General features: G+C 47.3%; 2 protein-coding genes across 2 annotated transcripts; both read right to left on the reverse strand.

The window, feature by feature from the left end:
• Positions 1-256: 256 nt before the first annotated feature.
• Positions 257-28,374, reverse strand: LOC104476140 (ATPase family AAA domain containing 3A). The gene is made up of 16 exons (XM_086764592.1): positions 28,126-28,374; positions 27,566-27,642; positions 26,859-26,960; positions 25,297-25,356; positions 24,863-24,932; positions 24,086-24,251; positions 23,336-23,405; positions 19,647-19,802; positions 19,376-19,432; positions 18,339-18,464; positions 17,244-17,368; positions 14,873-14,924; positions 14,162-14,232; positions 10,879-11,046; positions 10,203-10,311; positions 257-2,302 (listed from the first exon to the last, which is right to left on the reverse strand). The coding sequence occupies exons 1-16, from the start codon at positions 28,346-28,348 to the stop codon at positions 2,123-2,125; spliced, it is 1,812 nt and encodes a 603-aa protein (XP_086620718.1). The 5' UTR covers positions 28,349-28,374; the 3' UTR covers positions 257-2,122.
• Positions 28,375-30,598: 2,224 nt separating this feature from the next.
• On the reverse strand, positions 30,599-49,415 carry VWA1 (von Willebrand factor A domain containing 1). The gene is made up of 6 exons (XM_010122374.2): positions 48,765-49,415; positions 40,551-41,114; positions 34,747-35,025; positions 33,482-33,754; positions 32,643-32,912; positions 30,599-31,989 (listed from the first exon to the last, which is right to left on the reverse strand). The coding sequence occupies exons 1-6, from the start codon at positions 48,835-48,837 to the stop codon at positions 31,949-31,951; spliced, it is 1,500 nt and encodes a 499-aa protein (XP_010120676.1). The 5' UTR covers positions 48,838-49,415; the 3' UTR covers positions 30,599-31,948.
• Between the last annotated feature and the right edge of the window lie 21,384 nt (positions 49,416-70,799).

Consider the following 70,799-nt stretch of genomic DNA (forward strand, 5'->3'; position numbering starts at 1 on the left):
AGGTGATTATGGAAGAGAGAGGAAGAGTATGGAAAGTGTATGTCACAATTAGATATTTTAATCACATGATATCAGACTGCTCCCTCACATAATTCATTAGCAAGGGTTTTTTAAGCTGAGTGGCTCTGCTTAGCTCCCTTTCCTCTCTCAGGGCTTAACAGAAATATAATTCTAGAAAATCTTAATAGGAAGGGGAAAGCCTAGAATAGCTAATCCTCTAGTAAATCAGTGAACTAAAGGACAACTACACCTAGGCTGAACGGGAGGAAAAACATGACATTGGAGTTTATTTCAATCATTCAGAACATGAAAGTGTGCAGTTTGAGTTTACACAGCGACTCCTCCCTTTCCTCAACAGCAGGCTTCATCTTCAAGTTCTCCTTTGGTATCCACAGGAAAATCTCAGAGAACGCTGTAGAGAAGATGGCAGCCCAAGGCAGTGAAGGTTTGCAGCCTCAGGAACGATTTCTTTCCTCCTGTCGCACAACGCTGCCTGTTCTGAGGACGCTGGTGACCAGCCCTGTTCCGCCCCCGTGCTCACAAGCTCTTGTCAGCGCGCATCTCTCAAAGCTCAGTAACAGCCACCAGCGAAATGGACAGAGCAGGGGCTGCTGTCAGTTCCTGTCGGAGGAGAACGTCTCAGCAAGGTACTCAAGGGCACAGATTTGGGTCAGGGAAATGCGCTGGCATAGTGTCGTTACAGAGGGGACTCGGAGCAGAGCGCAGAGTTCAAATCCAGTTCAAACTCAGAAAAATAAAAAAGAAACCCAAACAAAAAACCCAAGAGATTTTCTGACCGGTCTCATACACCCAGAGAGAACAAATGTCATCTGATCAATCTGATAGGTTTGTGTTCGTGACTTGACAACGGCACATTTCTTAATTGTTCTGGAAATGCAGCAAAGGCTCCTGCAGCAAGAGCAGCTTGATGGCAGCAGCCAGTAGCAAACAAACCCCACTCATCTCTCTCCCGGCCATGCTGGACACGCGTGTGCCAGACAGACTTACTGAGCCTTGCCTGCTCACCTCCTTCAAGAGGCAGCCGGTGTACTCGGGGTGGGGGGGGGGGGGAAATCTCTAGGGCTGCTTGCAGAGTAGCTGTAGGAGCAAATACCTGGCTGGAGAAAGCAAAGAAAGCACTGTGGGCTGTAGAGTCCTGGAAAGCAGCAGTTCAGTGGCTGAAGGGTGACCTAGCATCCTGAGCAGTGCTTTCAGGGCTGTGCTACAGGAAGTGCCAGTTGCTCCACTGCAGTTCAAGTAACCTTTTGTGACCCAGGCAGCATCTGCAGTTATTCTACAACGCTACACCCGAGCAGAATAAAAGCTCCAGGCTTGGAACACTGAGTGCTTCAGCACCGCAGAGTCACGCTCCAGAGCTTTCAGTCCCTTGCAGTGTACAGCCATCCTCCAGGAGACCCAAGCACAGAGAGGAAAAAGGGCAGGAGCCAGGCACGAGCAGGGGTAGCCAAATCCCAAGGAAAGGCCAGTGCTCATCAGCCAACCCAGCGCAGAGCTGTAGCTGTAACTCCCAGTTAGCCAGGTGCAGCTGCGAACCACAGCCAACACACCCCTGCAACACAAAGTCTGCCCTGAGCCTGCGAAGGGGCGACAACAAGAGAGCAAGGAGCGATGCCATACAGAGATGGCATCAAGGAGGGATGTCGTGGGTAGGATTTGTGGAAAAAAAAAAAAAAGATGAGAAATACCGCTGCTGGAGCATAAACCCTCCAAAGTGAAATACCTGGGAGTAGCAGGCTTGAACAGGCCCCGGGTTCCCCCAGGCCTCTGTCATTGGGACACTCCAGGACAATGACAAATGGCTGAAAAGGATTTGGAGTTTGGGCTCTAGCAGGACAGGCCACACACACTAACACAGTCAATGGTATTTCAGCAAGGGAGTCCTTTAATCCAGTTGCTTCTGCCTTATTCAAACCATTTTTTTTTTCCTGGTGCACTTTAAAAACATGAAATCAAAGGCAGACTGAGGCAGTACCCCCTGCTTGGCACCAACGGACACATTTCTCTCAACACATGATTCCACCAAACACTAGCCCAGAAGACCCTCCCAGCTTTCTCCCACGCCCACTTCCCCACACGTGCTGGTCTGAACCCTGCAGACTTCTCACACCGCTGTTCCTTTGGGGAAAGGCAGGAGCGGGTTGCTGCCAGCCCCTTTGCTCGCTTCAGCGCCCTCCGTTTTCAGCCACTCCATCTTCTGTTTGTGCTGCTGCACAGCATCAGCTACCCGGGCATCGATCATGGCCTCTGTAAGAACACCGTCCTCTGACGCATAAGCTGCGGCCTGGAGGGGCAAAGAGAAGAGAGATGTAAGTTAGTGATGGCAATTCCTAGGATCAGTGAAGATCTGAGACTGGCCCCTCTCTTTTATTTTCTTCTCCACGTGTGTTTGTCCCCACACTTCCTCGCACAACATCCAGCCTTGTTCGAAGTCAGCAGTGGTACCCAGAGCAATCCGGCGTATCGCTGTCGGAAAGGTTTTCCCTGATGCAGCTGTACCGGGACCGAAATACATCAACTGCCCAAGCACAGAGAAACACTCACAGCTACACCAACGTCTTTGTCTCTGAGCTACTAACACGGACCTTTGCCCACCTGCCTCCGGATTTTCTGAGAGAAAAAAAGTCTTTGCATTCAGAAGAGACAAGGCAGCAGGTTCGTAATGCTGAACACAGCCAGAATAGCTGGGCTGCAGTCACACCTGGCTTGTTTAAATTTCCTCTCCTGCTTTAAAAGTGCTGCATGTGTGAAGCCAGTAAGGTAAAGAGTAATCAGTGCACAGGGTGATTGAACGGCTCCATCCAACACAACAGAAAATGTTTTAAACGCACAGGAGAACCAACATCAGTGCTAGGGTGAATGTGGGCAATGTGGCAACTCTAAAATGATAACTCATGTGCACCGATCCTGCTTTCCTTGGGTGTTCTACTAAAAATCTCCCTCACTTCTGTGCTGTGTCAGCTCCCGCCCCAGACTCACCTGCCTGTGGGACCTTCCCTTTTCTCCCCGCTCCATTCATACCCCAACTCCTGTCTCTCCAGTTCAGCTTGGTAAACCAACACCCGGTCCTGCTGCCACTTTAATGGGCAGTACAACTTTGATTGTAGTTCCTTGCAGAAAGGGCTGAAAACTACTGACATCCTTGCCAAACAGCCCATAAATATTTCCAGTGGCAGCTTAGGAAAACAGGACTGCGTGCCACTTCTCTTCAGCTGTAGCAAAAGGATTGTTGCTTCTGCCCAAACGCGCAGGACAGCCAGGAGCCCGCTGATGGACGTTTTGCAGGTGACACCACCAGCAGCTGTACCCCAAGGAAGGGAAGGATGCTTACGCTGCTAGCCGTACAGCCCATCTCCAAGGCAACAAAGCAGCTCCAAGCTACCGATTTCTAAATCTGGTTACTCCCCATGCAAGTCCTCCTGCAAGCAACTCAGTGCTGTGGTTCCTTCAACAGCTATGCTAGCGAGGGAGCTTGACCCTGATCAGGGTGGGACTCCCTCCGGCTTCTAACGTCTCTGCTCCTGCCTCAAACAGCCCCAAACTGCCATCCACATCTCTCCTCCTGCAGAGCTATCACATCACGGACCGTCACATCCCAGCCCTCCTGTCTGCAGGGCATTCCCTAAGATCCCAGTTAGGAATATAAACCTTGGCTCTCATGACAGGCTGAGGTGTGCTTCTAAGGCGTTACATATTGGCTCATAAATCATTAACGGTGCAAAACATCCTTGTCTTTACATTGGAAAGACAGGGATTTGACAGATGGACCACTCTGTGGATAAGGGATTGGCCGGATGGTCGCACTCAGAGCTATGGTTAATGGCTCGATGTCCAGGTGGAGACCAGTGACAAGTGGCATTCCTCAGGGGTGGGTGTTGGACAAGGGGTAACGGCTTTAAACTGAGAGAGGGGAGACAGATTATATGAAAGGAATAAATTCTTTACTGTGAGGGTGGTGAGGCACTGGCACAGGTTGGCCAGAGCAACTGTGGATGCCCCATCCCTGCAAGTGTTCCAGGCCAGGCTGGACGGGGCTCTGAGCGACCTGGTCTGGTGGAAGATGTCTTTGCCCAGGGCAGGGGGTTGAAACTAGGTGATCTTTTAAGGTCCCTTCCGACCCAAACCATTCTGTGATTCTGTACCAAGCAACGAGGTTTACTGCAAAAGCATCACAGAAAGAAATCACGGTGTGACCATTGTATAAATCCAATGATGTAGACAGGAGAGAAGACAAACCCCAGAGGAAGCTGTTGTACCAGTCAGTATCATTCCAGCACTCACTAGCCCAGTACAGGAGATGGTAGCCTTCCTCGGTAGCCCTTTTTGGGGAACTGGTTAGATCACAAGAGGTCTCCCTGCACTAACCACATGTAACCACAGAGCTGGCAGGCGCTGGTTTTACTGCAAGAAGCATCAAAACAGATCCTTCCCTGTGCAAAACCTTTGTAATCGCTCCTTAAGGCAGAAGTGACAAGTAGGCTAATGCTCACACTTCGAGTTAGGAGTAAACACTGGCCGCAGGCAAGGAGTGCAGAGAAATAGGTCTGCAAACAGGGAATTCGCTTTGCACAAAGGCACTTGTCCTCTGAATTCAACAGCAGAGAACACAACGAGGCAGTAACTGTCCACAGACACCAGGAGAGCACTGTTCCCATCACCTGCCTGCTGCCACAAAGATTTATACAACAGGTACCACCACACCACCTGCCCTCTCTCACCACCCTAAGAGGGGCACGGTGGAAAGGTTCTGTTCAGTTGAAGCATCCTCTCTCACTCACCCCCATAATCCACCCACCCTCCTTTTTTATTTTATTTTATTTTTTTGCAGGACATGACTGGGGACTTAAAGCTGAAAGGAGCCAGCACCCTTTTGTCAAGGCAGCCCCCCAGCCAGGAGGATCTGGCGTTTTAAAATGCAGTAAGTGCTTTCCTGGGATGTGCGTTACGTACCTCCACGGAACAGAGAGGATGCCTTCCCTTCCTCCCTGCCACCGCATAGGCTGTAAATTCAATGGTGGAAACTCCTGCAAAGCTGTGCAGTTCACGCTCTGTTGATTTTCTCAATGACTTTCTATTTATAGAAAGCCTCAGGCCCTAGCTGTCAAGAAAGCAAATGGGAGAAGCAGCTGTCCCTTCTGGGAGTAGCTTGCACTCTCACAGAAACGGTCCTGTGCTTCATTTGTATTCATACCTCGGCCTTCTGCGTGGACAAGTTTTAACCCATTTTCTCCAGCACAACTATTCATGTTTTATAACTCAAATCCAATTACGAAATAACCCGAAAACACAAGTATACGGGGGGGAAGCAGAGGGCTGGAGCACAGATGACAATTCCAGCCTGGATTACCTGATGTTGCATTTCAGCCAAGAACTGTGGTTTATTTTAACCTGACCAAACTAATCTCCATCCTTTGAATCGCATTGATAATGAAAACAGCCCGCTCAAAAAAAAAAAGAAACCCAAAACACAAGCACAGTCCCCTCCTCTCCACTTACTTACCATGTCCTTCAGCTCAGACCACTACAGAAACATTGAATTCTTACCATAACTTGGTCAGGCAGATGATTTAAAATAAAAATAAAATTAAAATATAAACAAGGTTAATGGAGCAAAAAGGTATTTATGGCACAAAAGGCAAGGAAATGACAGGAAGCTCGCCTTTATTGTTAACACCAGAACATAAAACTCCTGGGAATTCTCTGAGTGTTGCCAAAACAATTTCCAAGAGATTACCACTTGGAATAGTGAGAGGTTGCTTTTTTGACATTTTATCTAAAGCATATCAATAGGTTTAATACAGGGTGCAGAACTAAGGAAGTCTGCACATTAAACAGATCTGAAAGGAATTTTTAAGTGTGTAAATGCATCTAATCCATGCTATATTCATAGAGGATTAGACATGAGGAATGGAAAAGCACACGGACAAAAGAGAATGCTCAGTCTTCTGCAGAAGAGATTATAATGGATTTCTAGAATGCAAATATTAGCTGTGCCAGACAGCAATATTTTTCCCAGTACTAGAGGTTACACCCTCCACTTTTCTGCATCTTATTTTTTCTGTTTGGTAAATTCAGAACAAACTGAGCCAGACTGAGACAACAGTGAACTAGAACTTCATGTAAATGACAGTCAATTAATTTCAAGCCCAGCTTGAGGTGGAATTAAGCCTATGAAAGCCGCAGCCATTGCTCAGCCTTCTAGTTTAGCTGAGAAGTGTTTGTTAAAAGCAGTATTGGCGTAGTGCTCCAAGCACATCTTCATGGGAAATCGCTGTGAGGCCATGAAATAGCGGAGTGGCCATATGCTGCTGTCCTAGGTTACTCTGGGTAAGACCCAACAGCTATGATGGTTTCTCCTCCTCCTGCTCCAGAACATCACTTCCCCAAACCATCTCTGAGGTTCAGTTCTGGCCATGGGAGATGACCACAGGCAAGCTAAGTAGAGCTGATGAGTCCCCTAGCATCTCAAAAACTCCACCAAGTCCATGATAAAGACCTTCCTGTGCACTGTGTGCATTTCCTCCAGCACTTTGGCAGATTCAGGAATGGAAACAGGAGTAGCAATGCAGATCCCTCACTGCCTCTCCTCGTACTACCTGTGCTTCGTGAGTGATTTGATTTGGTTTCATCACAGAGGTTAGAACTAGAACTGCAAGCAGGGAGGGTTCTGTCAGCTCGAGGCAGTAGGACAGACTCTGTGGAACAGAGCAACGCCTCACCAGAGATTAAGCCTGCCACTCTGCTCCCTCTGCATTCATCCCTGTTGTCCAGGCACTGGTTGAGGTCTTGTTCGAAGACATGTCTACAGAGGTATAACGCATTCAGACAGCAACACTGCAAAAGACTGCTGGAGGAATAAACTAATTAAGAAAATACATACACAAAGCTGAGGTGAATTAACTGACTGGCATGTTGCAATTAAGCCTACACCTTGAGGATTAGCTCCAAGTCACATCAGGGCACAATGTGAAATAGCTGAAAACAAAAGGCAAACAAAACGCTCCCGTCCAGCTCTGTGCTCCAGCATTCACAACCAGCGGTTTTCACTAGGGCTTTGTGCTGTAATCTTCCCTGGAACGGGTCAATTGAATTTATGTATTAAACAGAGACCTTAGGCACACTGCATTTCAGCAACTGTTGTGATGAGCCTATCTAGAAAAGTGTTGGAAGCTTAAATGTCTCAAGACATAGTTATTTCAAGTCTGCTCTGAGGACCTCTGAAGAGCACTAGGCTCGGGACATCTGCTGTTTACCAGCTCTGCAAGGTGTCACTAAGATCACAAACAGAACTGTTAAGAGAAATACCTTGTTTTTCCCTTTTCTTGGCTCTTCCCACCCTTCATCTCAATGTGTACATCATCTCAAACTCCTCCTGCCTGTGCTGTTAGCCTGACATAACGCTTTTGATGGAGAGAGGGGGGAGAAAAGCAACTGCAAGTAGGGAACTGAGTGGGAAGTCCAGACGTCCACCTTAAGTAGAGTCACAGAAGAGACTCCCTAAACCCTCAAGTGAAGATCTTTTGCAGCCTTATCCAAGGCAGACAAAACTGCAGCTTGCAAAGTGGTTAAAATTCAAGTGCGTGTTTGTAAAGGTGCTGCACACATCAGGTTATTTCCCACAGCAGCCATCTTGGGCACGCAGCATCCTGAATCAAAAGTTCAGTCACACAGGAGTTTCAACACTTCAGGAGTTAACAGTCCTGTACACAGCCAACCACCTTACAGCCGTCTCATCCAGCTGAGCAAAGTCTGACAAGCATTTTCTTGAGCCAGTTACACTGGTTCACGTGGCCCCTACCTACCCGGATCCACCTCCTCTGATGAGCCAGGACAACAGTGCAGCCGTGCAGTTAAACTTACCTTGCCGGGCTATTTTTAATTCTGATCAGCTCCCTGACCCAGTTCATAGCACAGACACACAGAGAGGTGTACCAGCACGAAGGAATGGATAGCAGAGAGGCAGGAATACGAGGCAGGACTAACACTGCCAGAAATACTTGTAAAACTGCAGCCTTAATCCTTCCCTCATAGGAGAGAGCATTCTATCAGCTACAAAGACACCAGTTAGCACTGACCCAGGCCCCAAAATACCAATACCATTCAAGAGATCAACTTGGGGTAAGATTACTTAAAACACCTCCTTACAGAGGGGGTTTTAACTGCAGCTACTGAAATGCCATGCCCTGGATACTTCATAAAGGCAAAAACAAAGGCAGGGGTTAACAATTCCTGTCACAGTCAAAAGTCAGTGGACCGAACCTGGCATAAATGCAGCCTTCTGTAAAGCTCTAGTCAAGCTCCAGTCAGTTACAGTTCCAAATTCCTTGACCCAATGACTGAAAAACAACCCTATGGTAGCACTCAGGATCAAAAGCCCCGGCAGACAGCTCCCAGGGCAGTGTTCAATACAGAAACATTACCCCATTTTGGATGCCTTCACAAACTGCTTGTGTCCACCCAGTCATCCCCTGAGGGCAGAAGTTCACATGTCTCGTTACTAGCTGCAAAAACCCTGTGCTATTTTAACACTGACCCATGACATCACACTTCCTTTCCTGATCAACAAGGGATAAAATACGAAGCCCCTTGTTCCAGAACACCAACAACTTTGATTTTGACACAGATGAAGCTTCTTGCAGCTTCTACATCAAAACAATTCATATGTTCTTGCCCACTATTTTTTTTTTAAAGCCCTTTGACTGTTTTATGACAGCAGAGAGAAGCATAACCTCCTGCTGCAATTTTACATAGAGCCTTGTTAATAGTTCTGGCACTATAAAGTACATTTTAAAAAGTGACCAGGGCAACAACACTGAGGAACTAGTCATCTCCACCTTTCCCTTCCTTCAAGATCACTTAAAGGATAAGTGATAAAAGCTGAGGTCATTCCCAGGGAGCAGTGACAAGCTAGGAGATAAGTGGTGATAAAAAGCCAAGCTGATAAAAGCGAAGATCATCTATCACAACTTTTTATTACAGGAAATGCCTGGCAGCAAAGCCTTTCACATACATGGGCAAGGGGGTTCTCTTCTAAATGAAGAGGAAAAAAAAAGAAATGCTATGACAATTTGTGGTCTGCTTTCTCTCCCACATCACGTCACTCACTTTAAGACAAACACGCTCTACGTCTTTATCCTGGGTTTCAAAATCAGAAGCCCGCAAAAAGCATAGCTGTACTTGGGAAAAGTGAAGCCACGATGTAATGCTAAAGGCATAACAGCCCAAGACTCTGGTCTTTCCTTCAGCCTGTCAGCTCTCCAGAATGAACACATGCTAATTGGACGCCAATTAGGCAGCCCACCTAAAACCCATCAATACGCACCACCTCTCTCCCAAGCTCAAATACTTGTCAAGGATCTCGCTAAGCTTCTTGACTGAGCTGATAACAACACTAGCTTGGTATGTTTTCAAGGAGACAGAGAACAGAAACAAATTAAAAATAAATAAAGCTTTATGTACATTTTCAGATGACAGCACACATTTTGAAATAAGTTTCAGTAATACAAAATACACATAGTAAAATTATCCAGCTGCGTGCTAACGTACAAATAATAAAATAAGGACTAAGAGCACTCAGATGGCTGCTTTGGACCTCAGCTCATGAGTACTGCACCTAAATGGATTAGAAAGGATAAATACATTTTGTACCTTAAAAGGTGGGAAACTAGTAATAGGAGGAATGAAATGTACAAACTTTGTAAAATGTTTGTGAACTGCTAAAGTAAACAACCCCCCCCCCACTTTGTTTCTACAATGCCTGAAAGGAAGCTGACACAAGCAAGTTTTATTACATACAATTTGGAGCATATTCCTTAAAATTAAAAGTTTATAAAAATACACAATCCACTAAGAAACTGGCAGCTGTGATAAACTAGGGTGAACGTGTGATTAAAAAAGTGCTTAAGGTTGTTGTGCATACGAGCAATTGCACTCAAAGTGATTGCACTTCTTATTTCTACACAGGTACCATGCACGTGGAAGTACCTGGTCTTTTCAGCTCCATTTTCCAGTTAGTTTTGTTCCTTTGATTGACCCGCTCTAGAGCTAGCAGCATTTTAGTACTACTGTGTGGACTAACTGATACTTCCAAAGTGAGACAAGATCTGAGACTCCGACATCACACACTCAAACCTTGCAGAAAGGGAAAACGAACCAAGAAGCCCCATCATAAAAGCCCTACTTACCTGCCATGCCACAGCAAGCTGGGAGATCTCTCGGCCAGACATGCCCTCTGTCAACCTGGCAATCTCCGAGCACTTCTTCCCATAGTCAAACTGGGCCAGCTTCAAACGTCTAAAAGGTAGAAGAACAAGAATTATTTTACATGTAGCTACAGGACAGGAGAGTGAGGGAGTCAGAGGTAGGCTTTGTAAAGAGCAACACTTACAACAAAACCAAAGATCAGATCGGATCAATCTCTGTAGAAAGATCCAGCCCGGGTACAGAAGTTGTTCTCCTGGGCCCAGAAAGCCCAGTTTTGTGGCATAAAAAGGTGTGCATCTGGATTAAGACCAAAAAAGTGCAAGCCTGCACGACACAAGGAAACGAGTCACTTGGTCTGAGTTTCTCTTCTAAGCCAAGCAAAGACAAGTGCTTGGACATGAGGAGTTGCAACAGTGTTCCTACTTGGATTATTGGCTCCAGTGCAGTAACTGGTCTCCTAAACTTGAAGGGCACAACAAACCATGGCATGAAATTCTAGGATGGCACCTCATCCCGTAACAGGATAGCAAGAGGCATCTCTCCAACTCTGTACTAAAGCGTGTTTATAGATAGCGTGACAAAATACACAGAAAGAGATGCAGAACAATTAAAGACAGAGAATCCAGTAGGGTGGGAGAGTTCTGCAGGGATACTCACTGTTTACCCTCTGTGGCTGGCTTCAAGACATGCCTATCAAAATACATTCTCACAAGCCGCTCCCGTTCTTCTAGCTGGGGCAGATCAAAGTTCACCATTTCATCTATTCGGTCATTGATAGCCCAATCAAACTGCTCAGGCTGGTTGCTTGCTAAAACAAGCATAAACCTGGAAATATGAAACCAGAGAGGAAAGACTGAAAAACCCATGAAAATAAAAATAAAAAATCAATGAACCAGTCTGAACACTGGGAACTGCCATGGCCAGTATCAAAGAGCTTTCATCACCCAACACGTCTGAAGATTCTTTAGAAACAGCTTTGTAACAGCATCTCAAGCAACATACTAAATTGCAGTGCAGTTTAAGTTATTTGGAACTGAAACGTGTTTCACTCTGTACCCAGCCTTCCCCAGTTTATCCTTGCCTTAGAAGCCTAATTTATCACTTTACCCACAATCTCCCTCAAATTAGGAATATCATAGAATCATAGAATGGTTAGGGTTGGAATATCACAAACATTCAGCAAGAGTACAACCTTCCAGAGACCTCCAAGTCTGAAACCTTGGAATAAGGCTGGACAACATGGAGACATGTTCCCTGGCACAAACATATCTCCAGTTTAAATCCCAGTTTGGGGAACTGACTTCAAGGTGCTAACTGCACAGCACCCTAGAATCATGAGGGGCTGTCTTAGTCCTGCTCTGAAGGTCTGAACGGCTGCCAAACTGAAATCCAACAGCATTACTGAAACCTCAGCCAGCTCAGCGAGCTGTAAAGCACCGAAAGGACTCATCCTGGGCTAAGATTAAGGGGAGGCCACCACTGCTGGGCCTGTGTACGGCAAGGTCGCTCTTCAGCAGCTGGTAAACGTTGACTTGTTTCCTTCAAGCAAGTCTGACAACACATTTCTGCTACCAAGTCCAAGCGTGCAGACAGAGAGGCATTCACAATGGGTGCCATAAACCAAAGGTGGTTTGTTTTACCAAACTCTGCTCTGTGGTACAGATGTGCCAGCTTCCAGGTCCTGCTCTCTCCTGCTGCACTTTGAAGCTAGAAGCCCTTTCTTTTGCTTCGTAATGAAGCTTCTTCCCCATGCCAATTCTACTTTAACGCTTTAATTGATGTTACAAGCTTAATAGTGCATTATAATTTGAAATGGGCTTTTAACAAGCAGCTATTGGAATATTGACGTTCTTGCAGTCTATTTAAATTTTAGTCTCCAGGGGGCTGTGTTCTTTACTGTCATTTCTGAAGATAATTTCACCAAAGAGCCACACAGACATGAAGCTGTTCCTACTCTACTACTGACAAGGGCTTCCCCCAAATCCTGGCAGAAACACAGCTTGGATAAAGGACTGATATGCAACCTGGTATTCAAGGCCTTGCTCATTTGTATGGTGAAAATTATACAAATGAGTAAAAGGCAGAGGCAGGCACAGTCAGCTATCCAGCAGGAATATACAGAAAGTTCTTTGGGAAGTTTGAGCCAGCAATTCACAATACTTAGTACTTAGTTATGCTGGTGACAATTCACCGGTAAAGTAACCGCACTCCTCAGTGTCTCACCAGAGCAGCTGGATTTACATGCACTATTAGACTTATTCAAGTGTACTTCCATCTAAACATCTTTACAATCTTTGCAGATACAGGACAAAAGACATTGCTAGAGATCACCTAGGAGCTCAGCACATCTACAGTTTTCACTCTGGAAAATTGTATTTCTGTCTTAAGCCCTGTTTGCTGTGGGTTCTGCAGAACGTGTATTTTGCCAACATGTTTATTATATTTCTTCTTGCAAACAGCAAGTACAACATTGTTTCATAATAATTATACTTGACTCAACACTTATAGAGCAATTCTGTCGTCACAAAGAGGAAACCAAGGAGCTTGCAAGTTCCATGCAGGCTCAACACCTTACTTTCTAGCGATCTGCTCGTTTTGGAAAGGCATACCTTTCAAGGCACCTCACTGTGACGAAGGAGGGCACAGAGAAGCTACATACAAGCAACTATCAGTTAGAGCTGCATTGGTTTTAACAATTTCAAGAGAGACCCCAAGAACAGAAAACGCCCTGCTGCTGCCCTAAAACAATGACCTTCTAGAATATTCATTTCAATGTCGGGAGGTTACTGTAACGGTGTTTCACTACAACTTCACTGCGGGACCAGTTCATCACTGAGAAACTCACCCTCCCACAGAAAGAGACAACTTTTCTTGTTGGCTCAATTTCCTTGTAAAAGAAGTTTAATAACTAAGTAAAGTTCACACACACACAAAATCAAATCAAAGATTATTTGAAGAAGGTTGAGGAAAGGTCACGTCTCTTTATTAGGACAGCGAGGAAATGGGTCTTGTTAAACTAAGTGGTGCTCTGCAGGAAGTTAACATCAACGTGACAAAGCGAGCATGGATGGATTGGCAATGAAATTCACACGCATGCATGCGTCTGTCAAGTCGGCCCTGTAATCGTCTGTGCTCAGCAAATCTATTAGCAGCCATGAAGGGAACAGCTCTGGGATTCCTACATTTATGTGCAACATTGCACAGACATACTGAGCAGACAGCTCATGCAAAAGAACTGAGGTCTGATTGTAAGTCATTTGCCCCGAAATTTCAAACCCACTCCCACTGCACAACCCATGCACAGCACAGGAAGAGGCACCAAAGCGCTGGAGAGGAACAACAGCTCAAACAAGCACCAGCTGAAGCGTTTTTGAAGAGATGATGAAACATCCAGCCAGTATCAACCCTGCATTCTCTTTTGCGCTACTGGTATTCATGGGCCCAATACTGTCCTTCTTTAAACAACAGTAACTGATCAAGAGAGAGAATGTACTCGTCAAGACGACCAAGATGTTCGAATACCACCGCTGCTTCAGGAAAGAATTTCCCTACAGTGCAGGAAGGGAGTCACACACAGTACGGATGACGAGAGGGAACTGCTCACCACTCCATACCACACGCAGGGGAAGCGTTGTCCTGAAAGGCTGCTCAAGATCCCTTCTGCACATCTGCTAATGTGGGCCAACCGAACACCCTTTTTACAGCACTGATCTCTACCCTGTGTACGGCCTAACTTCCAGGTCCCAGGAAAAGACAAAGGACGAGCAAGCTACATTCAGGACACAAGCTGAAAAGGGGATATTCTATGCAGATTTTTTCAAGTCTTTAGTAGCACAGATCATGTGTTTCCAACTTTCATTTGCACACCACAGACTCTTTATAGACTTCCCTTGATTCAGAGAAATATCAGCTGCTATAAGGGCTGAAACTGGATACTTACTTGTTGCTGTGCTGCCCTGTTCTGTGCAGGAATGCATTTAAAGTTGCTCTGAGATCTTCACTGATTTTCTCCTGCAAAGATGAAATCCCAAGTCAACTACCTGGGGACCTAAGACAGGTCACAGCTTCGAGCAGCACTACTGACAAATGAGTTCTATTATTGTCAAGCATTTGCATTACAGCAGAACCCAAAGCACTGCAATACCTTGAAAAGAAGGATCAATTTATAGACTCAAGTAGCAGGTCCAGATCCAGCGTATGATATGGTGACTTACTTTGAAAACATAAATAATTTGTAGAGGGGAAGACACTAGTGTAGCGAAAAGAAGGTCTGTTACGAAAACCTCCCAAGAGAAATATCTGTTGGGACAAAAAATAAACCTGCAGGGTACCAGGGCTGCAGTGTGAACAATATTCTCCTGTTTTCAAGATACCTCTATTTCTCACTGCCCAGTCATCTGCAAAACCTCCAAAAAGATGATGTCACCCATGTTTAGCAGGCAGGAATTCTCAAGCCAGCCTTGAGATGCTCATTCCATTGAGCTGCAAGACACTAATTTCTTGTCTCTGCATCACTTCATTAGGTGAGTAGTAAGGCGCCTGTCAGTTTTAATATTTTGCCCGTTGAAGCTAGCTGATCAGGTTAAACAAGAAGGCTGTTGGCTGAATAACTCTGCAGAACGCAGAGATAACAGACATAGAAAGTACTTACTGTTGCTCTCTTCCGCAGAAACGCATCCGCTTCATCCACAAACAGCAAGAGGCTGCAAAAGGAAAGCACTACACAGTAACAGCAGACAGGTAAGTGAGGCTCAAACGGCTCAAAGGTTCTCCTGTCCCACTACCAGGCACTCCCAACTGTGACCAGCCGTAAGCCCGAAGGATTACACAAGCAAACTAAACTCTTAAAGCAACATTTCCATTGCACACTTGGCCCATCCCAACAGTTAAGAAAGAGGCATTAGCTTCACACATCTTAGGCCAAAAATCTGACTCCAGGTCTCTGGAGTTTTGTTTCCTGCTGTTCAGAAGCAGACTGAACAGAAGCAACTCTAGGGCACACAACCTTAACCTTCTCCAGATTTTTAAATCTAAGTGAGAGTTTTCACGGGCGTGGTTTGGCAATGGGCTTGTATCCAGCAGTGCTGGTATGTCACTGTCAAGTTGGAGGAGATCTTTGAAATTTAGACCTGGCTTCCCAGATGCTTGTGAGAGAGCTTATTTTAGCATTCCCTTTTATTTAGAGAAATAGGGTACAAGCCAGGTATACAAGCATATAAGAAATCCTGGTGACAATGGCATCTTCCTGCCATTCTTCTTCCTTATACCATTCTGAAAACCTGAAACCAGAGTCCTCCCCTGCAACTTGCTTTGTTATTTTGTTGGGTTTTTCCTTTCCAAACCACACTATCAATAATACAATGCTTTTACTACCTGTGGAGAAGTGAATTAATAAAGTCAATGAATAATTCACAAAAATAAATTCCCTTCTATTCCAAGGGTAGTGCTCTTCCCAAGAGACAAAGCGTATGAAGATGTTTATCAATAACAGAACCAAGTTGCTCATAAAGCTGTCACAGCTTGTATTACCTTCTCGCTTAACTTCAAAACCAGCTTTCTTTCAAGGGATTTCAGGGCCTATTAACATCTTTTACACAACTCTGTTTTTTTCTGAAAATATTCTCAGCTACAGTCTCTGCAGAGAAGTGTGTTCTACCACAACAGCTTTCAGCTAATAAAGGCAACACAGCACTAACAGCTTAAAACTGCTGGATATCCACAGAAAAATTTGCTTACTCAAATGTTACGGGAGGTTAGAATATTAATGCATACGGACACACTGAACCTTTGATCATGACTTTCGTAAGATGGCTACCTGAAGTGTATGAAGTTCAAATGCACAGAAAGTTTTCGTCAGGACAGAGAATCAATTCAGACCCAGGCAGTACTGTGAAAGAATTATTTAGTGGAAGCATCCATCATTCTTCATCCAGCTGAGTATCCTCACATCTTTTCCAACTTCTTTTTCTAAGCTCACTTAAATTCTTACATCTTTCCTTCTATAGCTCCTCAGGGTAGGAGAAGCTCAAGTCTTTAAATCCCTAGGACATTTACTCTGCAAATTTATTTTTTTTTAAGGGGGAAATTGAAACATTTACATGATGAATGCAGCAAGGATTAGAACAGACACTGCAAGATAATACCCATCTAAAGCAATCAAAGAACACGTAAATCACCAGTTAGCCACATTTACAGAAGACCTGCAATCAAAACAGCACAAAACCACCAAACTGACACCCACTGAAAGTTCTTTATTGAATTTTTAATATCCTGGCTGGGCAAGCAACTTCTTAGCTACCTCTGGACTGCAAAAATCCATTTACACTAGTATGAGCAAATTAACTACATACTCTTACAAAATCAGGGAATCAAGATTTAGCCTCAACACGAATGCTTTCCTGCAGATAAAAGTTTGCTTTCAAAGGTGACTGAAAAAGCACAGCAGTTTGTGACTTTTACACCTATCTAATATCAACGCCTTCAGCATCTCTCTCCCCCTTATTCTCTCCTATAATTCGCTACTTCTGCCTGAGACTCAAAAGCCAACAAGGAGCTGGATCCAAGCACTCTCAGAGTCTTAAACATGAGCAATTGCAACAGGAACATAATATCCAGAGGGGGCAAACACCTGGCTGCACCTCCTTTTGTGCTAAGTCTTCTAACCACTGTCAGAAAACTAAATCGCTCAAAGACGTGTCCCAGCTTTCAGGTGGGCAATATCTCTCCATCTGCCTGGTGAGATCAGCAGAGAGTCAAGCTGTGACTGATCTGGAAAAATCTGAAATAACCAAGAAGACTTGAGGGAGGAGAAGAGCAAAAGCTTTAAGCCTTTTAAATATTACTAAGCAGCAAGAATTCTCCCATTCTAGGAAAACTTTAGGAGATGTTATGCCTAACCAGCATTACCTCATCCGTGCAAGAATATAATTCAATAACAGAGATTAGCAGCCTGAACTACACCGCTGCAGTGAGTTTCTTTGAGGAAGAAACCAAATTCAGGATTCAGAGGAACCTCTCCTTACCCTCTCCTGCTGGTATTTGCCCAGTCAAAGAGTTTATGCATGGCAGTAACTCCGTCACGCCCCATGGGGGCAACATCGCCACCTGTCATGATGGCATAATCCATGCCCGAGTGCACGGCTAGTTTCTGGAAGGAAACAAAAAGGTGAGTTAAGCACTCTCTTTTCGCTGCAAGTCCATGGAAGATGAGGAGGGGGAAATAAAGTAGTTTAGTCCTATCAGCATGCTTATTTTCAGAGGGTAAGTATGCTCTTGGAAAAGAGAATACTTAGTCACTAAGGGGCAGCTTTTAGCATTGCTCTGAATGGGAACAAAAGATGGAAGATAAGTCTTATGGCAATACACAAAATTTTAATGCTAGAAGGCACTGCTGAGAATGCCTAGATCCTCATCTTTAACTTGTGTGTTGTTTATTTCTTCCACCATTTTCTTCATGGTCTAGTTTATAACTTAATTTCTCTGTGCAGCAAAACAATTCTATTCTCTACTAGATGCTTGACTAATACAACTCAAAAAATATTATTCATCTAAAAAAATTTAGAAGCCTGGAATTAAATGGTCAGTGAATCCCATGAGTATTCAGAATTTTCCCTTTGTGTTTTAAAGCCTGCCACAACTCATTGGTCTGGTGGCTACTAAGCGAAGGGTTTTGATGAAACTTCTGGGGCATGCTGGAAATATCTCCCTTAAGCCTCCAGGTAAAAAGAAAATCCTCTATGATTTTTTGCTAGGACAGAAGATGCAAGTCTATCCATAAAGCGAGTTTGACAGGATGTAGCCAACATCAACCAAGCTCATCAGAGGAGCCTACGGCTTGCACTGACCAAAGTTTGCTTAGGCTGTCACGTAAAGTTGCCAGATGCCTTTTCCAGATAGAACAGCTTTTCTGCCTGCGCTTAGCACTAGAATCCAAGTGATTGTACTAATGTAGAGTTGAAGCAGGCTGGGTGCCCTTTCCTCCCTCCCCAACAGAGACACAAGAACACAGTTTATGCAATACTACAGCAACAGGTTTCAGACTAGAGAGGGCGCTTAGACCCTGAAGTTTTCAGAGCACTTACAACACGCAGGCTGCCAGAGTCTTGGCAGGGTTTTACCTTGGCAAAGAGCGTCTTTCCAGTGCCAGGGGGACCGTACATAAGAATATTCCTGTATAGGCTTTTATTCTTTTTTGTATTTCTTGTTGCTATGGCAATGTCTCTCACACGTGCTTCTAACTGCGGCTGCAAGAAAAGGGTTAAATTTCAGGAACAGAAAGTACCAAGAGACCTGCATCTCAGCTCCACAGATCAGTACCAGCAAGTAGGCAGCACTCCTACAGTCTCAAGCTTTTAAGTGTTAACTTCAGCTGCTTATTACTTCAGATCAGGGTCATCTCCCCTTCTATGTCAGGATTTACTCAATTTATTAAGTTCTGTCCACTTGGCTACAATTCTTTTATAAGACAAAGAGGTAGTGCAGGAAGCAGTGCAGTAACTACTGTAAGAACTGGTAACACCTAAATATTCACTTCCTACTGGTTGCCCTGAGAGGGATATGTCAAAATATAATTAACTCTGCAGTACTAATTCTTTCAACCAAGTCAAACATTCATGTTTATACTTATTACTGCATTTGTAGAGATACTGGGAGAAAGCTATTCCTGCAGGAGCATTTTCTCTCAGCAGCCTGAAGAAGCACTTAAATTCACCTGGTATCCAGGAATCAAATTCAGAAGCAAATACACGGAAGTGACCCTAATCAGCAAGTTCAGAACCATTCGCAAGATGGGCAAATGCACACGCTTCTTCAGCTTTTTGGCATACAAGCAGATCCAGGTTCAGTAATCCTTAACAGATCAGAGGAGACAAGTGGAGCTCTATATATTCACATGCTGACTACAGAGAAAAACTGCAGCAGGGCAAAGACTGAATTAAGACTTCCAACTGCTTTGCACAGAGGAAAAAACGTTAGAGTGCTTAATGTGTGTCACACTAAACACGGGAGCTTACTTATGGTCTCAGTGCCCCAAGGGTGCTATGTCTCCAGAATTACTGGAATTACAGCTTTTGAAGTGAGCATAAGGAAACAGTGTTTCTCATTTAGATTCTGAAGTCATCCTTCACAGACCAAGACAGCAAAACAGAGTACTCACACTGAGAACAACTCCTTCAAGGGCATCCTGAGCCTTGCTGGTAAGACGCTTACCAACCTAGAGAGGACAAATTCAATTATTGACATGGAGAAAATAACTCACCTGGACAAAAAAGTCACATAAAATGACAACGAGCTCAGCCCACCTATGCCATCTCTAATAGTTTGTTTATTCACAGACCCAGGGATAGCTCCCCGCCTGACACAAGGAGCTGCAAAAGGAGTTCTGCACGCTCATGGCTGAGTGCAACACAAAAACAAAGCTAAACTACCTTGATAGGATGCTTCAGTGCCTCCAGGACGGTAATGCGTGAGGTTTCTCTCACCAGGGAAGGTTTTCCCAAACGTGCTTCTATGTATCGCCCTGCTACTGCTGTGGCATTCTTGGCAGAGTAAATACCCACTGCCAGCAGGGTTAGGCCTGCCACCTGCAAAGAAAAGGAGGAAGGATTAGGAAAAGCACTTGGCAGGGCAATGCTATTGCGTGTAACATGCCTTGTGGCGGGGAATTAAGATTCAGGACAAATGCTGACCAAGAGGGGATCATTTTTGGCAAGATGTTTTATCTCTGTTCAGACAGCCAAGCTCTAACACTCCCTGTTCACAGGGCATTTTGCATCTTGCAGCATGAAAGGCAGAGGAAGCACAAGTAATGCATATAGACATGTATCCAGAAGAATGTACTCTCAGATCAAAATGTGTGTGGCTTTTCAGATCTTTAGCTAAGCAGAGGATGTATTTAGACAAAGAGCCATCAGCCTTTGCTACAAACCAGAGGTACAAGCCTCCTACGACAAAACAGTATCTCCCATAATGCTGAAGCTGTAGCTTCCAGCGTTATGAACAAAAGCACATCAGGAAAGTGGTGGTGTTTGTTTTTTTTTTTTTTTTTTAGGTATTCTGTGCAGGCAGTAAGAATAAAACCACATAAATCAGGTGCTGTCTGCCAGACTACCCCTCACCATACAAGAATTAAAGATATGAAGACAAAAGTCCGAATTGCGACTGCTACCAAGACAGTACACAATAGAGAATACAAACAACCAGCCAAGGTACACTGGCCGAAAGCGAACAGTCATCCAGATCCAACACAACAGCAAAACAGCTACTCAAGAGGAGCGTCAAGGTTAAAACCACCATGGGAATTACCATCACCATGTTAGAGATTGTTCTTTCAGAAACCCCAGAATATGAGACATTGCCATCAACTTGCCAGTGAAGCAGAACTCCAGACTTCTCTGTGGTTTATAGCTGCTGCTCGGTTCAGCACTACATTGACTCATATTAAACCCGGAGCCCCGCAGGGAGCTTTTTCCACCACAGCTAGCTGTCAGAATAGACAAGGAGCTGCGCTGACAACGCTAAAGACACTCCAGGAGGTTGCCAAGGCTAACATTTCAGGAAAGGAATCAAGACTTCACAGAAATCTTTAGCATGTATAAGGTTTTCTTCCTTAATTCACAGAGGTTGATAGCACTGGTAACTTTTATAAAACTTTACTTAAGGTGCACAAACATAAGCCCCCAATTCCATCTGTTTGTACATACGCAAGTGAGTCAGTTGATTTACCAAAACTCCTGTTCACCTGAAAATTCAAGGGAAGAAGGGGCATTACTTTTAAACTGAGATGTGTTTGGGAAGAGGCCAACTGTTCCCCACAGTTCTGAGTACAAGTAATCAGCTGTGTTCAGCTTACAGCGAGATGTCAATAATTCATACCAGAGCAAGCCCAGATAGACAAAAGAGCAAGCTGCAGTGATTGCTTTTAAGGTACGCAGACTTTTACTACAAGTACAGGACAAGGTCAAAAGCCTCAAGGACAACTAGGATGGCACTGTTCAATAAACCATGAGACACCATCTGTTCAGTTTCTCTCTGTTTAATCAGCTTTGCTTTGGATGGAAACACGAATGTTTCACAACTGCGAGTTCTAAGAAGAATAAGACAATTTCCACACCTGATTCATCTCAGTTTACAGAGATTTTAGAAGACAAGAGGCTCCACCTTTTTTAGCAGTCTCCCTCTAAAAACAAGGTACCATGACAAACGATCTCAGGCACTCTTACACCATCTGCTTTAGCAACACTCAGTACTAAGCAAAGCTACAAGTTGATAAATCAGATCCATCCAGGCAGAGATAAGTACTTATTTCAGACTTTGGGACTTCACTGATGTTCATGTTACAAGAAACAGAAATATACCTTTAAGACTGACAGCTATGTATCAAAACAGGAAAATTACTCAACTCTTACATTCACAAAACCTAATTACTATGCCAACTCTACAAATCAGTCCAATTACATCTGTTTACCATGAAGTATCTAGCAAAGGAATGAATATCTGACTAATAAGCAAAGTTAATTCCACTAAAAAAACCAACAACAAACCCCAAAAACTTTGAGCAAAACCTTTGGGGTTGCATGGATGGGAAGAGATAGGAAAAGAACAGCCCTTACAGCAGGCAGGAAGTGCTAATTTAAAGGACTTCTAAAATAACTGACTAATTCTTACCTTATAGTCATTTTTCAAAGCAATAGAAAATATGATTTCCAGTTGTGTTATCTCCTTTCCAAAAATAAATGTACTCTTTTTTTTTAAAGCTAAATGTCCCAAATTCAAAAGAAAAGAGATTGTCAGAAGCAAAAATGACCATAATGCAGGAAATCGGTATCTGGGTCATGAGAATATGCAGCTAAAAGCACCAAGCACTAATCTGCAAAAGGCTCTGAATACCGCAGGCATTCCAGGTACAGCTTACAGATTACAAAAGGATCCACTAAAAGCACGTCTTCTCCCCAGTGCACTCAGGCAAAGTGTGTTTTGTATCAGCCTGCATGTATAAAACCAGGGGTGGCGCAGATGGTGGTGAGTGACTTAAAGCAAAACGTCCATTTTAACAAGCCATGCTACTAAAAATATATTTTCACTGCAAAGTTTTGTTGTAAGTAGTACACCGAGAAACAACTTTATGTCCGTAAGAATCCACTGCCATGCTCTTTTGTCCCGTGAAAAGACGCTGGTCCAGCTTTTAATCAACTTACTTAGCACACATAAGAGTTCTCTAAGTGCTCTCTAGGCTGCATCAAAAATAGGTATAAAGCTGTGAGATAAGCAGCAAAGCGAGTTTTAGATCATGTCCTCCAAGGTCTTGAAGTTCCAGAGACTAAGAGTGCTCCTTTGTAGATAAAAATGGCACCCTCAGACTCCCCGATCAGAGAGAGCTGACAGTTTGCTATCCACCTTGGCGGCTGGGGGATACAGGGATTAGATCTCTGTTCCCAAAAACCACCACTGGCAAAGAAATCACGTAACACTGGTGTTAAACATTTCACAATGCTCTGTTCACCTACATTTATAGACATTCATGCATCATAGAAGTGCAACGAACATCAGTCGTTAAAAAGCTGAACGAAAACTTGTCAGCTCAGAGCCCAAACACAAAAATTGCATTCAAGATCTCAAAGAGAAAACGTGCAGTTATCTCTGACCGGCTATTAGATAAAATCCCTACTCCCCTACATACACAAGAGACAGCAAATTCTAGAACAATTGGGGGGAAAAAAAAAACAAACCTATCTGTGAAAAAGAATCATCTTTCTTCACAGAATCTGCATCTGTTACTTGTAATAGCTGGCAAACTTTCAGGCAACATGTTTGTAATGGTGATGGTGCCTCCAAAAGACAAAACAATTAATTATACATTGTTCATTAAAGCCAGAGCTTTTATGTGACCAATGAGAAACAAATTATCTATACAGACAAGACAAGAGTGAATTTGACTAAAAATCTGAATCACATTATCTCCTTAAACGAGGACTGCAGAGAGCACTACGAGAGCAGCAAATCCCACCATGGTTCACTCTGTGTAAATTTTATACAACATATCAGAGCAAGGAGTTCGTTTAACACACACTCACAGGCAGACTTTTCTGGAAGATATCGATACACGTCATAATCTTACCGTGGCTGTAACTTTATCCCAGTCTGTTACAAAAGCACGGAATCCTTCTCCAAAGAGCATCCCTGCTGTCCTACAGCAAGCAAACAAGGCAAACAGAACAGAAAGGAATTTCAAAGATCAACCTGAAACAATTTACAAGACAACTTTATAATGATCATCTTCAGAACCAGCCAGAGCTAATTGGGGGCTCACCTGGGAACTGAAACATGAACAAGGATAACAAATGTATTTATAATCGTCTCATGTCTACACCTGATCTGGTATTAAATCCAGAAAAGCATCTGGCATTAAGGTGACATCAATTTATTTCTTTAATACATTACTGGTGCTGAACTGTAATAAAATCCTAATTTTTTTTAAATTCAAATTTAATTCTATGCCTTTGGAGATGGACTGCTTTATACCTTTATGGCATATGTTCAGAAACTGGAAGAACTCTGAGTTTTCAGAGTAATGGAGTCTCAATCTTAGTGATTAAAGCTTGAAGTAACTTTTTAGAAAAATTCTGTAAAATTCACAAATCTATAAATAGTCTCTTTGGTGACATTCAGATCACTATGTGGCAAGACAAGTGAAAGAGAGGGTTCTCTTTAATACAATTATTCCTATTGTTCAGAGTACAAGAGTGTACAAACTAACTTTTGATATTCCTCAGAGCTTAGAGGAATAAAAAGCAAGCTTTCCTACACGATGAGAGAAATCTGGAAAAGCAGCAAGGGAACCCAGGCCCTTCTCCTGGCTCACACATACTTGAGGGACTCTAATACTGTTTGGCGATGCTCAGCAGCTTTTAAGCGGATCTGCTCCCGAATGATGTCTGCATTCTCCCGCTCAGCCTTGGCACGGGCTCTTGCCTCCGCCTCAACACGCAGCATCTCATTCTTATGTCGCAGCTCCATCTCTCGCTCTACGGTAGCTTTTAAAAAAAAAAAAAAAGAACAGAGGACAACAATGTTTTGGGCTGGCTTAATCCCAGGTAGCAGCCAGGTGAAAGAGATGCACCACTTCATCCTGGCTTCACAACAGCTGTGTGCAGTCCCATAGCAGCAGATTTCAAGATCCTTATTCCCTCCCACCCTCCCTCAAAAGGCAGCCGACTAGTACAATATTACAGAAGACAGACAAGGAATTTTCCCTCAGTGACTCTGGCAATTCCTTTACAACTAAAAGAAACAAAGCAAGTTTCAAACTAAAACATCATTACACAGCGTTTATTTTCTACAGGAAAATGTGAACACACAAATGTGAATTTGTGCTACAAATTCAACCGTTCCTCCCAGGAGCTATTTTGTTTCTCTTCCCTTCTCAAAACTGGTTCTAGTTTAGATTGTCTCAGCATAAAATCAGAATTTCAGCTGCTGTATCAGGAGATGCTGATAGTTCACTGAGAAACCCAAGTACCACAGGGCAGACATTTAGGAGTGCAGCCACTTACAAAACCAACGCTGGAAGGAACCGGTAGTTCTAGCACTACCAGGATTTACCCGTTACTTGCCCATACGACATTAACACATCACTCAAGCTTACCACGCCTCATGGCTTCCTGCTTCTGTACAGATTCCTCCTGCTTCCTCAGATTCTCTTCATTAGCAAGTTGCTACAGGCAGAGATGACAGAAGATGTGTTAAAGTTGTAAGAACTCCTTCAAGTAGGTGTTTGTGTAAGCTTGAGCGCTACAAATGTTTTGAAGAAGTTAGTGCTTAGGTTGAAGTGCATTCTTCTTCTCCCCATCTCCCAAACCCCTACCATTAATCCCATGCTCCTAGCCACTTTGTCCTAATTCCTGACCTTTGATTTGCCTGGCATGCACTGTTGAAGCCAAGCAAACAGTACAGATGAAAGCAACCGTGCCTAGCATCAGCCAGCTGGCCAGCAGGATAGGGCACAGATCTGACCACAGCTTTGACTTAAGAAAGCTACTATACAGTTCCGAGCTGGGTGAGAGAAGGAAGCTGTCATACCTGCTGCCGCATCTGTTCATCATAGCGCTGCCGTGCCAATTTGTCCTGGTATTGGGCTCGCTTAAAAATAATAATAATAAAAAAAAAGGATAAAAATAAAGATTATGCATTTAAAAGAGACCCTAGTCCTGAGGGCAATGAGGTTTGGAACATGCAGGGGAGAAAAACAAAACAATTCCAAACAAAACAAATAATCCCAGGCTTGAATATGAACAGGGTAAAGTTTGGGGCAAAATATCCTTAGCCAGCAACAAAACTCCTCTATGCTGAGCAATCTATACAGTCTGACTTCATTTTAAGGTATCAAACAGACAAAGAACAAGTGTTCTTTGGCCCAGAAAAGGAGACTTACATCACTAGGAAAACCATGGTTTTCACATTCTAAAACACATCACCTGGACTGGTGATTGCAAGCAATAGAACCGTCAAGACACACTGCCTGTGAGATGAGCTGTTTCTGATTGATTTTTTGTCCCTCATTAATTTCTCTCGACGATTTTCTACTGCAACTGGCAAATAAACTCATGTCGTCTACACTCAGCTGAGAGGTCTGAGGATCCAGAGCCATCAGCAAGGAGGACTCTGTTCACGGGACGATATTACTCTCTATTCCAAACACAAAGACAGGAGAATAGCTTGCAGGTTATCTCCTCAATAACTGTAAAGCATGGCACTTCAGGATTAAATCATGATCAAGTTTGCTTTGACTTCAAATGACGCCCTGTGAACTTCAAGAGCTCAACAGCTAACTGAGGAACAGAGCAGACAATTGTGAAGCCCGCTGCTTGAGCCAGCCCTGTCCAAAGTCCAAACTCTGATGGGATAAAAAGCAACACGTGCCAAATAAGTCATTTCAGCTATCTATATTCCAAAGATAGGCAATCAATTAGAATTAATCAATCCCCTAATTTCCCGTCTCTCAAAGTAAAAAGTCACCATATGTGAGCTATTAGCACAAAAGCTAGCTTACATTCCCCTGATTTTAGTATTATTGCCACTTCAGTAACTCCTGCTAAAACACACCAGAAAGCACTTACACTGCTCACAACATAACCTCTGGTAACTTGCATCACTTCTCCTCTTGAAGTATTTTTTTCCTCTCTAAAAGATCAAACTTGGAAGAACTGGGGTTGCAGGCTACTTAAGACTGAAATCCAAATAACTTCAGAGACATTTCACCATCCAGGCTGACACATACACTTGGTAAGCCAGCAATCTTCCACCTTTTAATGCCATCAGCTATTAAGAAACAAAGCGTACCTCAGCGTGTTCAACAGCACTTCCCTGAAAATTCCTTTAGGAAAATTTCAAAGAGCACACAATAAGAGTAACTGCTATTACTGGTCCCTTTGAGATGTCAAGAATTCGGTAACAAAATTTCAAGATGACAAAGCTGGATATGACCACAAATCAAGTTCAACAGTACAAAGCCAGGGTAGAAGACGGGCTCAGTCTGTGAATTGCCTCACATCCGTGGCTGCCCCCGAAAAGGGGCATAACACGTCGTTGCCTTTTCCTTAAAGAAAGTCTCCCATCACTTGGCTTCCCCCTCATTTCCTTACTGCTTGATGCTGTTTTGTTTCTTCACTGAGTGTTTTTCGTCTCTCTTCTGCTTGTACCCGTATCTGGTCATTCTTCAGTTGTTCTATAGCAGCTTCATACTCCTATTGAGACAAAAAGATAATCATCGCAAACAAGCTCAATACATCATCCCACAGAGATGCTAGTGACAATCACAGTGCACGAAATCCATTTGTAATCAGAATGGTACCCTGCAAAGCTGACCAGTAACACAAATAGGAGCATGAAGGAGGACTATAAGAAATCTCATAGTTAGTCATTTCAGGATTAAATACAATTTATTAAAAACACACTAAACCAAACAACACTCAAACCATCCCTGAATTCCTTTATAAAAGGAACAGAAGTCTAACCTCCAATCAACTACTTTTCAGTTCTCTGCAGAAAACCCTTGTCATTCCCTAAAAATGGCGGTGATTTAAAAATCCACTCAGGACATGCAAGCTGCAGTCAAAGCCATTACATATGTTTGAGAAGTGGTGAAATCACCTGCACTTCACCTTCTAGAAGTACTTTTTTTTTTGTTTTAAAAAGGTAAGTAACCATGATTTGCTGAAACTGAACAGCACCACGTAAAACTTAGTGCTCTCTGCAGATTGCTAGAAAATGAGACTTCAACTTACACCCCCCGCAAACGTGGCAGTTGCCTGAAGCGGGCTGGCTGTACAAGTGGTGAGTTCCCACATACCTTCAGTTTTGCTTGCTGTTCCAGCTGCAAGGTCTGCTCCTGCATCTGGGCGAGACTAAGAGCATCTTTTGCGTGGCCTGAAATGGGCAGTAGGAAGACGTTACTGAGAGCAATGAGGTTTTTTTCTTGAGTCAGAAACCGCTCGGTCTATCCAATGCAGCCCATCGCTGGCTGAGACTGCCCACCGCGCAGCTCTGAAGCCGCACGCTCAGCCCTCCCCTGAGAGATGCTCAGAAACCTTCCCCGCACACCGCTGACCTGAAGGGATCAGGTTTACCCCGCCGAGAAGGCGCTGCAGCACCACCCCTCTCCCTTCGCAGGCCCCGCAGGAGGCGCTCAGAGGAAACCAGGCCCGACCTCGGGGCTCTACAAGCCGCCGGGCCCTCCGGCAAGGAGCGGCGGCCCCCGGCGAGCGCTGCAAGGGCCCGCGGCGGCCCCGACCCAGCCACACGCTCCGCAGGAGGAGGGACCCGACAGGACGCGAGGTACCGACTACCGGCCGCGAACTCCGCCGCCCGCCCGGACCCGGACCCCGACCCCGGCCCCGGCCCCTCACGCACGGGACGCATCCAGCTCCCGCGCCGCCTTGGCCGCCCGCTCCAGGCCCGTGGGGTCGAAGTTGCTCCATTTGTCCTTGGGCGGTTGACGGTCTCCGGTACCGCTGCCGGTACCGGTACCACCCGGGGCCGGCGGGAGGGAGAGACCGGTCGCTCCCGGTGCCGCGTCCCCCCCGCCGCCGCCCGCCGGGCTCGCGCCGCGGTTCAGCCCGAAGAGCCAGGACATGACGCGGCCGGCAGCACGCGCGCGGGCCGGCAGGCGGAAAGCACGCCGCTCCCCGTGCGCCTGCGCGGCGCCTGGCGGCCTCCCATTGGACCGGGCGCCGGTCGCGCGAAGCGCGTCACCCGTCTGCTGATTGACGGAACGGCGCGTGGGGGGAGCGCGGCAAGGGAGTGGAATTCGATTGGCTGTGGAGAGGGCGAGTGGGCGGGACCGCGGGGCAGGGGACGGAGAGGGGAGAAGGAGAAAGTATGGCGGCGGCGCTTCCTCGTAGCAACGGGAGTGCGGCGGCGTTGCTACGGGGAAAAAAAAAAAAATTAAAAATCTGTGTGCCTGTGCTTGACACAGAGGAGGATTTCCCTTCAAATCCTCTCCTAACCAAAGGGTTTGTAATGTGAAAGACGCCATGGAAGCGGTTAGAAAAGGGGAGTAAAACCCTGCAGCCCGAAATGGTGTAAAATGGAGAATACAGCCCCGGTCACCTTCAGCATTCAGAAGCAGGCCAGCAGCAGTCATCCAGGTGCCTTTTTTTTTTTCCTTTAAATGTTATGTTTCTTCCCAAATGCACACTTGTGTAAGTCCCTCAACAAGTTCCTGCAGAACGTTTTATTTTTCTATCACCTTTTTTTTTCTTTTTTCTTTCTTTTTTTTTTCTTTTTTTGGTTTTACACTGTCAGTGACCTGGCAGATCCATTGCTTGTTCTAAACATCAGCGTTGGCTCCGTGGTGCGATTCCATGATGTTGGACACGTTTCCACACACGTGTTGGAAAACTCATAGATTGGCACAGTAGTCAGTGTCTGTGACAGGGTAATATCCCAAGCACTCCAGCACTATTCCTTCGAAATAATTAATCATATTTTATGTGCCATCTTCTAATTTACATTTTTTAATTTTCCATCTTGAGTCAAAGAATTTATATATGGTATGTTTAATGGAGATTTAATTGCAGTACTGCTTAGTACAAACGGAAAATATGAGCACTAAACAAACATTGGTAATTGTACTTGTAGGCCGTTTTCTGAGCACATTTTACTGTCTCCCCGCTCAGCTTATACAATCAGCACCAATTTTTGCATTGGGTGGAATCTTTTCTTTCATCTTGGCAGTGGTAAAAACATTCCCTGAACCTTCATGCCTTTGAAGTGTGTATGCTGGCTTGTATTTCTCAGTGAAGATGTCAAAGTTAAGCCTGTTTGTACCAGGCAGTCATTTACTACAGCAAATTAAGTGCCCTTCTGGCTGATGGTAGCCAAGTGCAGCTATAACCTCCACTCCCCTTTGAGAAATTAGTGAGTGCATCCTCATTACAGTTGTACTTTGACATCTCACTGAGCCTGGGTTTATACAGGGGAAGGCTGCAAGTGCGTGCTGAAGAGCAAGTTTTTTCCAAGTAAACACAAACACTCCAGCAAAATTCTGGAATTCGGGGGAGTACACTACTTTCCTTCAGAAAAGCGTTAAGCACCGATGTAGATAACAGATGAGCTGAGTGGGATAACCACTCCAGTTGCTGACAGATCAGCACCTTCCTAGAAGGTTGTGTTCAGCAAACCCAGGGTGTCTTGACAGAGGACAGTAGGTGTCTGTGTATTACTGAAGATAATAGGAACTGTCTCAGCAGATCTCACGAGCAACTCCAAGTTAAATCTAAATCTTTAATAAGAACCAACACCACATGCATCAGAAGGTGCAAGGACCTTAAAGAAAACCTGGGAACAGCTCATCTACAAATGAAACTCTTTGTAGTCCCCACACACAGAACCGAGCACCTACTGTGCGCATCATGGTTTGTGCTCTCATCCTACACAGGTGTTTGGGTGTCATAACCATTGTATCGGTACGGATGAGATGCTTAAATAGCCCTAGAAATCATGAGGCTTTAGTTAAAAAAGAAAAAAACGTTCAGTTTAGCTTACCTCTCCAACTTAGGACGTTCATGTTCTTGAGTACTACGAGTTCTGCTAAGACTTGGGGGACATTTACTTTTTGGCTCCTTGTAAAAGAACTCTTACTGAAGCTGAGGCATTGAGACTGATATATTTCTATTTAAATATTTCTGTCACATTTTGGGAGTGGCATATGGGTAAAGTTCCACGTAAACCAGATGATGAAGTCATGGTGGAATGCTTACTTTTCAGTCATTTAAAGCTGAGACAAATACCAGCTTTTAACCCATACCTCTCATTGGAACAAAAGCTGCACTTAACAGATTTGCCCGTAATGCCATAAAGAATAAAATAATCATTCGATAGCTCTTGTATTGTATATTTAATTGTTTTCAAAAGGATGCATTACAATTTGGGGGGTTGACACTTTAATGTATTAGTAAACTATGCAGGGAGTTGTGCAAAATTAATTTCTGTCCTACAGCAAGAATGAACAAGATTATCTTATTGCATGAGAGATTCCAGAGGCTTTATCTTCCCCTCAGCACAGAGTCTCCATTAAGATTAATCAGTCACAAATGCGCATTCCAAAGGAGAACACAAATCAGATGAAATCTTCTTATCGAGTTAATGAATGACTCGCCTCTCTCGTCCCTTCCTCCTGTACAGGAAAACAGCCCAAGGCAAACGCTCCGTAAACCTAGGCGTGATGAATTCAGCGCTCAGGAGACAAGGTCAGTGACAAAGTTCCTCTCAGCTCTGAAGGGAGCTGTTTTAAGAGGTCCATAAGCAGAGCTAACGGAGAGTTTGCGGGATGGAGTGACCCTGCGTGGGGGCTCTCCAACATATAGAACAGCTTTAAAAAAACAAAAGTTCCACAGGTAGGACAAACAAGCAGTAAATTTAAAGTACAGCAAGTGTTACTGAGGGAAGGTGTTCCCACTGATGCCGATTTTTGTTACCAGAGAAGTATATACATTTCTTTACAGCCCTAAGCCCTGAATTTTGGAACCAGGCTGCTCCAATGGCTTTGTCACTAGATATTAAATGTGTCTTGGTTGTTTTTTTTTGTCTTCAGCTCCCCTTTCCAAAGAGTATCTTGGTGACAGCAAATTCAAGGCTGGGGCCAAAGGGAATGAATCAGATTTACTTTTGGGCTGCCTAATTTGAGCTACCTGTTTGCGTACACTGGATGAGCTGGAGGAAAGCTGCTCTTTGTCAAGTGTGTGAGCTTCAATGGCTGTTGACAGCAAAAATGAATTTGGCGGCATGTAATCTTTCTCTGAGTGCAGGTGCCCAGAATAAAAGGCCAGTGCAGTAAACAGCTGAGTCCTGAACATGCTCATAAGCTGCAAAAATAAAACCATATAAACATTTAATAAATAGAGAACAGGCAGTAAGCAAGCAGTAGTGAGGATTCATCACTTTGCCTTCTGTTTGTTATTTGTCAGGCGTGTTCGTATAAAAGAGGGTACAGATTTGGGATCTATTAGTCAGACTGGTTGTTCCATCCAGCCAAGCCAAACCTTTAAGCTTTGGGAGAACTTGGCTGAGCATAGCCTTTAGGCTTGACAAGCAGGACACCTCAACAGACAGTGCAGGCTGGGAGATGATCTGTGAGCTTTCCGGTTTCCTCCCCTGACCCCTCCTTTTAGTCCAAGTCTTTGTCCAAGCAAGATTCCTTGCTCTGCAGGGAATCAGTTCACTCCAGAGTCTGTCATGCTCTCTGTCTGTGCTTATATCCTTGGGCCTCTGTAGCTGGGAAAAACACAAAAAATATAATGTTAACTTTATTCACCCGTTCTCCAAATCAGACTGAGTCAGAGATCTCATCCCTGTGGTCATCTTCACTCTGGCCTCTTGCTGGGAAAAAGGCTGTGCTTCTGCACTGTCACACAGCTTCTTTTTAGCTCTTACTTCACTTCAGCCTATCAAGAATCCCTCTGTGTTTCATGAGAGTAAGTGGCTTCAGGGTAGTGGAAGGAGGAAAGCAGATGTGTTGTGTCTTAGTAGCCGTATTTAATAGTTTGTCCCTGCCACGTTGGAAAGTGAAGGGTAGCCAAGAGTTCAAATGACTTTTAAATAGTGCTTCCAATGCCCATGCCAGTTTTTAGCAGTCTTCCCGCCCTTATCCCGAAATAGTTGTAGGACTGTCTCCGCTGTACGCTTTTCCTCCTGCCTGCAAACATAACGCCACTAGGAGGAGTACCGTTATTAAAAATGGGGAAAAGAGCCCATTTTTGGACAGTACCTTTTGGGCTGGTAGCTGTTATGAAGCCTTATTGGCAAGCTAATTGATGAACACAGAATATTTCAGCTCCTCTGTGTTGGATCTCCAGCACCTCAGTGCCCTTCAGGACACTTTCCCTTGGCTACAGTGCCCCAGGATTCTGCCTTGCTCCCCAGCTCACCTGGCTGCACGCGCGCCATGCGGCATAGCCTTTTGCCTGGCTGGTTCTTGTACACGGGTTTCACACACACTTTGTTAGTGGTGCCTGCAGCCAGGTCTGTGAGGAGCACGCTGTGGACCTGTGGCGAAACACTGATGACAGATGAAGGGCCAGTTTGCCGCCGGCATCTGACTCTGTAACCAAGGACTTTCCCGTCTGCAGCGTCCCAGGAGGCTTTCAGGGTGTTGGAGCCCATGTCTTCAAAGCGAAGGTGCCTCACTTTGGAGCCCTCTAGAGAAAGAAGATTCATGTTACTGTGGGGCATAATTAGTCCTTAACTTTGTCCTGATACTAGCACAAAAAACTTTTGTTAGCGCTGTTAGGCACTGGCTGGCCACCTCCCACACCCTCAGCTGTCATTCTCTGAGCTCCCAACTCCTGAGTCCAAATAAAAGGTAGATTTTGCTTCCTGCGGGGTCTTCAAAGCGCAAGCTGTTGCTGATGAAATTTCCACCTCCCTGGTGCTACATCACACCACAGACACTGAGGAGATAAGATGGAAACGCAGTTTTCTTTCCTCTTTAGGGAGATTTGGGGATCTAAAGCCCATTCTGCTTGTGTTTGAACTAGCAGTTGGCAGTAATAGCAGTCATAGTCAGCAGTGTGTCTGATTTTCTTTCAGTCCTATGCCTTAAATATCTGCTACATATCAGGTGCTGTTCATCAGAAGCTGCAGCTTTCCCCTTCCCCAGTAACTGGGCCGACCGAGTTCTCCGGCTTCACCTTAGGGCAGATGATCCGCGCAGAGAAACAGGCACACTTCAGAGACTCCTTGTCCCCATACAGTGCTGCTCACTCACCTTCCTGGGTGCACGCTTTAGCTGACAGGGATTTCTCCTGTCCCGATTTGTAGATTGCAGTCACTGTCACTAGATAGGTTGTGTTAGGTGCCAGATTCTCCACCACAGTGCTGTTATGCTTGCCATCCACCTCCAGCAGCTTCACTGAGTTCCCGGGGAGCGGTCCGTACAGGATCTGATAGCCGATCACGCTGTCCAGTGTAGGAGCCCAACTAACATGGAAGCTGTGTGGCCCAGACTCCGAGATGAGAACCTGAACTGGGCTTATTTCCTCTGAAAGAAATGTAAAAAGATGTGAATCAGTGTGTAATTCAAGGCATAAGAATGCTGTCAGAGGAGCATCATTGACCTGCGCCCTATTTGGCTTCCAGGAGGTGGAAGAAAATCCATCCAGCAAGTGGATGTTGATAGTCATCCAAGTCAGCACAACCCAGCAGAGCTCTAAGAAAATGGTTTCTCTAGCTGTGCAGCACGGAGGGAGCAAAACTACTCAGCCAAGTTCGTCTTGACTTTGTCACCCCAGCTCAGATTTTCAGTGTACCACTTTTTTGCACATTGCTCATCCGACGTAAATCTGAGTTGTTTTTCTGGCCCAAAGGACTAGTCTGCACAAAGGGGCTGGCTTCCCCCTCTCCTTCCCTCTTACACAGGGATTCCCCAGCACTGGATGTGCCTGCCTGGAGGAGGGGCATGCACCTGCCTCAAGAGCACTACTCTCCTGTAGTGGCACCTGCAGCGTCATGTAGGAGACAAGGTTCTCCTTGTTCCCATAGCAGCTGCTCAAGCTGTGAAGGTCAAAATTCCCCTTTGGCAGTAACCCACACAAGGCAGCACTGCTTCTGCCTCACCATCGTACTGGGATAGTGAGGAACTATGTGCAACAACCTGTGCTTTATCCCCAGTGGGCTCTACACCTCGGCCCTGTTAAATACTTGCAATCTGCAGCTCCTGCTGCCTTCTCCCACGGCAGCGGCTCAGCTTTTCTCCAGACTCATGCATTTTTAATGTTGGAAGGGCATCCTACGACCATCAGACCTTATCTCCTGTTCCAGGCAGTCCAGAACATCTCTGTAAGGAGAGAGCTGCCAGCTGAGTGCCAGCATAAAGCATCTATCTCCTTATTATGTTCTGTGCTGACCACAACCGTTCTCCAATCAGACCATGAGGCTGTGGGATGCAGACCAAGGGCTGTCCTAGTTGCTTTATATACGTGAGGCTCAGCGTAGCGGAGAATTCCCCCTTGGTCACGATTGTGCGTATTTTACCTGCCAGTGTCGTAACTCTTGTTGTCTGGGGAGGAAAGTAGTGGACGTTGGATTCAGGAATGAGCGCCACCTCGTAAGTAGTTTCCGGTGCAAGGTTGCTTAGCACGAGGCTAGTGTGAGCCCCAGACACTTGCTTTGTCCTCTTCCTTGCTAGATCATCTGTTGGGGCATACTCCAAGGTGTAGTAACTAGTTTCTTCAGAGAGGAGTTTGGGCCATATCAGGCGGAAGCTGCTTGAAGTGATGTCCACTGCATGGAGCCGATTTGCTTGGATAACATCTGGAAGAGAAACAGTAGCAAGAAGCCACTACTACATGCGCAGAACATGGCACATCTGAAACACAGGCCCTTCTGGATGGGAGATGTAGCCTGCAGCAACACTGGATGGCAGCTGAAGGTGCAGCCAAGCCCCTTCACAGCAATTCAGTGAACCAGACTCTCTCTGAAAGGTTCAGGAGCACAAAACAAAATCCTTGAAGCCAAACAAAGCCGAAAAAATGTGAACCACATTTCAACTGAAGCAGCAACGTTTGGGTCTTTACATCACTCCTACCTCTTGGACAAGACGCTTTCACTAAACAGAGCTTGCAGAGGGAACACATGTGTCTCCAGCTGCCATGAGGTGGCATTTTGGCTACAGCAATTGCTGAGGTGTGTCTGTGCACAGCAGGCTTCAGCTCAAGAATACTACTGCACCCTGCCTCCTAGATATGTCCAGCCTCAAACCAGTTTACCACAAGCCTCCAGGTTGCTCTGCAAAGCCCCAGCTGTCCCCCTCTGTTCTCTCTGCCTTTTCCTCTGTGCTAAGGCCAAACGATGCTGGTGATCTGCTGTGACAGAGAGGTGTGGCACAGCAGGAACCATGCCCCTGCCTGCCCAAGCCTGCCTTGTGCCACCAAGAATTAATCTGTAGCAGCCGCTACTGCCCAACAGATGTGTGGGAGTCACTGACCTGGCCAAACCGGCAGCTTCCCACGCTCAGCAAGACATTGCCACATACTCAACAGGGCAAGCAACACTGGCACTGCCTGTGACAAGGCTGGAGACAGAATTTGGGCATCAAAGGCATCAAAGTTCCAAACTCCTGTGGTCAGCTCATCCCAACCTCCCTGTGGAAATCACCTACTAGTGAAACCAAACCACTAAATTTTGTCCTGCATGTGAAGCAGCCCAGAGTCTGAAGAAATACATTTCTCCCTGCTCTCTGCCTGTACCCAGTGGCCAGGAAGAACGGGCAGCAGCTGGGCAGCGTCCAGCGTGTGCTGAGCCGGCTGCATTCATCCCAGCTGAAGTCACTCCCTGCAGTGTTTCACAGAGCTCCTTTGTTTTGTGACATTCAACATTCAGCGCCACTCTAGTGCTATCCTGCCTGTTTCTCCCCCTGCACAGAGGCTTCTCCTCAAGGCTTATGCTACCTTTGAGTTCTAGACCCTAAATGCCAGACACTAATACCTCTTCTGACGCTCTGCGGTTCCCTCAGCTTCCTCTGCTACTTGACCCTTCCTACATGCATGGTCTCCTCAGCCCATCTTGGGCAGAATTCCACTGTTCTCTGGTTTTCCAGAGGGGTGGAAACACACAGGACTTTGTTTCTAGCTCCAGGGAAGTGGCGTATGAAGACATACCATCTCAAGCTTAAATACTTCAGAGTACCGTAAACAGCTCTCGCTGGCTGCCCATCACACAGAGGTAAAGGGAGACACGAAAGTCTGCCCAGATCTGCAGGAGACTAGGGAGTAGCCTTGCACTCTCAGGCCTGTCCTTTAACTGGGAGAAGATCAGCTCTCCTCCTCTGAGCTGCTCCGAGTCCCTGCCAACTTCTCTGTACCAAGTAAAGCAGCCTCAGTTTTTCCCTCTGAGCTGTTCCTTGGCTCTCCCAGGCAGGCAGGAACATTTCCCTTCCTCGTGCCCTGCCCGCTCCCGTCCACACGCTGCCAGCCAGCAGCTCTCCACCCAGCTGGAGCTTGGAGGAGGTAGAGGGTGGGAGGCAGCGACTGCACCCTTCTGTGAGCCCCGCCACTACCAGTGGCCAAGCCACAAAGGAACAGGGAACAGAGGACAGGCTTCAGCGCCTAAAGCCCTGCCAAAAGCTTGGGGAATGGAAGTAAGTGAGCTTGGAGGCAGGGCCCTGGGACCCAGTGAACAAATGGGGCAGATTAAAGTGACAGGGTGCAACACCTGAGGGACATGCTGCAGGAAGCCCACAGCAAATGGCTCTGTCCCTTGTTGCTTGTGATATGCTTGCCTTCCACCTCCTGCCTCCTGCTGACTTGAAACACCGCTTCACAGTCACAAGCTTGCTGGCATCTCGTGAACGCCGGCGAGGTTGAGATTAGACTTGCAGGAATGCTGCTACTCTCATGATGCATGTAAGAAACACAGTCAGGCAGCAGATGGGCCTGTTCTCGCCCTGTGTACATGGTCCCCTCTCTGTGGAAGCTTCAGGTAGGACCTGGGACAAATCACTTCTGCTTTGTGGCTCTATTTCCCTACTTTGATGTGGATGGCAGGAGGGTTCCGATTCTAGGAGGGGGCAACACACTTCACAATTATCAGGGGGGACACTGAGGGTCTGAAATTGCTCCCTCTGGTCACTTGCTTACATTCAGTGCTAAATGAAAATGTCAGAGGACTCTAGGCTCAAAGCCTTCACTGCAGCAGAAGTCAGCCAGGACCTTGTTTCAGGTCAAAAATGCGTTACCCTCAATAAGCAGAAGTGGCTGAGGTTTTGTGGCTGCTGGGCAGGTGGGCTCCTGCAGAACTTGGCTCAGAAGATGGTGCCAAAGGATGAAACAAGTCAGCCATTGTCAGTTCAACTGAGTGAGTGAAGAGCAAGTGGATGCTAGCACAGAACCTGATGTCATCTCAAAGGAATGCCTTGGTTTCACAGTATTTGAAGGTCCTTCCCAGAAGGAGAGCACCAAATGCCATATATTGGGTACATAAAATACAAGATGCAAGGGAAGAAGCCTGAGCTAGAGTCCTCGTTCCTTCACAGTAGGAAAGGCAGAGGTTCAGGAGCCAGCTGTGGCTGTGGCCATAGCAAGGTTGGCTAGAAACTCTAGCCTGCTGCATTCCGCAGACTCATTTTGTCAGGACAACGTGCCAAGGATAAAGAGAGGGAGCGAACACATGTAGGCATCCACAGTCCCTGTCTTGCACCTTTCTGCGCAGTAGCGTTACTGGAACCATTTCAAGTCTGCCACGTCTAAGCAGCAGCCCAGACCTTCTCTGCTCTGTGACACAGCCATGTTTTTAAAAAAGGGAACCGGGGCACAGATATCATGTCCCTCAGCCTCAGCAGAGCCTGTAGCAGGACAGAAATATAGTTCAGAAGGGTGAGGCACCTTCCTTTTGCCTCCCTATACAAGTAGGGGCTGTCTTGAACTGAAAACCCTTGTTGTGAACTCCAGACTCAGCCATAACAGTTTGTTATGTTATTTTTCTACTCACATCTGTGATCAAATTTCTGAAGGAAAAAAAAAAATGCTTCTTAACTGAGCAACCCCTACATAAAGGCATCTGTCTTTGTATAGTGAGGTACAGCTGCAGAGACTGAACTTTTCCACCTGAGGCAATAGCAACTTGGTGGCCAGGGACCATTGTGCTGGAGTAGCTATGGAGCAGGCATGAAACGCCCCGTTCCTGGATAGGAGGTGGAGGGAGGTGAGCAACTCTTGACAAAGCTTGTTTGTGCACCCACAAAAGGCTTTTTAAAACCAGTAGCAAGAGATGAAGATGAGATAGCAACGATAACAAAAACAGAGTTGGAAAGGCCTAATTTCTGCCTGCCAAGGATCTCCCTGCTGTCCCAGGGGCCAGAAGCAGGAACGGTGGTGACGAGGGCTGCCTCCTCCAGGCAGGGAAGAGTAGACGTACGTGGCTTTATTAAGGCTAACTCAGGTGATGTTACCAATGTCTGGTATTTTGCTTAAAGCACCTGGATTCATGTGGGACTCTCACCTTCCATTAAAACCCCAGAGTAATAAATTTTAGACCTGGTGGATGCACAGAATACTGCCCTCAGGCATGGCAGAGTATTTATTACCTTTGCAGATCTTATGATCTTCAAGACAATCTTGTGCTGCAAGGATATGCAGGTGATTCCTCATTTTGGGATGCTATTTTATACCATCTGGATTCAGGATGCTCTAGCAGCTGAAACACCCACTTGAAATGAAATATCTAGGGGTCTGTGTGGCATCTGGTACAGTAGAAGGACTGCTGGTACGGCTCCACACTCATACAGGAGAGAGATGGTTGACTGGAGGAGAACGTAGTCCCTGGGTGTGATTTGTTCAATGGTCATGGTTGGAAACAGGAAGAAATTGCTACATGCAGAGGGTTCTGTGGGAAGGGTTACTTGGACACTCCAGAGGCTGCTCTAACCAACGAACGTAGCAGAAGCCAAATGGAGAATTAAAACAGGATTTCCAATGGAGAGAGAACCTCCAGAAAATGAGTGGAAAGTTTGCAAAGTCATAGTAACTCACTCAGCTTTCCAAACAAATCCAGGGGCATCTGGGAGGCTGAGGCAAAACCCCTGCTTTGCAATCACAGGCACTCCCACCGTGACGGCATTCAGGAGCTGCAAAAAGGACATGCATTGTGCAGTGCAGCATGCGGATTAGCATGAGACATTCCTCTTGGCTTCCAAATGCCTGTCTCCTGCCCCAGATTATAGCTTTGCGTCTCCTCAGCCCCTTTCCTGGATGCTTTGAGAAACAGGACTGCTGAAAAATCAGAACTGCTGGCTGTTCCTGCTCTCTGCGCAGCAACCGCCACAACCGTGCTAGCAACAGAGAGGCAGCGGTTGGCCTGCTGAGCCTAACAAGTTAGGGCTGGGATTGTCTTCCAAGGGCTGTGCTAGCCAAGTCAGGCTATAGATCTGGCGGATGTAGAACACGTTACAACAGGGGATTTATGGAACAAAAACATTCTTCTACAGTCTTAATAATGATAGCAACCAACATCCTTAATTGCTCTTTGTAAGAGAACAAGAGCTGGCAGCCACTTGTAGGCAGGAGTTGGATACCTCAGTGTGTGCCAGCCACTGTGCCTGCTCTCGCTGATATATCTAGGAAGTCAGATCTGGAAGAGTTTGAGGGAGCTGACAGGACCAAACCCTTCCCAGGCATACACATCCCTTTTCGTTTATTCATTGTGTTCAACACATTTATGTCCTCTGCCTCCATCAGATGGCATATAGCCAGCCAGAATTTTAGAGAAAAATATTCACCTTGAATGTGAAAATCAAATTCCAGGGGCTGAGGCACCTTGCTCCCGCAGTCAGCAGCCTCTTGCTGTAGTTAAATCACTGCCTGTTTGGGAACAGGCAGTGTTTGTTTGGTTAACAATTAACCTGTGCAGGTGGGAGCATTTTCATGCCACGCTTCAACTGTGCAGTTGCCTGTAACTTGCATGATTAATTTCAAAGTCTTGTGAGTTTTTAAGGAATCCAGATAAAATGGTACCTGAGCCTCCTTCCTCCATTAACAATTGAACAACTCCTTACAAACACAAGTTCAGCTCACTAACAGGTTTAAGGGAATTTGTCCCAGTCAGTCATGGGACCTTCCAAGGGGAATAGAAATATTTCTTCCAGACCTCCTAAAAGCCTTGGTTTGTACTTAGACCTATAGCATTGGGCACAAAGCACCTCGGTTTGGTAGGGCAGCAGCTGTGGGTCAGGAGGACCGTTGGTTGTAGGAGATTCTCACACTGCCTGCCCTGCAGAGCCAGGCACTGACTCACATCCAGCCCTGCTGCAAACTCCTAGTGACCACAACCCAGCCCCACTGTACCTAGGATAGCATCTCGAAGCTCCTCTGTGATGATGGGTAGGTCATCAACATCCACAAAGTGCAGGTGCTTCTCAGGAGGCTGGCTGGCAGCAGCAGAGAGTTCCAGGTAATTCCCCCGCCCAGTGCTGACGATGAAGACTGTTACTCCCATGTCCTTCAGGAGCTGCATGGGTTCAGAGATGTCATCAGTGGAGAAACCATCTGTCACCCAAACCAGTACCTTGGGCACATCTGGCCGGGCACCAGCTTCATCACTGAAGAGCTTCTCCTTGGCATAGGAGAGTGCTTTGCCTGTGTTCGTGTCGCCCATGAGCTGTCGAGTGTCCCGGATGGCTTGCTGCAAAGTCCCACTGGACAGGTACCGGTCAAAAGGGAACTCCATGGTGGGCGTAGTGCTGATGTGGATGATGCTGGTCTGAACATCTTTGGGGCCAAAGGTGAAAGGTTGCACAAGGTCCCACATAAATTCCTTGACCCTGGAAAACTCATAGTAGGAGACGCTGCCAGAGCTGTCCAGCAAGAAGAGGAGGTCTCCCTCTGAATTGGAAATAGGCGGCTGGGGACCTAGCAGGAGGAGAGAGAGGGAAGTGTTAGAGAAATACTGTGAAGCCATCCCTGCACACGCATCTGCTAGGAAAGCTTGGTTATCTTGGGCCAAATCTCAGACTTCAGTGAGAATTTTGCCGGGTAGAGACCCAGCTGAACAGCATGGTTGTGACCTGTGTTGGACTATTTGTCTCCCCACTGCTTTCTTTGGGTTCCGTCTCACTTTGGGATGTCACAGCTGCTCAGCCTCAGTGGGTTACTGTACGGAGAGAGGCCAAAGCACGGGAAGGAGCTCTGGGAGGCACTGCAGGACAACAGCTTGGTGCTGGACTCTCTCAGCAGCACACTTCAAACAGACCACTTAGCCCACAGGGTTTCACATTGTCCAGGAGAGTAAGAGACACACAGAGGAACAGTTGGAGCATCTCTGATACAGCAGCAGCAGCCCTGAGCACTGGTGCCGTGCTTGGGCCATCGCTGTGAACAATGGCACAATATCAAAGCACCCAAGTGTCACAGCTGCCGTGCTCCACGTGCTTCGGTCAGTTGAGACAAACAGAGACTCACAGTAAACAGCACATCTTGGCCCTGCTGTGTGCGGTTCACCCGCTGGCTTTTGGCAGTGGCCAGTGCTGCATACAAGTTTGATGTTTTGGAGCTCGCTCCTCTCACGTGTTCTGCACCTCACCCAGATCAGTCTTCATTCCACAGAGGTAAGGCTGAAGATGCATCTCTCCAGCTGCTGTAGTGAGCTCTGCAGGAGCTGGCAGAGGAGCTACCCCTGCCTGCATTGGCTCCCTGCTCTCCAGGCTTTGTTGCCAGATTTGTTTTAAAGTCATGTTTTACACATTTACAAAGATAAAAAGAGACAGTGAGGAGGAACAATAGTTGCATTTTTCCCTCTTTTCCATTTACATGCATGATCCCTACTGTTCAAGGAGCTGCTTGGATGACCAGAACAGACCTCATGTCTCTCAGAGGAAAAAGGCCAGTCATGGGAGAGGAGAGGCAGGCCAAAAGACTGAAAAACTGGGATGAAATATGCTTGAATTCAGCCTAATGCCTAACTCCTGAGAAAACACAGCTTCTCGTGGAATGAGGGCAGGATGAATGCCTGATATTTATCTGGTCCAAATTCAGTCAAGATGCACAACAAGTGGGAGTAGAAAATGCCATTGCAGCAGTGAAGGGAAGTGATTTCCCAGGACATTAATCTCACCTCCTCATTCTTGGGTCCTGCACAGGGACAGGGAGCTGGAACAGGACAGGGAGACAACACAGGCAGGGTGGAAGAGATGCCCTGGACCTGACACTGCAGGAGCAATGGGAGCTCTGGCTCCCGAGCACACCTGGCACTTCCACACTGCACTCACGCAGGACCTGCAAGCGCTGCACAGACCTACAAAGCCTCAGGACAGTCTTTCCAGGCACCGGTTATTAACCCGTTGCAGATAAACTGAAAGGCCAGGGCAGTGGATAGAGGCAGGAGATGAAGCACAGGAATAGAGACAAAATACTACCTGCAAGTCCTGCATCCCACTCCCGCTGCCGCAGAAAAAAACCCCACGCCTCCGAGCTATGTCAGCTTGCACTGACACCTCTTGTGTTACACAACATCCTGAGTACTTTCTGCTCCAAGCTGAGGTGGACGTGTTCCAGGAGCTGGGAACATTCCTCACCAGTCCGAGCCAGCAGGTCAGTCGTGCCCCGTGCCAGGGAGCAGCCTCTGCCATCCAGAGCTGCTGCTCTGGGCTAACGCGCAGCAGTCCCACAGGAAGAGGCAAACTGCTGGTCACAAGACAGAGAGCAATTGCCAAGGTCAGGAGCGACTCTGGGCCCTAGGACAGCTTATAGGTTTATCCCATTTTACAACAATGGCAGTGCCTGGAAGGAAAATGAGTTGTATTTGGAAAAGAAAGAAATGATAAAGAAACCTGATGAAAAAACCTGCTGGCTCTCCTCTCCCGGGAGAGGTGGCTGATTTGCAGAACTGGCAGCCTCTTAGTTCAAAGGCTACAGTCCACGCAGGACTGGCAGAAAGCTCCCTGATTTATACCGCTGCAGGCAGGAAAGCCTGGAGTGGAGGGACTCCTCCCTAGATCGCTTTTTAAAAGCTAGGCCAATTTGAGGTTTTCTTGCTTTTCTGAATACATATTGACCTCCTTTCCCAGATAGTCTGAGGAGCAGCACCTCAAAGGGGCTCTGGGACAAGATGTCTGGGAAGGGGCTGCAGAAGAATGCCATGTCAGGAAGAATGTGCTTCTGAGGGTGTGGCCTGGAGTCCCGCTCATTTGACCCATTTTCTTACAATTTCAGTTAAGGGGATGACTCCTTCTACCGCTGGTAAAGCTTGCGAAATTTACAACAGCTGGAGTATCAATAATGAATTTGGAACTCTTTTAACCACCACCCTGCTTTCTGACAGCTTTTGAGGTGCAAGAAGGGAGAAAAAGCCTTGGACCAGAGATTCCTGCCTGCCCATTTGGGCCCCTTTATCAGTGAAGAGATCAGGAACGCGGGGTGGCCAAGCACCGTGGGCTCTGGATGGACTTGGTGCAGCACACAGCGCTTGAGTGCTGGAGTCGTGCGTGGGAGCCAAAACCACAAGGCAGTAGACAGCCAAAATGGAAAGGCTCCTGTAAAATTAATTGCTCCAAGGAGACAGCTCATGCAAACAGTTCTCCCCCTGCAGAAAGCCATGTCAAGGCAGGCCCAGAGACAGCAACGGGCCTGGCAGAGATGAGCAGGGGGTTGCCACGCCAGCACTGGCACATAGGAGATGGCAAAAGCAAGAGGAGGGAACGGACCAGGGCAGAAGAACGATGAGTGGGTATAAGGGGTCTATTACACGTCCTGACCGCAGAATCTAACGACCCGAGCACAGAAAAGATCACAAACCAGCGAGAGCACAGCCATTCAGGGTACAACGCAAGGGGCTCAAGGGGGAAAGCAGAAGGTGCGTAAGTGGTTCAGAGCCGCAGGAGACTCGATCCTCTTCGCCCAGTCTTCTTTGGGACAGTCTTTACCCTGCTATTTATTTCAGATGTCTGCCTGTTCAGCTAGGGCGTGAGCGCCTGGGTCTGTCCCATGGCAGGAGTGTTCGTATCCACGTGCTCGGGAGTGCCAGGAGGAGGTACGCTCGAGAAAGGGCTGGGCGTGCTGGGAACGCCTGCAGGATGGGGGACAGAAGTGACCTGTGTGAGTCAGGACCACGCTTATTGCACGTGTTACAGTATAAGCGTGCATGGGAAGAAAGCCAGAGCATTTGCACACATGATCTGCAAACATGCAAATGAACGTGTTGCCCACAAGTCACTGTGCTGCTACAGAGACCGAGGCAGCACAGGAAGCACTCTCCGGTGGCAGGTGCTGGCTGAGAGGGCAGAGGCATACCAGATCCATGACGACACAACAGGAGAAATCAGATGGAGTCTTCAGAAGTGGAGAACATCAGAATTACTTGGAGGTGACTAAGCAAGAGATGCTAGGATGAGGCAGGAGCGGGACCTGCGATCTACATGGGTTACAGCTAATTCTGCGTGGCCCAGCACAACTCAGCCCTGTGTTGCAGACACGCACACCTAGCAACCTGACATTCAGAGCTGAGCAGAAAATAAAAGCAAAGTCCAGCAAGCTTTCCTGCATGCCTACAAGAACTTGCGATTTCATCACCACATCACACAGTAGAGCTGAGCCTGTGACCGACAGGTCCCTGCCACTGAGCTCCCCACCTCCTAATTCCAGCACGGCAGAGCAGCAAGGGCTTTGTTTAGAGTTCCTAGCTGCATGAAGCAAGTCAAACATGTAGCCACAGCGCTCTGCTTTCCCCTCCACTGGAAGAAGTACAAGCCACTTACTTGGCTGGCAAGAGAGATCTTGGCAACTGGATCACCTCCTCCCAAGAGAAACAATGATGTTCTCCTTCTCCTCTCTGCTCCTCATCAGTTTGAGGAGTGTCACTCGTTTCCTGAATGTCGCAACAAACAGCTGTGAAAGTTTCTGACCCTGGCAGGGCAGGGATCAGTGGCCAAAGGACATTCCTCGTAAGTGGTAAACAAAGTCACATGCGCTAGCGCTCTGTAAGGGGAATTCTGCATGCACCACGAGGGAGCAGATGCGAGCAAAATCCCACTGCCGCCAGAACTGCCTGCGTGGGGGAACACATGGGTGAAAACCAGCATAGAGCCCCTGCTCAAAAGAGAAGAACGTCAACGGAGGGTCAAGGCCCTGTCAAATGACTCTCTTGACTGTACCCTGCAGCTCTGCGGCACCAGGAGAGCAGGGCATAACGTTAATATCCTTTAAACACTGGTTTGACCCATCCTACGTTACTGGAAATGGCTGTGTTAATAAGGAGGCTCTGCAGGAAGAGCCGCAGCTGGACACCACAGTGTTCTGCCTGGAGGGCAGAAAGCATTGATTAACACAAGTATTGGTTAACAATCAGTTAACAAAAGCAAGAGTTACACTGGTAGGCAGGTATACGCTTTGGATTGTCTGTGGGTGGAGCAGGAGGCTAATCGTTCATACAGGCAAATACCATCACAGTTACCTCTACTTGACACTCAGCTCTGCAGAAGACAGAAACAAATTCCTCCCATTTAGATTTTGTCAGCAGAAAGGGTCCATAAAAAAAAGTCTAGACAAAAGGTCTCACTACGTCAGGAGTGTGGCAACTCTTATAAAGCAACTGGACACTGCATCGTGCTTCCGTTCAGGTTTAGATTCTCAATTCCCTCATCTTTCTTCCTGTTCTTTGTCCTTCATCCAATATAAACATGCCATCCGTGCCAGAGGTGGGGCTGTGGAGATTCCTTACCAGTAAATCCGTGCATTACGCAAGCAGCTGCTGTTTTCAAGCAATTTCCTTGCTTTATAGCAAAAAAAGATCGGCTGTTGGGCAAGATGCCAAGTGAAGATCCTTCACTTTCAATGGGATTGTGAGAGAAGGGGCATCCATTAGCACCTCCCTGCCTCCTGAACTGTCAGGAGCTGAGGAATAACTCTGGAGACCTCATCTCATTGCTGTTCTGTGCTCTACTTAAGTCTAGGGAACACCAGAGAACGCATGGCAGCATCCTGGTGTCACCCTCTAGCTGATACGTGGTCAGCAGACACAGATCACTCATGCAAATAAGTGTTTTGAAGGGATCAGTATGGGAGCAAAATGTCACCGTGGAGTCGCAGTGCTGCCTGTTGAGAGGCTTGGTTTTTCCAGAAGAAAAACAGCCAGTCAGGCTTCTCTGTCTGACAGCAAGATGCTGACAGGAGACATCCGCTTCAAGAGCTCCCTGTGCTCTCAGCTGGGACCTGAACACATGCTCCATGGCTCATTTACAAGAGACTTGGAACTTGTAGAGCGTTAAGGATGTAACAGCCAAAAAAAGATCATGTCCTATCTTGGTTAAATAAGTTTTAAATTCCATGTTTTTCTCCCCTTCTCCCTGTTCAACCATGCAAGGAAAAATGTTCTCCTATGAGTGGAGCCAGGTTTGGAGGCTGAAGAATGCAGTCTGTGCTTCCCTGTGGCCCCTGGGGATCACAGTGAGAGGCAGGAGGAGAAAGAAACACCTCTCCCAGAAAGAGAGGTATCCCACCAAGCGGGGCCTGTGCCATGGGAGGTGACTAGATCACAGCCTATTTAAGGAGCTGAGCCCCACCAAGCAAAATATACTTGTGTGACTAAAAGCACAAACTGCCTGTGCAGGTTCCAGCTCGTCCATGCCACAGATTATAGGCTGTAGGTTGAGAAATGGCCCTTCAGAGAAATTCCTCTGGCAGGAAGGAAGCTGGGCTGCCATCTCTTATGATCTTGTCAGGAGTTTCGCTATCTCTGCTGTTTTACCTGGAGCCTCAGGAGTCCTGAAATCATGGAATTATGCCAGGTACTGAGGTGTGTTTCAGAGATCAGTAAGCGCAGAGCCCTCTACAAAGCACCTATGGATGGGCCATGTCTTCATTTCTCACTTGCTGCACCCACAGGGACAGCAGCATCCTCATCACTTTCTGCTGGTGCTAGTCCAGAGCAACCAGGTAACGACAATCTACGCTTCATTTATCAAAGCCCAAACTATCAAGTGCTGTACTTTACACTGATGCAGAGATCTGAATTTGGACCCAAAGAGGGAAGTGTTGGAACTGGTCATGCGATGCCCTGCCTTCTCTTTGCGCCTTGGTGCACTACATCAATGGCCATTGCCCCGACAAGTAATCGTTCCTGAGCGTGTAGAAGCACCACTGGCCACCCGGTAGCTTCCTCACTTTGTCCGCTGAAGCTGAGAATAAAGCCACGATCATTCACGTTCAGTCAAGTCCCTAGGAAACTGAGTTATGAACCTGCATCCCTACCTCTCAAGCAGTTCCTCTCATTGTGTGGTCATGGCACACCACCCCAGCACCTCCAGACCAGAGCCTGCCGTGCCCACGAGCCCTGCCAGACCGGCTGTTTGCACGAGGCTGCTTTAGGGAGCACCTGGGAGGAGCTAGGATGTCCCCACATCAAAGCTGCTGCAGAGCGGGCACCTTGCCGGCTGGTTCATTTCCTCTAAGGGTGCTTGGCACCGTCCAAATGAAAGTCCACAGGTCAGTACCGCACCACACACACCTTCGCCTCTGGAGCAAGGCAAAATCCTTCTGGAAAGCCACGGCTTGCTTTTTCACATACTCTGAAGTCTGAGCATTGTTTTGAGCCTGGGCTGGAGACCTGCCACATGCACTCCCACGGCAGCAGAAATGCATGACAATAGCAATAACTGCTGCCTGTGTGGACGTGGAGCATTGTGGCAATTCCAGAGGCCGCAGCACCATTCCTGTGTCACTGCGGGACAGAATCCAGTGCCCTGTAAGGGGATCTGGGCTATAGACACAGTCTGCTCTGCGTACCAGGAGCAGAATCTGACCCCAGCAGCCTGGGCTGCTCCCTGAGCCTCAGGACCTCCCGTCCAGAGAGACGAGAGGTTCACTTCTCCTTTCCCAGTGGATTACGTTTCCCAGGTGCGGTGGGAACCAGAGGCAGCCAGCAGTAGCAGATAAAGAACAGAGTCTTTTTCTACTTGGGAACGCGAGGCAGGACAAAAGTAATTTTATCAGCTTAGCCATCTCGATGTGGGCTACGTCTTCTGCCCAGCACCACAGCACAGAAACCAGAAATGAGATATTCGTCTCCTCCGCATCCCTTTCCCTGCTGTCAGTTTTGCGGGACTGACGCTATCATTTTCCCTGAACGGCATCCAAGAGAAAGCATCTTAAAAAGGAAATATCATGATTGAATTACAGAGATTAGCAAGAGAGCAGCAGGACAGGTATAGCATCAATCACTATTTTTACTTCTCTTAATCGATGCACCTCAGTACGTAGGTAACAGTGAGGAGTCAGGACTTTTTCTGTATAATTGCACTGAACTCTGCAAGTTTCTGAAACATTTTCCTTTCCACTACTGGAAACAAGCAAGATGACATTTCTTTCTAATATGGCAATTTTAGAAAGGTTTTTTGTTTGTTTGTTTTGTCCTTATGCCAGGAAAGTAACATACAAGTATAACTCTATACCTAAAGCAGCAATATAACTTCAGCTTTTCTTCTGAAAAGATGTTATGAGAAGCTCAAAGGACTGGGAGGAATGAAGTGGGGGAAAGCAGTAAGGGAATGCCATGCCTTTTCAGGCACTCACCTCTCTCAGGTGCGTTCTGTCCCGCAGCAAAGCGCAGCCACAGACCAAGAGAAAGCACTGCCTTGGCCAACATAGCAAAGTCTGGTCCTGGGCAAACTACCTTAAATCCAAAAGCTCGGCTCTGTGAAGGCAGATGAAAGGCTTAAGATCAGTCATATTACGTGCAAGGATCCACCAGATCCCAGGGTGCCACTTTTACGCTCCTCATGCCTCGAGATCCGACTGCGTTATGTGTGTTTTGCCGGGCTGTGGTGGAAGCTCTGGCTCCTGTAGGCAACTTTCCTTCCCGCCTCCCCCCCCTCCTTTTAGAGTCATAAATCCATCTTGACAGGAATAGCTGGAGGAGAGGCAGAAACAGCACCCCTGCTGCTGTTCCTCTCCCGAGTTAAACTTGCCCCAGGAGCCCGGATTCAATTGCAGGCAGTCGGCGTGCAGCTGGGCTGGTTTGAAAAAAAAATAAAGAAAAATAAAATATATCCTTATAGATAAAAAACTTTGGCCCTGCAAGACACTGGCAGCAGTCCAACTACTGGGGAAAAGAAAAAAAAAGAAAGCTCAGAGAAATCCAAAGCTGTGCTGCTCTGGAATGAACTAGAAAAGGGAAAAACACGTATATAGAGGAAAGAAAAAGGAGAAAGGCTGGGGAGCTGCCCTGCCCTGGGAATATTGGCTAATCTGCTGGGAGGAGGCAGGCTGAGCATTCCTCCAGGTCCTAGCGCTACCCAACATGTGTCCCTGCCCCTGTGCTGCCCCACGGCCGGGGCCAAACACGGGAGGTTCAAACAAAGGCTGGGCCCCGCTGCTTTACCCTGGAGAGGAGCTGGTGCAGAGGTCACCACGAAGTGCAGAGCCTGCGGGAAGCGACCACTGCCGAGGTGGGGAGCACCCGCTGTGTAGGAACAGGCGCGAAGCAATATTCCCTAATACATACAACAGCCTGCTACGTGCCCACGGATTATCTCCCTTCAGCGTGGCGTTAAATACGTCCTCGGGTCTGCGACTTCTGAGTCAAAGGGGACTCACATGGCTGAAGATAGACCTGTGACAAATCTCTTACGGGATGGAGGGGCAGAAGAGTTTGGCAGAGAGCACATACCGAAGACCTTCATGGTCATGCAGCCTCTGTTTCCCTGTATGCAGGAGAATTTTGCCAGAGCAAAACACTGAGCCAATCTAGTTTCCCTTCTCATGGCTGTCCTGCTGTCCATGTGTCTGCTTTTGGCTCCTACTTACCAGGTGGAGGTGACAATAGTCCCTTTCCCTTTTTTCGGTTTAGGTTTTAACATGTACCACTTCTGGACAGATCCAAGACGTTACTAGTAAAGCTGGAAAGTTACACCTAATTACAAAGAGACATCGATCGTCATCTCCTTTACCATAGGGAGTGACCAACAAGGCAGGCTAAAAAGTAGCAAAGGAGGAATATTTAGAAGCTTGTGGGATTTCTGGAACTGATGAGCAATATTTCCTCAGTTTGATTTTCTCTCCCCTGGGAACTGTGAAAAACTGAACAGGAGTTAGGAGCCAAGGAGCTGTGCAGGGCGGAAAAAAAGTTGTATCCCAACTCATTCACCAAATGGAAAGTCAGAACAGACCCACAAAATCGGATCCAGCTGAGAAAGCATGGATTCAGTCAGCTAGTTAAACTTCCTGGGCACTTGTTTGTGTTTCCCCTCCCAGTTTGGTACCCAGCTGCGTCACGAGGGAGCTTTGCGATATCAGGTTGTACGATACCTCAGTCCCACGTAGCATAACCATGCGTGAGTGACCGCCTCACCCACTGATCCGTGCAGGCTGGAATAAGCACCATCCCAGCTACTCAAGAAAATCAGACACCCCTTCTGTCACATGATGAGCATGTAACTTGTGAGATCCCCTCAAAGATGGCATCTGGATCCTGGTGCAATAGCGATGATGACCAAATACTGTTGTTTTTTTCCATTTCCCTGACATAGAGAGCAAGTTATATCTGACCATACACACCATGGGCTTGATCAGTGCCTCTTGAAAGCAAGAGCAGACTTTTTCCCCTGACTCAGTGTGGTTTGGCCCTGCTGCTGTCAGCCCAGTGCTTATTTAACAGCCCTCATGGCACAGTCAGCAGGTCATGCAGGTACTCCAGCAGTGAAGCTGTCAGTCTAATCTCGTTTGGCAAGCACGCTTCCAGGGAAAAAAAAATTACACAGCAAAGTAAATCACACCGTGGTCTAATTCATCAGTCTGAGCAAATTCATCGATTCTCATTGCACAGATTTATACTCAGTTCATCGCTGATATATTGACCATGATGGCAGCCAAGAAGGCTTTCCAAACCGCTGTTGAGCACTGTACTTGTTCAGTCACATCCGTGTTCTCTGCTGGTGAATCTCTCCTACTTGCTCATCTCACACCAGTTGTATTCTGGACCTGGGAGGTAGAAAGGAAGGGCTGGAGGAAGCAAGCGTTGTCCCATTGCAAGCCATCTGGTTATCATCAACTAACCTAGACATCCATCCTCACCATCCTTCTGCCCCATTGCCCAGTGACCTGTTCAGAGAAAATGACTGCAAGGACAGAGGGCTAGAAATACTATGGGTCTGGCTCGTGTTCAGAGCCCCTCGACTAGGGCTGGTGGGTCTATGGAGATTGTTTCCTTCCATTACTCACTTCCCAAGGAAGTCTTCCCACGGAAGTGTTGCTCATCTTAGAATAATTCCCTTTTTTGTCAGTTTATCAATGTAAATGCCACTCAGTCTCACACCCTGCAGCCTGGAGAGATTTCAGCCTTTGTCTCCCTGCAGCTCCTGCTGGGATAGGTGGATGCAGGAAAAAACAGCCTGGAAAATCATTAGATCTTACACGATTTTGTTTTATTTTTAAACTTTACTGTAATTGACAGATCCTGTTTCCAGTAAGAGTGGTGCACGCGCATGCTGATTCTTTCAGTTGCATCCTGCACTCTGAAGCCAGCAGTGTCATTCCAGGTTTGCTCCTGTTTAAATGTGATCGGAATCTGGCTGCAGATCTCAGCTTAGGCTCCGCTCCCCATCAATGCGAAGCTCATGTCCCTCACCTGTCATTGACTGAAATCCACTCAGGATGACCATCTTCTTACCATGCCAACTTACAGAACAGCTCAGGAACAATTAACAATTGTAAAAATTAAAACAAACAAGAAAATCCCACACAAAATCCACCACCAACCAATCACGCATACTTTGATTGAGATATTAATGAATGCTAGCATGTAGCTGCCAGGAACGTCCGCGCCTTGGCATTTCAGGAGGTGATTCCTCAACATGGGGCCCAGACGTGTACACATGATATCGTACAGCGCAAACCCTCCGCACTGCCCTTCAGTGTTGTGCGCATGGGAGGCTTGGGTGGCGTGCTGCAGCTGCTGTGACATTCTGGGGATGTAAACAATAAGCAATTTCTGAAGAAGATGCAATATCCTCTCTGTGACAAATTACCACAGCTGGAACAAACAGGCTTTTGGGAACACAGCCTTTTTTCAGCTCTACATAAAAGTTTTTGTTTGGAGGGGTTATCTATATATGGCAATTTGGAAATTCCCCATTTGGAAAGGAAGCAAAGCGGCTCTGCAGCACTGGAAGAACGATGCGGGTGAAAACCTCTCCCTTGAAGTGCAGGGAAGGTTGTGCAGCCCAGCACAGGTGGGCAGTTACCCAGTGCCCGTAATCCAGCCAGCATGTGCCAGAGTCTGGGGCTGGACGACAAAACCTCTGCCAGCTCACGCTGAGGCATCAGCTCGGTTCTGACGCAGACCATGCAGATGGCAACCGAATCACTGACAACGTTCACAGCCAGCTCCAGGTTTTCCTCCAAACGCTGACCACGCGTGGCCCACCTGACTGCCCCGCTTTGTCACACAACTTTTAAACAGCTACAGGCTGCCTGGCTGGAGGGCGTGAACTTGAACTCCACTGACTCCAGAAATGCCCTTCTGACTTACAGCAGAGAAGATCAGGCCCTGCGTTGCCAGTTCTCAGTTACCAGTGTGTCATGCAGTCTCCAGCCTCAAGTCAGCTCTTATTTTTGTTTGACTTGGAAGACAAACTACAAAAATAGACATGTTTACTCCCTGCATTCACCAGTTTTGCTTTTCTCAGAAGCTGCCCAGTGACTAGGAATGACTCCACAGTGAGGTCAGGTCTAGCTTATAGATGATCTCTTTCATCCCAAAGCATCCTAAAAAGTCACCCAGCACAAAAATACAGCCACTTCTGGGGTGAAGTGTAGTAGTTTTTCACCTGCTTGCAGCAGGATTACACTAAAGCTTAGGATACGTGAGAAAGTTTGCAGGACAGAGCTACTCTGGAAGAATGCAACCACCCAAATTAGAGTATGGAAGTATACTGAGAAAGGCTACTTCCCATCCTAATAGTGAAGAACTGGCTGCAGAGGTATCAGGGCCCTCTTAAAAGTAGCCTGGTAACATCCAGCAATAAAAAAATACTTCTTCAGAAACAGTGCCATGGGTGGACACTTGCTATTTCCCCTCCGGCATGATGTCATGCCAGGACACAGCAACCTACTTTTCTCTCTCGTATATATTTTCAGCAGCCTACTTCAAAATGAAGGAATTGATGGAAATAACACACAGGTAGACACAAGCATGTCAGATGTCTAATGCACAGAGAAGGATGAGGTTCTCTAAGCAATTGCCTGCTCATTCTACGGGCTTCGGTTCCCTCTGGCTCCCAGGCAGCATAGGATTTGCTCCTTGGGTTTTATGAAATCTGGACAATGTGTGCTTGGGTGAGCTCTGAAGGAGTGAACTTGTCACATCAGCATCAGCTCTCAAACACCAAAGTGACTTACAGCCCCCAGGATCCTTCTGAGCTGGGATGGACCAACCGCCTCAGTTTCTCTCCAGCTCCCAGCCTACTCAGTGGACAGGGTAGCGGGCATGGATGGAAAAAGAAAACCTCAACACTGCACAAGCACAGCTCACCAATAGCCAAAACATTGGTGCGTTATCAATGCTGTTTAAGTGATAAATCCAAAACACAGCACCATACAGGCTGCTATGAAGAAAATTCACTCCATTCCAGCCAGACCCCGCAGACTGGGGCAAATCAGGAGACTGCCAAGTGCAATGAAGAGCCTACACAGGATTCTGAAGCATCCTCACAGCATTCAGGGGCTGGGGTTGGATTCCAGCGTGTCAGGCAAGAAAAGCAGGATTTCAGATCCTGTCGCAGAGAAGTGGTTCAGCAAGAAGATGGTCGTCAAGGCAATTTTGATGTCCAGAGGGACTGGGAAGGTGCAGAGCTTGGCCCTCCTCTGTCCATCCAGTCACCTGTCCAGGACCAGAATGCTCCAAGTGCTCCAGCTGCCTCAAAAAATGGGCTTACGACAGCATTGGCAAGGCAGTTCCAGAAGGCAGGTCATAAATGCTGCATATATGGCAAGCACTGCTCCTTTATCTCTGTTTTTGTTTTATCTCATTTAGTGGATATGAGCAAGAATCTGAGGGAATAAAGCAGGACTGGAAGTAAGAGCCAAGGCCGGCTGCAGCTGGTAGGTCTTGTGCTGCTGCATCACCCCAGAGCTGTGACTCTGCAAACTCCCCCACTAGTTGAAGTTGTCCCAGCACAGCTTGTGGAGCAAAGCTGCTGATACCAGGCCAGCTTATCTGCAAGCCAGCTCCCATCACCAACCAGTAAAACTGTCCCAGGCCTGAGAACGTGCACCCTAAGTGAGTAAATCATTCCAAAGTTTAGCTGCATCTGATGTAGCCCATACATCAGGGCAAGAGATCACAAAATTATACTGTAGGGCACACAGGAACCGTGTTTTAATGGTATAATGTTCCTATTGTCTCCAGGACAACTGGTCCACAGCTAAACAGCAGCTGCTGCTTCTTTCACATTCATAAGGGCATTTACAGTCATTTAAGTTAAAAAAAAAAAAAGAAAAAAAAAGCTGTGATGGACTGTTATGGGGCTTTGCACTGTTGTTTTTGAGCCAGCCATAAAACCAGACTTGACTGGTGTTACGAGCTAATCCATGCGTTTCATTGTGGGCTGAAAGGGCTCGTATTAGGAACAGCAGAGCTCTGCATGCAGCAGCACTGAGTCAGCCGTGTCTAAGCCATGGCCGTGCAGCATTCTGATTTTCTGAACTGCCGCTGGGCCAGTTTTGTTTACAAGCTCACAGGATCACATGGAGTTCAACCAGCGTCTTGCTTTCACCTTGCCTCCGAGATCTAAAGTGTTTTAAACTTGTAGGAACACATGAGATCATTTGCAGAGTTCCAGGAGTGGGTCAAGGAGCAACCTGATACAGAGCGGGGAAAAGCAGGAGGGCTGGATGCCCGTGGTGCAGAGCAGAGCTGAAGCACTCTGGCCTGACTCGACTCTGACAGTCCAGGCTCGCTTACCCATCTGAATTCAGGGTACCTCAGGCCCAGAGACTTCATTTCCTCCTTGCTCCTGCCTGGAACTCTTGTAATTCCTTTGACCCATCACAGCTGAAATAGCCAATATCTCTGGCCCTGTCTCTCCCAGTAGAGGCCCCTCTTTTGTGCGCAGCAGGCTGAGTTAATAACTGTTGGGTTGTCACAACGCATCCTCCACCCCACTGCCAGCGATGCTCGTGGCTGTCCACACGCATCACCTTCCCAGCCAAGGAAGAGCTGACAGAGCTCTTTGCTTCACTGTGTCACTCCCATGCTTTCAGCTCAGCCCAGGACTAGGAAGAGCAGGACAGGGAACACTAACCCTCCAAATAAATAGGCAGGACACAGGCTCAGCCATCCTTGTGTACAAAAGCCAGCGTCCTTGCCAGTGCGACACACTGGTCAGACAATTGCCTGAAGCGCAACCAGGACTTGTGGCTGGTTTACAGGACTGTGGGTCAGACCCTGCTTTCCATGTGGAATCAGAACCTGGGAGCCTCTAGCAGAGATTCTCTAAGGCTTCAGATTCCTCTCTCATTTCCTTCATAAGACAGAATTTTACTGCATTTTTACCAGCTAGACCCAGCTTGTAATCTCACTTTGCTTCCCAGGAACCAGAGTAGCTCTGAAAACTGGACCCACTTGTAAGCAGTACAAACAAGGTCTGGATGCAGCAGGCAGTTTTTAGCCAAAGGCTATTCTTTGGAAAGGATCCTTTTCCTTGTTGCTTGACTTTTATCCCCCATCTCTATCCTGTTAGGAAAGCCCGGACAATTGGGAAAAGCCAAATTTAAGACAACCTCCTTAGAGCTGGGTTTCCTGAGGAATTTCCAGCTATGCAACAAGCTGCTATTTCCCGTTGAACTGCAAGTTCTCAGCCCTCTCAATAATTGCAGTCTCTTAACAAGTTGGCCTGGGAGAGTGAGGACAGTCTGGAGCAGCCTGCAGGCACACGCGCATGAGAGCAAGGCATGGCAGAGAGCATTCTGCGTGCATGCAGAGGGGACTCCTGCACTTGGACAGCCTTCCCGGGCTTGTTTGTCTGCAGGCTGTCTAAGGGAGGAGCAGTGAAGAAACAAAACCAAAGGGTATCAGCTTCTCTCCCGCAGGAGGCTGGGTTATCATCTATTTTGCTTACTTCAGCTTCTGTACCTAATTTCTTTGAATCATACCAGTAATCGTTAAGACAGTTTTACAGCTTAATACCCCACGCAGCTTTGCAGGCTCTGACGAACCGCTGTGTGGTTTTTTGAAGGTCTGAGTTAACTCCGTCGTGCCTTATAGCAGCTTACTTGGACAACAGCACTGTTCCATCCATCTGTGGCTCATGTTTCAGATAGTGGCGAGGGCTGGTTGCACAAGGAGAGGCTATCAGGGCAGCAGTGCCCCTCACAAGCTCGCACCCCGGTGCTGTAACCCATTCATGGTAGGGAACAGAGCGAAGCAGCAGCACAGGATGGTTTCTGTTCCTGTCGAAGTGTTTGTACTTCAGGTGTGCTCTATTTTAGAGGGCTGTCTAAATCTTGCCAGGCTCTGCTGAGTTCTGGTGGGTGGGGGGAAGCAGGCAAAGACATGGATGGGCCTCTGCGCACCCATCGGACCCGCATCCAGTCACAACAGGAAGGGGAAGCAGTATGTGGCTTGCAAGTTTCTATCAGGAGAGACCGCCTGGCCCCCTCTTCGAGCACAGCTGCGTGAGTCCTGGCCAAGTTATGCTCTCTGCTCACAGCCTGGAATTCAGGAGAGAACGAGGGTGATTTTCTGTCAGCCTCAACACCAGGTGATGGTTAGAGCCTCTTCACTCCCAGCTCCGCAGGGCTCCCTCTCTGATGGAGGCAGGAGAGCAGAGGTACCAGTCTTCTTATTGTCACCTTCATGCCAGCACCCTTGGGGACTAGAGAAGCTTAGTTTCAGAATAAGCGCAGTCTGAAAAACAGCATGCTGGGATGGAACAGGGTCAGCACTTGTGTGGCTACAGCAGAGGAGCACAACTGGACCAGTCTGGGACAGGGATGTCCAGAGTCCCACTGTAGACGTCATTTCTCTGGTCGGGGCTGCCAGAAAGGAACCTTCAGCCTCAGGACTTAGAACTAGACTGCCTCTAAGGTAGGCTTTGCTGAGGGCTCACTTTTCATCTAAGCTTTTCACCTCCCCTCAGTAATAAGGCAAAAACATCTGAGGAGGAACCAGGCTTCAAGCACAAAAAACAATCACCCTTTTTGTCTGAAGCCAGCAAGGCAGCTGGGGAGTGAGTGGGAGGAGAGGGAATGACTCCCTGTGCTGTCAGCAGGCCTCCTCCAGCCCAGCTGACCCTGGCTAGCTGCTCTGTGCTCTGCTAACACTTGAAAACTTGTGTCCCCATGCTGGCTAGTGTCAGAGCAGGGATTTTCTCTCCAGCCTCCACACCAGCCCCTCAAAGCCCTTGGTTTATGACTGTTTTCCTCCCATATGCCCTGCCTCTCCTTTTCACAGGGCATAGCATGGGATGAGCTCAAGAGTTTCTCCTTCAGGGCACCAATTTGTCATTTTCCACATGTTCAGCAAGTTCTAGAGATGTATAGATGCCTCATGGATCCAGGCTTTGGTGCATACAAGCCACAGACTGGATGAAACAATCAACATGATGTCCCACACAGCAAATACTGGAGAAAAGTACTACCTTCTCTTGTGTTAAAGCCACCACCACACTGAGCAGGTGAACATCAGCAGAGTTAAGCCTAAAACCACACAACCACAGGCTACCACCTTCCCCTACCCCATCACCATCTCCCACAGTCTTTCCATGTGGGAGCCCGGCTTTTCTGGCACAAAAGAGCCAAGCCAGTTTGCCTTCTGGAGTAGAAGGCACTTGCAAGGTCAAGAGGGAGAGCACGCAGAGCAGCACACACACTGTCCCTGGGCAAGGCTACTGCTTCCCACACAAATCAACACTTGGGAGCTGGCAAGAGTCTTATATGTCCTTTTTTGCCATCACATACTCAATCTGAGGCCAGTTGTTTTATAAATTAGAAGGGTGGAGGAAGGCTGCTGGGATTTCCAAGGACTGCACAGTGAGCTTCCTTCTGCAGGCTGAAGGCAAACTTGCTGCTGGGAGTCAGGAGCCAATTCCACCATGGGCCACCCAATGTGGGCAGAAGCCTAGCTGTTCTGATGCCACGTGGCCATCAACATGTGGGTGGCCTGTAGTGGACATATGCCTGTATTTAACTTGAACTTGTTAATGGAAAGAGCCACACTAAGATCTGAAAGGGAAGGACAAACTTACTAGAATCTAAAAGTAATGAGGGGGGAGGACAAAAGGCCTTCCTACCATCAGGAAGTTTTGTTTACAGTGGGAAAAAGGCAGGTGGGACATGGATTTCTAGGTTAGAAATCTCGTTGCATAAACAAGCGTGACGGAGGCAGAGGGTTCTGCTGGAAAGTGCTATGGCTGACAGCTATGCTTCCCTTACTGCAAGTCCTGCCAGCCTTGTACTACTCCCACGTCAGACTAGGAAAATAGTTGCAATTCCAGTAGTCCATGAAGAAAGAGGTGATCTGACGCAGGCAAAGCAATCAAAACAATTCCCATCTATTTTGGGGATAAGAGACTTTTGTTCTAGAGCTGAGTGCTGTAATGCCTGGCCCCATAATGAAAGAACAAGGAGAGCAAAAATATTCTCCTGCAAATAACTCTACCCTTAGAGTTTCAGGGCTCACACCCAGACCCGGTCCTTGCTCTTCAGCTTCCCACAGCAAAGATGCTCAGCGCAGAGGGCTGCACCATGTGTCTACTCTCCATAAACCCCCAGTCCCGTACATAAATCTAGACATGCTTAATTTAAGGGCAAGGGATAATTATCATTGTTCACCAGTTTTCTGTTTGCTCTTGTAAACACTTGGGCATACATCACATAAACACTTGAACATTAAGCGTGTTGTGAGAAACAGAACTGGGATTTCAGTCCATGGCAGTGGAGTACCTCTCCAAGCTGGCTGCTCTCAGTTAGCAATGCTAGTAATTTATTTCCATTTCCATGGCTTTCTAGATTAGTTTTTCATATTTGTAGGATTATCCAGCCCTAGTCACACTCCTGATGTCTATTATTAGATCTCGCACAGAGTCAACTTCAACAGCAAATGACCCAAAGCTCTGATGCTAGGTAACACTGTTTATCTCTGATGCCTTGAAACTGGGACGTGGAGAAGTATAAAAATGCTGTATATATTTCTCACTAGATGAGTCAAGTAAATATATGGTCAGAGCCACTCCAAATCACCCTGAAACAAGTGTACTTGTCTTCCCTGGGTGAGCACTGACTCACTCCTTTAGCCTTTTTAAATAAATGCGCTTTGCCTTCTACCCCATCATCTGCTCAAGTTATGTAAGGACCACCACTGTCAGCCTTCTTTACAAGGTAGTCCTTACAGACCTGCATCTCTAGACACACGTACACTGAAATCCTGGCCTCTGCTGATAATGTGACCATTTGCAATTCCAGCTGTTCCTCCCCTTCCCAGCTGCAGTACGGAATCAAGTAAGAAATGAAGGAATACTTACAACTTCCAGAGTCTTTTTCACCCCTAGTTCTCAGAAGATGAGGATAACCAAAGCTGCATACATATATATATGTATAGATGGGATGCAGGGGAGAAAAAAGGGAGGAAGGAATCACCCTCAGGGGCGTTCAGCTGGTAATCTCACGTGGTGCTGCTGCTGGTCAAGAGAAGCGGCAGGGAGCTTTGTTCAAATTGGGCTGCTCTGGGTGTGGGGCCTGCCCTAATCACCCATCCTGCTCGCACGTCTATCATGCAGAGGAAGTCTGGCAGATCCTGTTTAGCAGAGTTCTCCCACACATGGGGCTTTTTCTGCCTCTGCATTGCTTCCTGGCACCTGTCAAGGATGTTGCTGTTCTGATGCTTTCGCCATGAGAGGCACTCAGAAGTCAGTTAGAACGTCTCTTTTCATGTGCTCTGCCTCTTTCCTCATCTTTGTGACTGACAAAGGTCTTGAGAAGCCATTGCAAGCTTCTCAGGAATGGATATGATGCATCAAACATGGCGGAGAGGTGTCACAGAGGGGTGAACAAGAAAAAGAGATGCAGAGTGGAACTGTGAAACTGAAAAAACGAGCCCTTTGTCTGCAGTCTTCCCCTGAGGCTTTTTATGTTATTGCTCCCTTCATTATGCGTGTAGACTACCAAGACCTTCTCTCCTTGCGCAGAATTCCCTGCAAATCTCCCAGGCAGTGGTGGGGTTCTGGGAGTTCTTCACTCTTCTCTCCTGGGCCTTCAGACTAGTCTATGGCTAGTGAGGAGGCACCCTTTGCCTCAGCTTTCGTCAGCCTTCGCTAGCTGGAGCACCCAGCAAAAATGCAGCCTTTTCACCCCCATACGTTAGATCTCTGACCCTAATCGGAATCAAACGTTTTACAGGATTTTAGATCAAAAAGCAGACACTCAGTTTCAGTGCAGTAATTCCTGGATTCTTTCTTGTTACAGTTGTTCATTAATCACCGATGACAAGACCTTCCTGTGTTGCACTTTTGGAAGGAGTGTGAAAGCTGGAGACTGAGCCTGTCACGTATGCTGCAGTAAGTATCCTAAACCCTTCTTTACCAGACGTAACCATATTAAAGAGGATGCCAGCAGGAACACAGAGAGACATGGCCTGTGGTAGACTATGGTAAGGCACCCTGCACATGAGGGGTCTCAATACCAAATAAAAAGTTTTTCATTTCTGGTTGTGAATGATCTAGACAGTGGGAGGAACTCCAACAGTGACCTCATAAAAATGTCTTGTGCCAGAGAAACACTTGGCTGGGCTTTGGAGAGAATTTTTTTTTGTCTCCAGAATGTTCACGGGGTTTTACTGAACAGCCATATCGAGCAGGATTGACGGTGAGATGGTGCATCTGTTCTGAACAGCCACTGCCCTGGGGTACAGCTCACTACGCAGGAGAGCAACCTCTCTTGTCTGTGTGAGCCTCAGGCTGGCTTCCTTACATCCTCCTAGTCATTCCTGGGACAAGAGAGGGGACTTGCTGCTCTCCAGGTTTTCCTTCTCCCCGTTGTTAGTGGGAGCCTGTGAGTTACTGTGAAACGGTTCAGAACTTCTCTTTATTGCTCTGTAACACAAAGGAGAAGTGTTTCCTTCTTCTGGAAGCGGAGTTGTTCTGTGTCTAATAACAGCCAGTGAAGTGCCAGCATCAACCCCAGCTTCTTTCCCAATTCCCATTCACAGCAGCAAGAGAACCTGCTACTGTAGATTGTGAAGCACTCAGCAAGCTTCAAAATGCTGAATACTGATTCCAGACAAGATGGCAGTGTATGGTATCCTTCTGCTACCAACTGCCTATAAAGAGAAGCAGTTGGGGGCACCAGTGTTGTTGCCTTGGGATTGGACCTTTATTTAAGCCCACAAATCCAATGTAAATAATCCCTTTTTGCACCAAACCCCTGTCTTGAAAAGCTGGTGGCTATGCTGGGATGAGGGTTAACTTTCCATCATTGACAGCCATGACCCAAAGTAGGCTTTCTGGTGAAAATGAGATCTAGTTGGGGATGTCCCTGCTCCTTGCAGGGGGGTTGGACTAGATGACCTTTGAAGGTCCCTTCCAACTCTAACCATTCTATGATTCTATGATTCTATGAATTCTGCTACTGCAACATTTGTACTCCGAGTAATCCCAAACAGTATTTTTCCAGCTCACACGTAATAACAAACTCTGTTCTCGGTTACTGCTGTCTCAATGAGAGAACCCCACAAGTGCATCACACCCTTTGGCTACCGCATTTGTGTGGCTAAAACTCCAGCAAGGAGCAACAAGAAGTTAAATGATGAAGGCAAGCACTAAAAAGCCCTGTCAACAAAAGGCCCTTGATCAGAGAAACCAGTTGAGGTGAGTTCCGCACACAATACCTTCGCAAGTCTCTCAGAAACCTGATTTCCCAAGCACTGATGGGAATGGTCTCGCCTGCGTAGCCAGGCAGGCACAGAGCCATGCCTAGCTAGTGAGAACAAACTAGAAAAATAACAAATTTATCCACACCCTTGCTCAACTGCACGACATCCTTAATTGCAACAAGGTCCTACCCCTGCTCACTCCATTTACGTAGCATTGCATTATTAATAAGTAAATCAGAAGGCTGAATGAACTCTTTCCCCGTAACCTGAACTAAAAACCTCTTGTGGTCTGAAGAAGCCTGACTGATTGATTTCCCCTCTATGCTTCTTTTTTCTCCTCTGGATTTTTAAGTATCTGGAGCCCAGTTGTATCTAAGAAAGCCAATACCAGAGTATCACAAGCAGAGTGTTTGCCTGGTGCTTTGGCTCAGATGGAGTCAGGAAGCAACAGCAAATTAAATGGTAGCTCTGTGTCCAGCAGCCATGTAAAGTGCAGCTGGTGCCTGCAAGAAAAGTGGTCTTTGTGAAAGCATCTGCCCCCAAAAAGCTGATACAATTCCACTCTCCCTGTCCGTGGGTCAAGACCTCACCAAGGGAAGGCAGTGTGAGAAAGGAAAACCATCTCCAAGAATAAAGAAGAGCTATCCAAAAGCAGCTTGCAGAAAATTGGTTGGATCTCTTCCCTCCATCCCGTGTACCACTGTGGCAGAGCCTGTCTCTAGCAGGAATGCCAGTCCCTGAATGTGCTGCGCGGCTGAGCTCATTTCGAGAGATAAGGATGTTTATTTTCCAGCTGGACTCCGCTAACACTTGTTCCTTTGAAAGAGTGAGTGCTGTGTGAGTGGAGGGACTCAGTTTACATCTCAGCAGCAGACGTAGCTTTTGCAGACCATTTAGGAAGGCTAAGGCATCCAGGATGGCTGAAAAGGTGGGACTCTGAATGTAAGGGCTGGTGGCCAACAAGGGACCACGGTCACCATGGCTAAAATAGAAGCCAGATGGCCAGACTGTCCCTGCTGCCACTGACCTCAAGGACAGGCTGGGTCACTAAAGCGATAGCTGTGGAGGGGCTGAACTAGACCCCGACGTTCTTCTTCATGGCAACCATTTCTCTGTTTTTACCAGCACTCCCTCCGAGCTCAGCCACTGACCAGCTGCTGTGGCCTGTGGGAAGCTTCCATGGTCCCCCATGATGCAGAGCCCTTACAATCCGCTGCTCCTTGCATGTGCAGTAAAACACCGTTGCAGACCAGGCACTGTATTTTTTTTACTGATAAACAAATTGGTCGTACAAAACCGTATCCAGAAGAGTGAGTCAGGCTGCTTGAATACCTCTCCTTCCATGTACGTCCACACAGATCCGCACGCAGCAGGAGCGGGATACGCAGCCTCGGAGGGGCTGTTTAATGCATGCGGCACCAAATTGCTAGATAGGGACAGTGTCTTTCAAACTGGGCAATGAACACTTGTGTCACTCTGCTGGTGTCTGTGGGATCGGGCTATGAACAGGCTGCTCAGCAGGTCTTTCCAAAATGTGCTGAGCAGACCCCCAGCCCCAGCATCACAACTGGGGCTGAACCAGCCTGTGTAAGTGGGCGGAAGCTGCTGAAGGAGCCAGGAGGACTTTTCAGGAGCAAAGCAGATATTCCTGGCGTTCAGCAACAAGAGCTTTCTGTCTGGGAGGAAGTCTGCTCCCCTGGTTTCTATTTTTACTTCTGCTCATCTGTTAGGGTCTAGGGCTTGGTTTCCTTAGCTCTGTGCTACACACTTGGGAAACAATGAGAGCAGGCGCAAGTGAAACTGGCGGCAGCTGAAAGCCGAGAGGCAAACCAGACAGCACCACTGTTTTCCTGACTGGTTTGTTTGGAATTTTTTTTTTTTTTTTGCCTTGCTTCTTATCTCTCCCTGGGGTTCACACGAAGCAGGTCCAGCCCTGCACATCCTGTCTACTTATACCTGCCAGAGTATTGCCCACTGAGTCCTGGGGGGCAGAAGCACGTCAGTATCTACTGGTTTGACCCAGCAGTCCTTCCCAGTATGGTTTGCTTGACCTTTATGATGCTGAGCCCACCAGTTCTGCTGACAGTGGAACAAATTGGTATGTACAGAAATGTCCTGTCTTACAAAGGTGCCTCGGAGGCAGGATGTCAAAACAATCTCCAGCACCTAAAAGGGCTGGGAATGGCTTTTCAGCTCGGCCCTAAATATCCAGTAACTTGTGCCAGTAGATCTGGTCCAAGCCCCAGGTTTGGGTAGCCTGACAAGTATATGCTGAAACACCACAGGAAAAGAAAAAGGACAATTCTGTTTCCCCTTCTTCCTCCCCAAATGTTAATACAATGGCATTAAAGGTGGCCCACAGCTGGTCTGTGCCTGTGGGAAACCCTCCACAGCCTTTGGTTGTGTTCTGCTCGGTCTCACGCCCTGGAGATGCCAGGGATTTGCTAAGTAGCTCACTAGCAGCAAGGCTTTTATGAACACCAGATCCCAAGTGCAGATTGCTTTCATAGTGACACCCACTAGAGCCGACTGCATTCCCATGTTTTCTTCTGCAGACGCGGGACTCGGAGCCAGCTCCCTTCGCACTCTTGGCCACTGGCCCTTGCAGTCCCCAAGCTGGGCCAGTTGCTTTCTCTTTGCAGTTTTCACTGTCTTATCTAAAACCATCTTCCTTAGGCAAGTTCTCGCTCCTTTACACTCGCTGGAGAGAGACAAGATACGTGCCGGGGCCGGGAAGTTGTAGTAATCCCCGTGCGCTGATAATCACATCAGCTGCCAGCCTGTGCAGGTGGGCAGAACAGCCACAAACAATGTTGGGATTGCAACACGTCACAAAGGCTTTAACGTACTTCAGATTAAAAAGCGTTGACAAAAGACTAATTTTAGCACATTGGTTTATTAACCCTGCTGCGGAAGAGCCGGAGTGAAGGAGCGCTTTCAGGTGAGCGGGAGGAATTAACCTTCCTGTTCAGCGCCACGTCCCTGCTGCCACGGCGTTACAGACAGAGCCAGCACCTTTGTCAAATGCATCCTGTCTGGCCGGGTAGCCACATAAAACTCCCTAAATGCTCACCAGCTGGCATGGCTCAACCCAAAGTAAGGGCCAGTGCCCCTTCCAGTCATCTTACAGAAAGCAGGGAATGTCCTGACTAAACAGCCTTCTGCTCCTCCTCGCACTTGGCTCAGGAAAGCGGAGTCGTTAGGCCTGGGTTCAGGGAAGGAATCCAAGGACAGGTCCCCTGGGCAGCGCTGCCAGCAAACCAGCATTCCTGGAGCGCAGCTTCAGATCGCACTTCATTTGGTGTAACTGGTGGAGATGCTGAGAGTGTCCCCCGTCCTCCCCTCCACGGTCTCAGTGACACCGTCGCTCACGCCTCTCTGCTGTGCGGCTGGGGAGGAGCCGGCTTGGAGAGCTGACAGGGATTGAATTGCTTCTGGTCCCGACACACTGCAGCCTGTCCTGCTTGCCCACATCAACTGCCAGCATTTCCAAGAACTCGTGTACTGGCAGAGAGGATAAATGGAAAGCAAAAGCGTGACAGCAGCAACAACCCTTGCAGTGCTGAGCACCCGATGTGGACAATCCATGGCTCTTCCGATGAAAAGTGGCTCCTTTGTTGGTCTGATAAATGTCTCTATTTTTCCTACTGACATTCAGGGCCTGGAGAATGGGGTGTAGATCCTTTGGTTGGGTTGCCACCGCACAACGCGGGAGCATTGCCCAGCCTGCCTCCGCGTCGCTCTTTCGCATGGGAATGATGGCAGCCCCCCACAGATAGGCAGAGCCATTATTCCCGTCAGCGGCTCAGCTTGGTGGGAGTCGGATTTGTATTCAGCTGCGGGAAGTGGTTAGGCTGAGGTCAAAGGGAAAGCAGTGACGACTGGCTTGGGAGGTGACTGCTGGCAGTTACAGAAAATGTGTGCATTGTGCCAGGACACACTGATCCCCTTGACTTTTCTTTTGTGAAATGACACCAGTTTCCAGCAAAAGATCACAGGATCATACCATTATATACTCCCTCCTCCTTTGCATTTTTCAGCCCTCGGCAGCTGAATAGGATCGGATTTGGCCAAAACTCCAGGGACAGATGCTGTTAACCAGAAGTGGCCTTGCCTAGTCAGAAAGGATTCAGCCCAGAATCAATGCCCAGGCGTGGTTGGAAGGAGAGCCTGCAAGACGGTAATGCAGAGCCAAGGCTGGAAATGAAACTCTGATCCAGCCTATGCGCTCAGTGCCTCTTCCACTCAATCCCAGGGCTTTGGACATAGACCACTAAGAAGCCAACTGTGTATCGCCTTCCCGGCATCCGTGGAGCTGGCTGTGATCACAGGAGCAACAGCGCAGTGTCCAGGAGCGGCCGTCGCAAATCAAAAGGTCTCACTCGACTCCAGATGCACCAAAGCCCACTCGCATGGTCCAGACCCAGCCTCACAGCACCATCTTCAGGCCTGGGCACACCAGAGAACAGCTGCTCCTCCAGAAATGGAACAGGCTACACCATGCATTTGCAAACAATATATGAAATTAGGGAAAAGTCCATCCTGGAAGATGACAGACAGCTAAAAGGGGACCAAAACCCAGAGGCCAATCCAGCTATGCACTTCCAGATGCAAACCCAAGAAACACCATGGTCTTGACTGGCCCAGTCCCATTTCCTGGCCCCTGCATCTGGTGTAGCAGCTTACAAAAAGCTCATGCTCCTCTTGAGTATTGCTGCACATATTCCGCGGAAGGGAAGGTTTTGCAGCCCAGAACAGAGTAGCTGATCTGAAGCTGCTAGGCAGAGCATCCTTTAGGAAGCCCCAGATAACACAGAAGAGCTACATAAGCTGACAGACAAACAGACATAAATCTGATTTCCTTGGAAATAATTCCCCTCCTTCCTCCTTGAGAAACAGAGTGATTTGAAATTTCTTACAAGGAGCAAACATACCATGAGGACTCACATGGGTGACAACTCCTAGCGCGTGGAGGAGCCGGGCAGTTCCCTAGAACACAGCAGAGACCTCCAGAGTCCTTGGCATTGTCCGCACCCAGCCTGGCTGGGCGCTGGGAGCCTGGCTGTTCACATTATTCCTCAAGCAGGGAAACAAAGGCACTGAGCTGCTTGGGGCAATATTTGCTGGCACTTAATGCCATGAAGAAAAGGTTGGCTTTTCAGAAACACTTACGTGTTGGTGATGCCCAGACACTTCTCTCTCTCTCGTCTGTCAGTTTTAAAGGGAAATCTTCATTTCTGGTCATCACAGATTCCAACAACCTTTTTTCTACTTCTTTTCCAGTTTGTGTTTTTAATGTGCAGACCTCTGAACAGAGACAAGTCACGGTAATTGGTAGGGTTTTTCTAAGCTGCAGTCTCTAGGTCTCAAAGAGGCCTGGGAAGTACTGTCTACAATATCTAGCAGATGTACCCTTCCAGACTTTTTGTGTTACTATTGATTATTTTTTTTAAGTTTATTGATTTTCACATTATTCTGCAACTCTGAAACAAGAAGCCCTTCGGCAGTGCTTGCTTGACAGATGGCTTCAGAGCGGTGTTAGCATTTTAACAAAGCTACACAACGCACCTGAAAATGTGTATGGTTCCTCTGCTTCCTTCTGCCATTCAGAACTTCCTGGGGTGGAGAGAAACTGGGCATTTTTGTTGTGAGGGACTAGTGTGATGCACGTGGAGGCACTGGCATACCAGAGGCCCAGGTTGAATTCATAGAATCATAGAATGGTTTGGGTGGGAAGGGACCTTCAAAGCCCACCCAGTCCAACCCTCCTGCAAGGAGCAGGGACATCTCCAACCAGATCAGGTTGCTCAGAGCCTCATCCAACCTGGCCTTGAGCGTTTCCAGGGATGGGGCATCCACCGCCTCTCTGGGCAACCTGTTCCAGTGCTCTACAACCCTCAGAGTATAAAATTTTTTCCTAATATCTAATCTAAATCTACCTCCCTCTATTTTGAAACCGTTACCCCTTGTCCTGTCACAACAGGCCCTACTGAAGAGTCTGCCACTTTCGTTCCCACCTTTGTCCCTTTTATTTGCACAACAGCTCTCACAGGTAGCTCCCCAGGCAAATCCCAGGGCAGTATTCCCAGGACAGGGCTGCAGCCTGTGACAATTCTGCAGGCACTTCTGTACTAGGAACATCAGCTGGCTGAGCGAAGGAGCGCTTGGCAGGCACTCCCTGATTATTCTTTCTTTAATCGCCTCCATTCATTCTAATCAAATTCTCCAGCAGAGCTGGAAACAATCACCAGTGACTAGTTAGCTCAGTGAAAGAGAAGGGAGGTGAAGGAGAACAATGGAAATTTCCCCAAAGACATTCAACTTACAATTAAGCAGTTAGCAACACAAATAGAGAGAGCAAAAGAAAATTGTCCAGCACGTATGTCACTGGAATTGTATTACCACGCAGATCCCTGCCAAAGCAGCCTCGAGAGTTCACAGAAAACTGAGCACTGCCTGCGGTGAGACGGAGAGCAACAGCCCAGCTCCTAAGAGGACTTCACAAGAGACCAGTAACTCTTAGGAAGAACCAGAACTCCTCCAAGTGTGAGTGCTTGCACCTCACGTTGAGTTTGGTTCCTTTGAACACGTCTTGCTGTGCCCTAGGTGGTGGAGGAGCTATCCCACGAAGAAACCCGGAACCCCAGTCCCTTCTCTTTGCTGCATGCTGCGTGGCTCTAACTGGGATGGTCCTCACGACCAGTCTCACTGCCTGCACCACTCCCAGTGCCCACAGAGCACCCTTGGCAGCAGGTGGGATGCTGGAGGGTTTTTTTGCTGGAGGTTTTTTTTGCACAGGTGGGTCGCAGCCAGGCAGCTATAGCCTTCCCCTTGGATCTGGCAGTCTGCGTTCAGCTTCTTTTTATGGTACGTGCAGCAGGTTCCAGCTTCCTTTCCGCTAGCCTCCCTCAAAGGAGGAATTTAGCATCCTTCCAATAAATGCTATGTTGTCCTTGGCTCTAAAAGAAGATCTTCCTGATTTCAGTTCAGCTTGACAGATGGTTCTTATTTCCACTGTCCCTAGCTGAGTGCTCCAATAACTGAAGGCATCAGAGGACCAATACCCAGCTGAAAGCACTGGGAAATAGCTTAAATATTTCAGCTAGAATTTTTGCTGGACTCAGAGGCTTCGAGTAGCAAATACGGGAACGCAGGGAACTGGTTATCCAGTTCCTGGTTTCCACTGGCTTAGAATTTCCCTGTGTTTTGTACAGGCTGTGCATTCCCTTGGGCTGAAGCGTCCTGTCATTTACTCTGCTGCAAATCTAGAGTGTCTCCACTGATGTCAGTAATGCTGGGCCAGATCTATGCTGCTATGAGAGAAGAATTTGTTTTTTATTTCGACGGTGCCTGGGCTTATTCATCACTAGCTCTTACACACAGTACAAAACAGAGAAATTCCTTCATAGGCCTGTATGCTAAGAGAAGCCCTTCCTCTTGCCACTTGTGGAAACCCGTTAGTGTTCACTTCTGTCATGTTAAATCCATATATAATCTGTATATAACGTTTCCATAAACATTTATCCACAGTGCTGCTGAGGCCCATGACAAAGTCTGCCCACGGAAGGGTGAGGTAATCAGCTCCGTGGTGTCAAGCTGGGCAGACCATAACAGCACTTCCTTGCAAGGAGGAAACTTTTACGAATTAGGACTCATTCCCTCCCTTACAGCTATATTGCACTTCTCTTTTACCTTCCACAAATCTGGCTCAAAGAAGCAGTCTCTGCCGACAACACCAAGCTGTGTGGTGCTGAAGACGCGCTGGAAGGAAGGGATGCCATCCAGAGGGACCTTGACAGACCGTGAGAACCTCATGAAGTTCAGCAAAGCCAAGGGCAAGGTCCTGCATGTGAGTCGGGGCAATCCCAGGCACAAATCCAGGCTGGGCAGAGAATGGATGGAGAGCAGCCCTGAGGAGAAGGACTTGGGAGCACTGGTAGATGAGAAGCTCAACATGAGCCAGCAACGCGCACTTGTAGCCCGGAAAGTCAACTGCATCCTGGACTGCGTCAAGAGGAGCGTGGCCAGCAGGTCGAGGGAGGGGATTCTGCTGGTGAGACCCCACCTGCAGCACTGCGTCCAGCTCTGGATGATGTGGACCTGTTGGAGAAGGTCCAGAGGAGGCCACAAAGATGATCAGAGGGCTGGAGCACCTCTCCTGTGAGGACAGGCTGAGAGAGCTGGGGCTGTTCAGCCTGGAGAAGAGAAGGCTCCAGGGAGACCTTCCAGTACCTAAAGGGGGGCTATGAGAAAGCTGGAGAGGAATTTTTAATGAGGGCAGGTAGTGATAAGGCAAGGGATAATGGCTTTAGACTGAGAGAGGAGAGGCACTGGCACAGGTTGCCCAGAGAAGCTGTGGACACCCCGTCCCTGGAAGTGTTCCAGGCCAGGCTTGATGGGGCTCTGAGTGGTTGGAACTCAGTGATCTTTAAGGTCCCTTCCAACCCAAACCATTCTATGAGCCTATGATATAATTCATACTAAGAATACATCCTGCTATGGCTCAAGGTAAATCGCCTGCTTGGCACCGACTGTCAGCACTTTCAGATCTTTCTGGGTGATTTTCTATCCTGGGAATTCACACTGCAGAAATTAAATGCTCCTGCCAACATCAGTTCATTTCGCAAAGCACAGAGCAATGTTCTCAGTATGGCGTTCTGCGTGTTTTTCACAGCCTTGAAGAGCTCTTCATGCCTTCCCAGGCTGGCTGGGTCATCCTCACAGGTGATGAAGAAGAACTCTCA

This window comes from Chlamydotis macqueenii, chromosome 21, assembly GCF_036417535.1.
Source record: "Chlamydotis macqueenii isolate bChlMac1 chromosome 21, bChlMac1.mat, whole genome shotgun sequence".
Lineage (NCBI taxonomy): Eukaryota > Metazoa > Chordata > Aves > Otidiformes > Otididae > Chlamydotis > Chlamydotis macqueenii.

What these genes read in the sequence shown, in the direction of transcription:
- VWA1 (XM_010122374.2), bottom strand. Translation starts at nt 48,837, where the DNA reads ATGTTGGCCAAGGCAGTGCTTTCTCTTGGTCTGTGGCTGCGCTTTGCT. An exon ending in AAGAGTTACGACACTGGCAG is followed by an intron (nt 33,755 to 34,746) that starts GTAAAATACGCA and finishes CATTTCTTTCAG; the next exon opens with AGGAAATAAGCCCAGTTCAG. An exon ending in TAAAGCGTGCACCCAGGAAG is followed by an intron (nt 32,913 to 33,481) that starts GTGAGTGAGCAG and finishes TTCTTTCTCTAG; the next exon opens with AGGGCTCCAAAGTGAGGCAC.
- LOC104476140 (XM_086764592.1), bottom strand. Translation starts at nt 28,348, where the DNA reads ATGTCCTGGCTCTTCGGGCTGAACCGCGGCGCGAGCCCGGCGGGCGGC. An exon ending in AACAGCAAGCAAAACTGAAG is followed by an intron (nt 26,961 to 27,565) that starts GTATGTGGGAAC and finishes TTGTCTCAATAG; the next exon opens with GAGTATGAAGCTGCTATAGA. An exon ending in ACAGGGCAGCACAGCAACAA is followed by an intron (nt 11,047 to 14,161) that starts GTAAGTATCCAG and finishes TCATATTTCCAG; the next exon opens with GTTTATGCTTGTTTTAGCAA.